Source organism: Lytechinus variegatus, chromosome 14 (genome assembly GCF_018143015.1).
Source record: "Lytechinus variegatus isolate NC3 chromosome 14, Lvar_3.0, whole genome shotgun sequence".
NCBI classification, from domain to species: domain Eukaryota; kingdom Metazoa; phylum Echinodermata; class Echinoidea; order Temnopleuroida; family Toxopneustidae; genus Lytechinus; species Lytechinus variegatus.
The window spans coordinates 12,298,326-12,370,414 of NC_054753.1; the positions used below are offsets into that span (position 1 = coordinate 12,298,326).

The following is a 72,089-nucleotide window of genomic DNA, read 5'->3' on the forward strand; positions in this document are numbered from 1 at the left end:
AGAGTAATATGGCAAAGTGACGACGGCCACGTTTCTTTCCACTGAAGTATGGCAATGCCACTATCAACAAAAAAGTATTTTGTTGCATGAAAATAATTATACATGAAAAAAGAATCGTTCAGTCGAAATAACAATCTAGATAAAATACCCTTACGTTATAAGAATTAGGCTTATTTGCTTTCTTTCTTTTTTCAATTTTCCAAATTTCATGACTGATGAAAAACCTAACTGACCTGAAAACGGAAAAGCATACTGGGATTAAGGGTTCAAAGGTCAACAAGGAGAACTCGGATAGCTGAACCTCCTGTCCAATTCACTTTCCATCGTTGACGTTAATTCTAAACTAATGGAGTCGAGTTTAATACTCTCGTCCTCTTTCGACGTCGATTCCTGGTTGGAAGACGTTTCGTTGAGTTCAAAACCTCCTATCGCTATATAGTTGGGTTCTTCATCCTGATCATCGACCTCGGTTTGCGAGCCCGTATTGTTCATTTCGAGCGATTCAGTATCCGCCTGATCGTCAGCGTCATTATGGTCTGACTCTATTGTAACCGCTTCGCTGACTGACGTTTCTCTCTCTATCGCGTCGTGCTCGGGGTCTACCGCGGCCCAGTCGATTGGCGCGCTTTGAGATTCCTCTACCGCTACAGGTTTCAATTCGATCTCGACAACAACTGGTGGATTTTTATGCGTAACATCTTTTACGGCTTTTCGATCGACCTTCGCGTAGATCACCTTGGCGTCATCGACGTCCTCGTGTCGATCTGGTTCGTTCCAGGGGAAAGGATACACCATGTGGTCGACGTCCTCAGACACGACTACGCCGCTGTCGGGACGATCGTCATCCGAAGGCTGTGGTTTCGGAGTTTGAGTTGCCTTGTCTGCGCTGGTCTTTATTCCGTCATAGAACGCTGTATTAACGTAGGTATTCATTTCCTATTTCGGATAGATTCAGACAAATAAGATCAAAATCTGATTAAAAGGACTATTATAGCCTTTTCTTACTCTTATTTCTTATGTGGTTTCAAATTTATTGTCAACTTTATGTTCTTTTTCTACGCTATTTAATTTGACTCATTTCCAATAATCATAGAAACATATTAAAGTTCATTTGACAGCATCAACGAACACCGAGACTAACGCTAGTGTACTATTATACCAGCCAACTTTTTGTAGTTTACGAACAGGAATTACATCATTGGAACCATTTAACTACATTTCTTTTGATCATTTGGGTTTGACTTTCTCCCCTCTTGGAACGACACCCAAATTATTAATGCTAAATTCGTGTTACATATAACACTTTCCTCTGCAGTTTTACGCAATGGAGAAATACCTTCTTTGAATCATTGGACCTCTTATAATGTTTCCGTTCTCTTGGCTCTCTTCCCTCCTTAAAAGAAATACAAAATGTGTATTGATGTTGCGTAATACCAGACTTTTTGCAGTTAACGAATTAAGCAAATACCTTTTTGGAGCCCTTAGACTTCTTATCATTCTTCGGTTCCTTTGGTTTCTTGCCTCTTGGGTTGTGGACCCCGTATAGGTCCGATACTTTCTTGTTCTGGTAGAGAATGACTCCGATGGCGATCAGGAGGATGACGGCGAGAACGGGAATCAAGACGTACAGGACTATGAGTGTTGTATTCGTGATACCTGCGGAGGGAATTGCGTAACACATTTTCGTCGCTATTAAAAAAATGATTAGATGTTCCCCCTTTTTGCATTTCCATCCCATTTTTTTCGACCTCTCCCTCTTGTTTTTATTTTTTCTCCAGCTATTTTTATAACCCCCCTATCATGTCTATCTTTATCATCTATGACATGGCGCATGGGTACCTTGAGCGTAACTGGACCCCGGAAGGAAAGAGGAAAGAAAGAGGAGGGAAATGAAGAAAACGAAAAGAAGAAGAGCGAAAGATGACACCATCTTTGCATATTATGCCAAAAACTATCACAAAAATGTTTTTTTTTATTCTAAACAGGTCAATCCCCTATGAAATTCAAATCCAAACTTATGTCGTGCTCACTATTGTTTCTCAATACACAAAGGCATAACTATATAGGCCTATCTTTTATTTGTCTTGCAGTCTAACATCCTTCATGTCTTTGAATGCAATATATTTTCCCGTTTAACTCCCATTCAAACGGAATCAGTTCATACCCGAACTCCCAATTTCTTTCAGTATTATCATCTTCACAATTTTACATCACTGTACAATTCATTGATGCTCATAATACCCAGTTGTCACATGAACTTACTATTGGTTGGTTGAGCAGTCGTTGCAAACTGAGTTGTTGAAGATTTCGTCCCTTGTGTTGCCCCTTCTGTACCTAATAGAGACAAAAATAATAAAGATCATAAAAAACTACGACGGGTACCAAACCAACTAATATATTTTTGTAGTCGAAGTTTCCCTTAAACAAACTTCTTTACCAATATTTCGCCCATTAGACTTCATGAAGATACCTATACATAAGTACGTAACTTAACAAGGTGTGATTCTTTAATTTGGCATATTTGTCCATCTTATTTTAAAGGCTATATCACATTGGATTACTTTTATTTCACAAGAAACATGTGTATTATTAGTAATGTAACACTTAATTGTAATCTAGAGCTATAGTGGTTGGATTATCTACCAAGGAATTGAACTGAGACATCCATTGCTGTTTTATTTACATGTATATAATACGACATAATTTGGAATATCACAAACCTCTTGATGGTGTTGTCCTAGTCGTTAGAGTGATCCTGTCAGTTGTATCATGATCTGGAACAAAAGAAAATAGAGAATACTTTGCACTGGTTTTTGACGATGTAAGTCATTTATAGTTCATTCTAAACCCATACCCATAGCTAATGAAGTGTCACTATTTTTTGTCCTTGTTGTTATGTTAGGTTATTTGTTAGCACTACGTAAGAATTTACACATGCACTGTTCATAATTTTGAATCACCTATGAACAGAAATCAGTTTGTAGATGTCATTATAGAACTTTGTCATTGTTCATATTGCAGGCCAAGGAAGAAGCTTTTATTATCGCGTTGTCAAATTTGTCATTCTCCAAACATTGAACAATCACTGGCGTACAAATGTGGATTGTGGCACTGCCCCCCCCCCACCCCTCCCCTTAAAAAAATGAAGAAAATATACGACGAAGATAAAGAAAAAAGAAAGGAAAGTAAGTGAAATATGTGATATATGATATCATTTGTTTATGCAAGAACTATCACAAAATTCAAGAGCCCAAAGGTTTTGCTCGCTTACAAGTTTTAGAAATTTTGCCCGCTACGTCATGTAATGTCCCACTAAATTTTGGCTCATTTGCCTCTTCATACACTATAATATAAAGCAGAAGGTGTAACTCAATTACCTGTTGTTGCCGTTGCTGTTGCTGTAGCGGTTGATGCTTGTGTTTTGGTAGTTGCGGGCGCAGTCGTTGATATGGAAGGTATCATTACTGAAATAAGTAATAAATGGAGATATCTTGCATTAATGCTTGAATTCTAAAGTTTGATAAAAGATATTGTTTAAATAAGTAACGCTCTCACTTTAAAAAAAAGTTATCCCCCCCAATGAAAAATGACCTGACAGGCAAACATGCATTTCAGACAATTAAAACTGGTTCATTCCCATACAAACTTCCAAAAAGGGGCACAGGAGGGATATTATTCATTCAAGGGTACTTATTGGTACTTATTCGGTACTAAATTTAATACTAAAAAGTACATTCCCCTCTGTCTCCTTTTTGGACCCTCCAAAGTACAGATGCGACATGTTAACCTAATTTGGAGTAAAAACAAAATGAATATACATGCAATTGATCAATAGTTACCATCAGAGGAGTCCCTAGAAACGCACCTTCAAGTTCCTCCGCCCCCCCCCCCCCCCCCTCCTCCTCTGTAGGCTATATAGTTATCTCACGGTCACCACTTTCTTGATATACATCATTACTTTATTTTACGAATTTTACCTTCCAATAAGGATTCGTGTGACAACCAACTTCAAAACGTAATGCAAACTAAAGTCCATGAAGTTACGAGTATTTTAATTCATTCATTGAATTTTCATTATTTTCCTCAGTCCACAGAAAGGAAAAATCCATAAATTTTGACTAAGTTTAGATATTCATAGTGGGATCTCACTTAAATTATTTCGCTCTGAAGAGAAGTGGCAAGTAGGCGGAGTAAAACGCGCAGACCACCTGTTTTTAAACATGAAAGACTGATGTTAATTACATGCGCATCGCCCCCAAGAAAGGGATAAACACGTGATAATGCGAAGTCGTGAAGATCAAAGTTAATCTTTCATTCAAGTGTTGTATTTTGGTTCCATCGTTATTTCAAAAGGAACAACTGGACAGACAGGAACAGAATGATTGACTGGAAATCAGAAGTTATGTTTTAATTCTTGAAATGTTTGCGAACTTACATTCCACTCTGGTGACTTCAGCCGTGATGTTGTTCTCCTCAAAAACCGCTACAGTCTCGTTGAATACCTCAACCTCCGTGGCATTGCTCAGCTCGTCGAAGTAGAGTTCGATTGCGGCGATGATGCTGCCATTAGAGAATGAAGTAACCTGACAGGCGAGGAAGTCGGAGAGAGAATCCTGGATGGACGACGCCTAAATAAGGTAAGAACGAATAAAACATAACTTGATATCGTAGTGAGACATATCTGGATAATATATTTTGGAGACAGTATTCTTCAACAAAGGTTGGCAGCTCCGGTCGGTACCAATGCCATTATGCAGACTGTGGATTGGTGACGGTGCACCTCGGCGATGATGTCTGCTAAAGTGGTAGTCTGGATGCAGCTGGCGATTGGGGAAATGATAATAATTGTGTTGTTGAAGAGGGCAAAAATGGTGTAAATGAAATTTTTAAAAAAGTTAGTGAGAGATTTTTTAATCATGTCTCGTAATTATGTTTAAGATTTCTTCATAACATAGCTTCAACACATAACAACGGAAGGAAGATGATGGAAGGCCTGTTAAATAATTTTCTTCTGAACTTCCTTCTTACTAAATAATTTCCATAACTTCCAGTTTTCTTAAGTTCTCTAAAAAGAAATTCCACTCACCGCAGTGCATATTAGATTGTCCAAATAGATGAATCGAGGACTGGAGCTGTTGTTCAAATCTTCGCTAAACTCGACAGTTTGACCGTCAATTTCTGTGATACGTGCGTCGACCTCGAATAGGATTGCCTCTACGAAAGCGTGAAAGCAAAAATAAAATTTAGACACCAAGAGATTATCGACTTCTCATCTAACTAATGACAAAATTATATGAAATGTCCGGACTTTGCGAACTTCCTATACATTTATCACCAAACAAATTAACGGGGCAAAACAAATTGCGGGGCAAAATGTTGTCATTTCATTGTATCATTGTTGCTTTGTCGTTGTTACCAGAATCAATCATTGATTTGTAATCCATTCTAGTACATAAATATGGAGAGCTTTTTTCATCTGCAACTGCCCACTATCAAAACAAGAATTTGTCAGATCTGAGTTTACTATAATATATGGAACGGTTTGAAATGAAATGGGGAGTTTATTGGCATGGTTATTTGGACCGGGGACGTCCCCGATTAATGGGTAAAATGTAAGAAATGTCCCCAGACTTAGGTCACTAAAAACTCGCGCACGCCCACACACACACACCACCACCACCACCACCCTCACACACTCACCTGTGCACTGGACGTCTGTCTCTGAACGGTCCTCGGTAATCCTATAGAATCCTGGAAGGCACTCGCATTCTGGTCCATCCAGTCCTACAACGCAGCGCTCTCGGTCTGGGTCGCAAAACCCCACACACGGATCGTACACTGAGAAGATATTATTAAAAGTCAGTGAAAGCAAATCCGTGATTTTTTTTTAAGAGAAGATTTGTGTCCATGAGAAAAAGATAGTAGAGTGGGTGAAATGCAAGGTTAGAAAGGAAAACAGAGATATACTTCACTTCCTTTTTCTATATATTTAATGCCTGAATTAATTTTAAATAACTTGTTTGACTAAAATGCTAAAGGGATAATTATAACCATGCTTCGTCCATGCGTTACTTTTGTTATTAAGATTTGTTACTAAATATGAAACAAATGAAGGGCTGTAGGAATAGGCCAGACACCACTAACAAATACTCACTCATGGTTGTCATATCAGTGCCAAGTGGAGCTGTTGTCATGGTGGAAGTAAGGTCATCCATTTCTGTTACTACTTCCGTTACTGTAATTAAAGTTGACACCACTTCAGTGGCTTCTATGGGTGAAGTTGTCACATCGTCATCAGTCACAGAAACGCCGGTGGTTAATGTGGTAACGATGTTACCGTCCGTTTGCGGTAACTCTGTGAATGGAGTTGTTTCGGTTTCCTGCATCGTGGTTGCTGGGTAGGTATCTGTCTCTGTTGCGAACTCTGTTGCAACTTCCGTTACGACCTCTGTTGTGAAATCTGTCACTGAATAATCAGTTGCCGAAGTCCTTTCTGGAAGATCTGTGATGAATTCTGTCTGGATTGTTGTTCCTATGTCCACATCAGTGGCCAGCACAGACGTTGAGAATGTTACGGTTTCCTCGGTGACTGCCTCTGTCGCTCCGTCGCTGGATCCTGGCGTCGTCGCTGTCACAGGTGAATCTGTTTTCATCGTGCCTCCTGTAAAGTCTGTTGAAAACACCGTCTGGAACGTCGTTCCTTCATACACATCCGTACTCGCAGACGTTGATGTTGGTATATCTGTTAGCGCCTCTGTTGCTTCTGTAATGTTTTCTGTAAGAGTTCTTGATGTAGACTGTTGTACAGTGGTTGCAGATAGATCAGTGGGAATCATCGTCGATATCTCAACTGTGGTGACGTCGGCTGAGGTAATATATTCTATGGATGTCAATGGATTCGTTTGTGCCTCCGTGGCTTCTCCAGGCTGTTGAGTGGAGAAGCTGTCATTGTCAGGTGTGGTAGCACCCGTTGCGGTATTGAATATCGTCTGAAAATCCAACGTTGTTCGATCCTGTTGGGCAGTCGTTGAGGGCATACTTGTAGTTGTAGCGTGTGTGGTCGTGTACACAATCGTAGTTGTTCCTCCTGAATACCACAAAGAAAAAATACAACCTTGTTAATGTTCAGTTATTTATACAGAATATTCTCCGTCCAACATTCAATAGCCTTCGTTCACTTCAATAGGCTTACTTTTCGTACATAATTATATTAAATATATATATACTGTATATTTCTTTATACTATTTAAATTTTCGTCCCTTATTTCTTTTCTCTAGAAATAAAGATTTATTACAACTTTACATAAAAGACTAATGATACGGTTTCACGACTTTCCCCTTTATACCTTTTTTACATACTAATGTTAATATTTCTAATTCCCATCCCCTTTTCTTCTCATTCTCATTTTTGTACTTCTCTCGCTACTCCTAACACTCCTTTTCTTCGTCGTCGTCCTCCTCCTCCTATTTCTGCTACTACTTCTACTACAGCGACGATGATGACTACTATCATGACTTCCGTTACTTCTACCATAACTAGACAACTATTACATCTGAATTTTTATCATCATTCTTATTCTCTTAATGATAATGATTCTGCTCGTACTGCTCAATCTGTTTATAGTTTCTGACCAATTCCTATTATAAAAACAAACGGTTGTATACTTTCCCGTTACTGATAAACCTTAGAATATACTTAAAATTTCAATCTTTGTTAGATCTTCTACTACTTATTATAGGTTGCATAGAGTCTCACCATCATGCACATAACATTTACATCATGCTCGATCAAAATTCATATTCCTGAGCAATGCTTGCAATCGGTCAGAAACCATGTTAAATTTAACGCTCTTATATCACCCTTTAAAATGCAAGAGAACGCTGAATTATCTAACGAATCGACTTTACAGCTCAATAAATTGCCAAGCAAAGATAACAGATTTTATATTCTTGTTATCTCAACAGAAATACCAAACCCAAGATTACTTCTGTGTCTATAGATCAGGTTGGATTCGTAAACCTGCTGCCAAATTACACAAGTCAACGTTAGGGTTAAATAAATATTTGCAATAGGAATGACACGTTTTGTGAAGAAAATGTGAATATTAGTTTCTTTGCCGGATTTTCATAGTTTTACGTAGTTTATTCGGTTTTTCTCCTTGCAATTTTTCAGGTTACGATTATTGAATTATATTAGGGAAACAAGTCGATGGAGCAAAAGTAGCTGACCAGTATTATTTCAAAACGATTTGGCATGTATATCCTATGCATTTATTTCATTCTATTTCTACATGATCCTCTTTTCTTGCGATCGATTACTCCTATTTTCTTTGTACAAAAAGAATTCCTTCCTATTCCTATATCGTGTTATCATCTGCAGTCTAATTCATCACAGTTTATTTTATATTATTACCCACTCATTGGGTATTTTTCTGCATTTCATATTATTACATTCCTTCTTTTTTTCAACAATATTTCTTTATTTTCTTTCATTTATCTCTCTGTATTTTTTAAACTCTGTTAATTCATGCGTTCTTTTTTTCTAATTCACCTTGGCACTGTTTTAAAAGAATTCATAAAATTTAATTTACATGATATATATGTTTCATCTTCCGCCTCATCATCTCTATAATTATTTCAATGTTTTATGCAGTCATTCATATAAAAGCCACTTTCTATATTTAAAGCGTGTATATGTGCCATTTGTTCTTTTTCTTACCTTCACACAAAACCGTGACATCACCGATGGAGCCATCTAAACACGTGACCCTATTTGGACCAATCAGATTCTGACTACCAGGGCACGATAAATAAATGTATTCTCCGTGCTCGTAATAACTCTTCGTGGCACCATCAGCGTCGACTTGGATGACACTGGCTGGAAGTAGGTTATCTGCGCATTTTTCTGTAAAAGAGAGTTTGATTTATAAGATATCATTCATGATGGACTGATCTCGTCCCTGGCTTCAGCTAAGAAAAATATGGTGACCGGCAAAAAATGAAAATCTTTCAAAGAATAAAAAAAAATTGTGACGTCATGACGAGCAGCTTCTCCATACATGCTTTTCATGTGATGTAAATTTCGCAAATGAAATTTCCGAAAAAGTTAATAATTCAATAGTGAATTTATTTGTATGTGTGATATTCATGTATCATCAGACATATAATTTCGTACCCTTTTAAGAACATATCTATTGGAATTTACTTTTTTTATGATATAATATACGGGAGCTGCTAGCATATGACGTCACAGATTAAAACAAAATCGAATACCCCCATTTTAGGGTATGCTCACAAAACCTTTTTCCAATATCTTCTCTAATTTTCCTGCTTTTCATTAAAATCATATTATCAGGTCAAACTTATACCTTCAAAATGATTAATGTATGAATGTTTGTAAACAAACCATGCATCAACCACATAGCGTAAAACTTTTCGGAAGTTCTAAAAAAAACATTATCGATGATAAGTATGGAATACGACGAGCTAAACAAGTGCAAAACTTGAATTTATCGAAAATATTAAAGTGTAAGCATATTTTCAAATGAATTCATTTTCAATGCATTTTCAGTAGTACAAGAGTTTGCGTGGTGGTATTTGACTAGACTGTATCTGCAAGAACGACCGTTTGTATGATCCATATTGATTTTAAATACTAAATTTACTAAATACTAAATGGAGGCGCAATAGCTCAGTCGGTAGAGCGGGGGTTTCGGATTCCGGTGACCCGGATTCGATTCCCAAGTGTTGCGCTAGTGCCCTTTGGTAAGGCATTCATCCTCATTACCAGGTCCCTCGGAGAGGACCTTAAGCCGTTGGTCCCCTGGTTGCTTGCTCACAGGCATTCGTGCATGCTTTCTTAGCAGTCAGGTCAAAAAAAGATAAATTTCAAACAGAGGTGACATTCCTTTGAGTGAAATAAATAATTTGCACTAAAACACATTTTGATGGTATTTTGATTTATGGTAATCATATTTTTCAATTATTGTTTCAACTATGCCATAAAAAGAAATATACAAATATCCGAAATGCTTTCCAAATGGAAACAACTCTGCACCCTCAAGGTGCAAGAAAGATGCACATTTTACCCCAAAATGAGCTCATAGTTAGTGTTGAACATTTTTCCGCTTTGTGCTTACACGACATGTTTATCTTGAAGCAAATACAGGTAAATACGATTTGAAAACTGAAATATTAGCGACAAAGTAAGTTATTGCATGCACTTTACAATAAATTCATTTTATGCAATCTTTGACATCGGTTTCTCACACCTCTCTATGTAGATGCCGTCTACATTTCTAGCTATCCATTTGTCTTTCTATTACCCCTTTAATCCATCTACATATCCACCATCATGTTTATTTCTTCAACCTGTTACACAAATAATAATCTCATTAACTTTACATCAAACAAAGGTTTGGAGAGAAAGACAAACATGGCTTAAGTTTACTTTGAAATATATAAATGACTTCGAACAAGAAGTTTCTTTATAAACTCGAAGTGAAAAACTGTGTTTAAAAATGTTCACGCTGTATTCTAAAAACAATCTCAGGAAAATGTGAATTCCCTAATCATCATGCTAATGGAGGTTTTGCTCGAATGTACGATTCATAGAATATGAAGGTTCGATGTGATATATTGTTAATCATAATAGGTGTAATTTTCATAGCCACGGGCGACCCCGCCCCCCCCAAAAAAAAAAAAATAGAACAATAAAATAAACAGTTAAATAAATAAATAAAAATTAAAATTAGAAAAAAAAATAAAAATCAGTGAAAAGAGGGAAGGAGAAAAGGAAAGCGGAGTGAGAAAGGTATAGGAAAAAAAGAGTGAGAAAAGGATGAAGAGCATAGAAAAGGAGAGTGCTCCCTGAAATGGCATTAACCTTTGACCCTTTTTCATCTTTTTTTCTTGTTTGTTTCTCTGAAAATGTTGGCCCCTTCTGACCAACTTATTGAGGCGGACACCGTCTTGTAAAGAGTTGCGATTGATCGAAACTACCACAACTATGGAAAACCAGCTACGCCAATATCTTAAATGCATGTTTGTTCTAAATACTTTCTAGATACGTGTATTATATACTCATACATTAATTCGACGTGCTCCTTTTTTTTACCAAGGACATTGTGCAGATTTCCTGTAGAAAAAATTATGACAATGATGGCTTTCCATATAGAGTTAATTTTAATCGGATCAATCGGAAATCTTTTTTATCAGACGGGACCCATTTCTTCTGTAGAATACTCACCGTAGCATATGACTGTTGATGGGTCGGGATTCCATTGATTATTGCCTTCACAGTATGTATAATCATTCCCGGTGAAGGTGTACTCTCCCGAGGAATTACACGACAATGTAACCAATTCAAAATAAGCGTAGTTTGGTCCGTTCAGAGGGGGCGTGGCTACAACACGGGTCGGGTCACTCAGTGGGATTGACGTGCAGACTGCAAGGAACAAATTGGCAACATTTAGTGATTTAGATTATTGATAAGTATTAATCTCAATGTTTATTTTGTATGACACTCAATGTATTGTTGCAGTCCATTATTTTTTTTCACTTTCACTCGACCCCTACCAGAGTCTAATGAGCCTGTGAACAAGTTCTCTTTTCACCACTACTACATTATAACAATATAATATGCCTTTTGACTTGTTGCTGCTATTGTTTTTTATTCAACTTACAACCTCTATACCACACATCGCTCTGCATTTTCCACCATCTACTAAAATAGCAAGGTGGATATTTTTGTCTCCGGATTGCTGGTGGGGATGGTGGTACCGTCATTGCTGATAGTCATTATAAAATCTTAGAATTCGCTTGATTGAATCAATCCTTTAAAACAAAATCGCATACATCAGTTACGGACTTCACCGTTCTCTACCTTGTTGCAAAATATCCGAAATCACAACATTAAAATGAAAAAAAAATGGAGGGACCATTTCATATGGCGGTCCTTTGTGCCTTTCTTATTCAATAATATGATATTGACTCCATGAGTTACCAGGGCAAACTTTTATAACAATGTTTTACAACTTGGAATGTCCAAAAACTCAAGATGCAAATTCAAAAACAACTAACTTTAACTTATCAGTAAAACAAAACCCTTTAATATTTATTCAGCAGACCAGATCACGCCCTGTAGTATTACGTGTCCAGCAAATTGCGCAAATAAAAACCGCGAAAGAGAAAAAGGCAGGAGATTAATCTAAAACAATGTTTGAAGATGATAACAGAGTTATGTTTGCACGAAGTAGGTAACGTTCCACATGAAGACAGAAAGGAAATTGGTTTGTTTCGATTCAGTCTTACTATTCATTGTATGCAAAGAATGTATGTAATAGGTCAAAAATAAATTTGACAAAGCGAAAATGATACATATTTCTCAACAGGTAACTGTAATTTTACAGGTTTCTCCATGGAACCACGAGTGGATCGCTTCACAAAATAAATATTTTTTTAAGAAAGATAAATGGCGTTTTCTCTATAAACAATAAAAAAAAGCAATAACTATTTTTTTTTTCAAATGAATGAACAAACGAATCAAATGAATAAAAAAAATGAATTGATATATGAACTCAACTTATATCATGTATATACGATGCTAGGCAAGTGGTTCCGATGGAATTGATTCAGAATATATCATAGCGTGGAGCGTTGTCGCCAAGTGGATTAGTCTTCGGACTTTGAAACAGAGGGTCGTGGGTTCAAATCTCAGCCATGGCGTAATTTCCTTCAGCAAGAAACTGATCCACAATGTGCTGCACTCAACCCAGGTGAGGTAAATGGGTACCGGTAGGAAGTAATTCCTTAAATAGCTGTGTGCGCTATGAACGCCTATCTAGCTTAGCCGGGTAATATAGGAGCGCCTTGAGCACCTAACAAGGTGGATATGTGCGCAATATGAATAACCTATATTATTATTATTATTATTATCATAGCGTCAGAATTTCACAAAAGATTGAGCAATTACAGCGTCTTTTCTGTTCAATGCTAGAATACTTCACAGGGAGTGGGAATGTGCATATACCAGAATCCAATGATGGGGTGTATTATGTAAGACGCTTGGAGACGTCGTTCCTTTCTGTCCATCGAGGCGCCATTTAAAAGCAAAATATTATTAACCGATATCTCTTATTTAAATTAATAAGTACAGAGATTATTGCAATGGTTAAACATAAATTTGCTCTTTTTAAAATCTTGTCAAAGAATATATATTTTCGAACTAGAATATATCACAGAACTCATATTCGCATGATTGGTGTGAGGAATTTGCACAAGGTGTGGTGATAACTTATTGTGTGGTTTGTGTTTAATTTCTCATTGGTCGCATTTATACTACCCTAGTCACACTGGCGATACCACCTCCAAACCGACAGATTCTTTTATTGGAAATAACTTAATAGCTTTTGTCGGTCTGGAGACGATATCATGGGTGTGACAGGACATTAATCTTGAGCTCAGTCAATATAACTAAGATTTAATGGATATTACCAATCATCAGAAATGGGAAAAGGTCAGTTTTGACCAATAATAAAGTTTTTATTTCGCAAAGAAACTTTGTTGTAAGAAAATTCTTGAAGGCCCTATAGCAATCATCTCGTAAATTCTATTTAATTTGGCTCGAGTATAACGGAAATCTTTATGTGTCTACTTTGTGTAAAGGTACCAAATTATGATGCATGATTACTGAGTCACGGTCAAATTAGAAAAATGGTTTTTGGGAGGAAATATATCGTCATCGGAAATAAGAAAGAGTCAACAATGGTCAAGCGTAATTATTGAATATTAATTTTTAAGGAGACATAATAATCTGACAGTTGTTTAATTCCAATACAAACAATGTAATTAACAAGCCTTGATAAATATTTTGGAAACGCCCTGAACGCTCAATACATTTTGAACGCCCTGAAACTTTTTAGCAACCGAAACAAATATTACCTTGTATATTGAAATTGAAGTAATACTAATGTAACAATATCACAGTTTCAAGCAACTGGTACAATTTGTTTTATCGTGGGGGCGTCGTAATCTCCTGCATTGTTTGAATTTGTCTTTTCGTTTATTGAGTAATAAACATTTGTTTAAATAATTTATTATTGATCCATTGCTTAAGAATATTATAAATTTGTTACATTTGTACATATTACTTTGTAAACTTATATCTGATGCATTGAATGCAGAAATATCTAGACTCTCATCTTTCAATCTGAGGGACGTGGGTTCGATTCCCAGCTATGGTGTGTTTTCCTTCGGCAAGAAATTTACCCACACTGTGCTGCACTCAACCCAGGTGAGGTAAATGGGTACCCGCAGGAAACAATTCCTCAAAAAGCTGTGAGCACCGGAATGGGTATAGACTAGCTTAACCTGGGTAATATTGGGGCGCCTTGAGCACTTAACAAGGTGGATATATGTACTACGCTCCCATATGAAAATATGGTCGATAGATGGAAAATCCTTCTTATCATTCAATCATTAAGTTCCACAAGTAACTAAGATTTCTCGAATTCAGTCTTTACTAAACTTAGCTGCTGCTGATAATCGGAAGACCTAGTCCCTACAACATAAAACATGCAATCAGTTTTTAGTGTCTATAGGTAGTCCAACCTGTACAAGTTTTTCAAATAAACATTGATCGTATGCCTGACACCTATGTAACAGAGGTCTCGTGATGTCCACACAAGTCCACCTGACGAGATCGATGGTTAAGATTTAGAAGTATACTCTTTCATGGTGTATTTTTATCATGACAGTCGTTTCATATAAATATACGCTCTTGTAAATCATTGGTCAAAAAATGAATTAAACAGAAAAGGAGTCAAAATCAACCAAATCATTGGTTAAAATGTATCTTAACAGTTCGATTGATTCGATAATCTTTCGTTGGGAAATATTCTCACCAGCACAATGAGCAATTTATAGATATAGAGAGAGGTTTTCTTGCATATATATACACATTTTTAAAATGCTCTGTTTGTATAGCAACTTGAAATAAACTTGATAACAAAGGTTTCATGTCAAGTTCATTATCGTGATCAACTTAAGGATACATTGAAAAAAGGTTGTATGATTAAATTTGTGATACATATTAGATGTAGAGAAATTCATTTTATGAATATACCATACCATGGAGGTATACGTAATAACCTACCTTGGGCTGAAGCATAATAGTTTCCTCCAAGAAGTCCACAAATGAGAATTAACAGGGAGCATATCCAGTGCATTCTCATATCCATGGTAACTGTTTTCATTCTTTCAAAATGTCTCTGCTAGTCTACTACAAGCACGAAACTAGAGATGATGGAATATTTATTGAAATTTGATGTTCTCTCTACTCCGATATTGACCGACACTCCTCGAGTATAAAGAATGACGCAGATCCTTATGAATACTGTTATATTTTCATTAAACATAAAATAAATGAAACGTCGCAGTATAGAGTTCCATCAATTTATCTTCAGATTGATGTTTACCGAATTTAAGACATCGCATGATTCGTCCAAAGAATACTCTTATCCCTTTCTCATTGCTCAAGAAGGTTGATAACTTTTAAGTAGTTCATGATGCTAGAGCTGTACGTGCTGTATTTTGGCGATTGCCCAGCGCTAAACAGTTAACAAATGTGGTGAATTTCGGAGGCCACGCCACTGTGTTATCAGAGTTTGATTATGACGTCATATTGTAAATTGCGGTGACCACTTGAAGAAGTGAGATACGCATTCCGTCTTACTGGTTCGATCCGATTTGCCCGAATATTGCGGCAGATATTGTGGTATTTTAATGATAGAGTACATATTGTTTAATAATGAAAACATATATTGTTGCATATAAAATGGTTGGAAATATGTAAATATGGTTTAGAGCATTGTATTATTATGCGGTCAACGTCCAGCATTGCGCAAGACAGTGGCGTAAACGGCAAATTTCTGAAAAGCTGCGACCTATCGAAGCGAGCGAGCAAACATTTTGAAGTTTTTAACATATAAATCAACTATTGTGGAAGATATTGACATAATATTCAGAAAAATATCACATTTCACCCCTTTCCTCTCATTTTTTTAGTCTCCTTTTTTTCCTCGGTCATTAAAATGATATGGGGCCATTGGGACGGATATTGTGATATATGTACTTTTTTCACAATGCGAACACATATAGTTTTAACAAAATATTTGAGGTATTTACGACATGTTTATTTTGTCTACCACGAGATATCACTATCATAATTTATGTTACGATTAAGATTTAATTGTGGGATGTTGAAAATATGGGGCAATATATGGGACGTTAACCCTTCGATTCATTGGTGACCATCCCCGGGATAACGAGTCAAAGGTCATCTAGGGCCAAAAGGTAATGAGGTTATGAGGTCATATGAAGTTTTTGTTGAAGCCTGTCGTTTCTTTATTTCTGCATCAATTGTGTTCACACTTGCTTGTACAAATTATCCTTAGGTAATACCTCATAAGTGTTATTATCATGAGGATGATGATTACGTCATCTCGGGGTCAGAAGATCACATTGCACATTTTAAGTTATTGATCTCGAAATCAGGCGAGACTTATGGCTCGTGCATCATCTTGTTTTCTTTCAGGTCATTGTAAATCAAGATAATGTAACACATGCTTTGTAGGTTTTCATTGATTTCTGACCGAAAAAAAGTTACCAAGATGTACCAAGATGTAACCAAAAGAGTTTGGAAGGAGTGGCCTAGCTTGCAATTTTGAAATAAAGTAAAAAATAATATCTATGCAGTTGCACTATTGATAAATTATTAATCCTTACAATAAGCACACTATATATATATATGTATATATATATATATATATATATATACATACATAGGCGGATCCAGGGGGGCCGAGGGCCCGGGCCCCCCCTATTGGCGGAGCAATAAAAAGAAAAAAAAGGGAAAAAGAAAGAAAAAAAGAAAAGGAAGGAAAAGAGAGGAGAAAAGAAGAAAGGCAAACATAAGAGGAGGAACATGATTGAATAAAATAACATGAGGGGAAGACTTTGAAAATAATTTTTTGAAAAATCTATTGGTTAGGATATAAAATTTTCGCTCGCGCTTCGCGCTCTTATTGTCTTTTAGGGGATTTGCCTATCTTGCTCAATATGGAGCTTGAAATATCAAACTTTGAAGTCAATATACAAAACATATTTCAGCTGGGAAATTGAACTTTAATTATTTTGTTTGATTTACAAAATGTAAATCAAGATAATGTAACACATGCTTTGTGAATTTTCATTGATTTCTGACCGAAAAAAGTTACCAAGATGTAACCAAAAGAGTTTGGAAGGAGTGGCCTAGCTTGCAATTTTGAAATCAAGTAAAAAAAATATTTATGCAGTTGCACTTTTGGTAAATTATTAATCCTTACAATGAGCACACTATATATATATATATATATATATATATATATATATATATATATATATATATATATATATATGGGGACGATCTAAAGCTGTTGGCCCTCACCCCTGGTTGATTGCTGTCTAAAATTCATTCCTTTTAATTCGCGCAGAAACAAAATTGTAACAATAATTGAACAAATTAATTGCGAGCTAAATGTCGGGGGTAAACATTTATCTGGAAGTTCCAAATTCAAAAGAAAGGGCCTGTGAAATCGTATTTCTCTTTTGTATACAATAGCACATTTTATTATTTGTGTATATACAAATTATTTTCATGTACATATGCATTCTAAAGAAATTCTTACCTTACATAGCAGTCTTCTTATAACAAAATACTTATCTTTCTGGAGTGATTTTACCTTCCTCCCTTAATTCTTTTTTTATTATCTATTTCATTTTTATAAAAGATATACAATTTTATGATATATATATATATATACAGTCATATTAAAAATCGTTAGAATATAATATTACAGTTCGTGAAATGAAATGAGGAAAAGTCAAAAGAAGAGCAGAGAAGGCTTGTGAAACTCACTAAATGAAACATAATAATCATTATTCACTGTAAAAAGACAAAAAATAAAAACAAACCGATATGGCACTTAACTTTCTTTGAAATATTTTGCAATCTGAGTTTGCTCATCATTACTGTACCAATGTTTCCTCATCCTCCATTGTTTTGCATACAATAAAAAAAATGTCTTACATTCAGTGTGTTTATATATCACAAAACTTCAAATCAAAATTAAAATTCACTCACATACTTACAAAGGATATTATGGAAGTACTGTTATTTCTTTTTTTAAAGTTTTTAAAAGTACGTTTTTTTTATATACAAGATGGCGAGAGCGCGAATTAAATCATTCATACATTTCCATATGTGTCTTCATGTAATGGAATTTATTTAAGCCTGGCGCACATTATGCAATTCGTTGCGATCCAAATTTAAAAAAAAATTTAATAACATTATTTTGATAAAATGTTCGCGATCAAAATTCAGAATAGTGGTAAGACTACTGAAATCGAAATTCAATCCAGTTCGAGCCTCTCTATAAGAATAAAGCAAATTCAAATCCAAATCGTAATTACGTCATCATCGGCTGCGATTTTGACGTTACTCCGACCACATGGCTTGCCCTAAAAATTATGATTTTATTATTCCTAATATAATGCCGAAATTCAAATGAAATCATTTTAATTTTTGGAACTTTCACATTTAGTACAAAATGCGATTTATCAAAAAATCGCATCGCGTCGGTTCGAATAGTGTGCGCTGGGCTTAAATCTATCTTCTCTCCTTGTACTTCTCCTCCTCCTAGTTTTGCCATTGTTGTTGTTCTTGATGTTGTTATTCCTGCTGTTATACCTACACCTTATAGTACATGATTGCCAATAGACTTACACATACGCTTCACAAAGAACGATTGGTTGTATTTTTTCAGGACCCAGGCCTGGGAGCGTTTCATGAAAGGACTTGTCGGACGTTTTATCCGACCGTTTCCGTGGTAACAACGCTTCTCAGCCGATCAAATTCAAGGAAAGTTGTCCTGAAAGTTGTCCTGTACATGATTGCCAATAGACTTACACATACGCTTCACAAAGAACGATTTGTTTTATCTCATTGGTCATTCTTACATACTCAAAATTCATTGAAAGTTCACTAAAATTACTTTTTTTCTCCATTTTTTGGAGCAATGTGATGTGATATTAGAATCCTAAACAATATACGTTGAATGTAAGGAGCAATTGTGATGTGAAATTAGAAACCTAAACAAGATACGTGGAATTTAAGGAGTTTAAGGACTATGTTAGATCTTCATCGACATAATCGTCTGATTTCAAAAAAATAAAATTGTGGTCCAATTTTTTACAAAGGCCCGACCAACAGAAATGTGTAGATGTGGTCTGCTGGGATTCCAGACCGACACGGAAATGTGTAAGGTCAACGCTAATAGTATAACAAACACTTATCAAATCGTGACGAGTTCAATACAAAGTCTCTACTGGGGCTATTTGTCGAAGATCTCGTAATCCTCGCCGATATCCTCCTCCCCCTCCTCGACGCCAACGACGTCGTATTTACAGATTGGTTCGTTCTGTCGTTCACGTCTCATCTTCTTCTCCCATCGTCGATGGTGGAACGCGAGGAAACACGTTATGACGATGGCGATGACGACGAAGATGTTGGTCAGGATGACGACCAGGCGCTTGATACCTAAAACCAAGTCGAGTGAGAAAATATCAAGAGATTTCTAGTAGGCGTGCATGTCTTGAAACAGACAAAATTATGAACTGTTATATAGACTCACTATTAATCCGCAAACTATCTGTATTATTGTCTCGTTTTACAAATATTTACCGAATCATTCCTCGTCCCTTACGAAGCGCAAAGCTTAGCGATTGAGTTTACATGTGGTTTTATTATTGAATTCAACACATGACCCAAAACGCAACCTTAAAGAGATCAGGGGAGTGTTTCATCAACATTTTCATCCAACAAGTTGTCAGATCTGACATCTTTCTCTGACGTTGATTGGCTGAGTGGTGCTGTTACTATGGTAACTGTTGGATAAAATGGGACTTGTCGGATAAAACGTCCGACAAGTCCTTTTATGAAACGCCCCCCCCCCCCCCCCCCCCAGTTGTAATAATCAATCACGAAGATCTGTGTTACCCGAGTCCTATGCAGGATACATTTTCAATCATTTTCATATTGTAATTATTTTCAACTTACCCAAGTCTTCGATTTCTGTTGGAGTCCGCGTTACATTAACGTGTGAACTCCAGTTACCAGGATTATATGTTGAGTTGAGAATGAGAGTATCGTTACCTATATGAAGAGAAAAGGAGGATACAAAGCAACATAATTATGTGGGAATTATGTACAGAGAATGACTGACAAACATTTTCATATCTATCGGTAAGCCATCTAGGTATTGATTTGTACATGTTGTGCGAACAGAGTTTGGCTTATCACTCGTCTCGATCCTTTCTCGTACCAATCAGAGAACATAAACAAAAATGCACCAATCGAGATTCTTGACTATTTTCATTTCCATAACTTGCACCACCATTACGCCATTTTCTTACTCTGTTACTTGCTGCTTACCAAAGAGGGCGCTCTCACAATTGCTGCCTCTTCACTCTTTTATTTATTTCCGTGCTTCGGCTCATCGAGCTCGAGGCACTTCTCATCTTGCCATCTTCGACAGGAAAGGGGACTTACAAAACATAGTTCAACCCTTCAACCTTAAATGTTCATGCACTTGATCACGGAAAAAAGGGTTGCTAGTGCAAGCCTGTTCTTATGAGGAAGATCAATGATAGCAAGAAAAAAATAATTGTCATAACTCTCATACCAAGGCCCCTCGGAGAGGATCGATATACCATCTGTCTCTTGTTGCTTATTTCTTAGCATTGGCTAAAACAGAATTGCAGGGCGAATTACCCCCACCCCTTCATATAACTTAGGCCTGCCCGCTACTTTCCCTTCTCCTGAAATGCTCTTCTCAAAAGGGGGAGTGATCTGTATGTGATCAGTCAATGACTGTCGACATGAATAGCTCGTCTTAAGATGTAACTTTCAGATAACTTTTAACATTTCAGAAAATGAATTAGCATATAATTTCATTTTCATACAGGAGCAATACTTGTTTACATTGGTAACATTATGAATGTAATGAGTAGTGAATAAGAATGTTACCATTCAACTGGGTTCACATTACAAGACTAGACTGTTGAGAATTATGCATCATGGGTTAAGAACCTGGTCAGATATGAGTACTTGAGGACTCGAGGTGGTTCCTGGCGGGTGTTTCATAAAGCTGTACGTTGTAAGAACGACTGATGATTCTTTCTTGTAGTAAATGACACACACCTGATTTTCATTAGTGTTGATGTAGTTCATAAGGAAGGATCACCAGTCAGTCCTTAGTAACTTGTAACAGCTTTTTGAAACATCCGCTAGCTATCATGGACTTGCGCCACATTCCCTGACTTGCAGCTTTCCCTTCCTTCTCTTAAAGCGCCCTCATCTCAAACTCACCTATAGCTTCTGTGGCAAAGGATGTGAATCTGGTAACAATGGATGCTGATGTTCTCTCTAATTCTGGAGAAACGACTTCTGATGAGACCGATTGCAGCCTGGCCTCCAGTGCTGTTGTGGAAGTAACGTCAGCAAACTCAGGAGGAAGTGTCGTTGTCGTATCCATGTCTGTCGCCCTCTTTCGGTATAGGCAATATACTGTTGAGATTGGCTTGTGAATAGATAGGGCTTACTGAATTGTCGGCCAATGTTCCAATGTCCAATAAATTATTACCTACCGAGACTGTCGACTTTGTTTAGTTCTTTGCAGAAAATATAGAAAAGAGGCTGGGATTTCCAGGCACTAGTAACAAGAAAGAAGAAAATACAAATATAAATTCAAGTTAACGTAAAAGTCCAGCATATAACATTCTCTCTATAGTCGGTCATTTCGTTGAGCATCAACGTCGAAATACATTGTTTAAAATTCTTAGTAAAACTGGATAATTGTCCATATTAGGCCTTGCTATAGACATAATGGAGATGGAATGGTCATGAAATGGTTTCTATGTTTTTATTTCCGCGATTACATGCCGAGTTATTGAAGTGAGTGCATTAAACAAATTTTGTTAGAAACAAAAATAATCGGTCACACAAAACACCGATCTATAACCAAACGCAGATCGTTACTGTGTACGATCACTGAGCAAATAATTATCGGCGAAAGAGTCGGCCTCGCGATGTGGCTGGTGACTCCGATTCATGTTAAATCATGTGAATATTCGTCACAAAGGGGGCCATTGTGATAACCATATCTACATCGTAACCTAGATATTAGACTCATTTTGTATTATCTTGAAACGACGAAAACAGCCTCACATGACTAATTTGACGCTCCTTGACCTTCAGAACCGTATTGTTTGCATTGCTAACACCAATGTTTTACATGCCAATTGTCGTTATACAAGGTGGACAACAAAGTTGTATTTTGTTATGATTTCCCCCTTATGCCTCAAATACTTTATTATCACGAAAGGGATACATTTATATGTTCCAGGATGTTGAAAAGTATATTCCATTTCTAGATTTTGATTTGTTTTGTTTGTTTGGGGTTTGGGCAATTTTGAATGATACCTCTATTATGTCTCTTCACACGCGTATACATCGCTTGTCGGGGAGGGGGATATCCTCCGGGAGTGGCCCCGGATATTATTTGTTAATAATATAGTTGTTTCGGGGTAAAATAAGATTAAGGTCAGATAGATTTGATTAATTGTCACTGGTAAGTAATGTTTTATATGTATATATTGCACAAAGATCATGAATTTAGGTTACTAAATAATTCAAAACAAATACTAGAGTTGTGCTTACGTGACGTATTCCTTCAGTTCAAAGTCTGATTTTGAGCGTGTCAATTTGTCATATCAAAGAACCCATACGTCAAAATGATGTTTATAATCTAATAACTACGTGTGCATATCGAACTCGAGATACGGAATAAAAATAGTTCCGAGATCTTGTTCTACACAATGGACATGATAAGAATATCAAACCAGGACTTGTTAATGAGATGATCAAGGCCTATACCGATAAATGGAGTCATACCGTTATTATTGAAAGTAATATAATTTCCATCAAACAGAATATAGTAGGGAAAGAGTGTATATATTTCGTAGTCATGGTAGCAGGAAGAGATTCGATCATGTGGGCTCCTCATAAATACATCTTTTAATGATTTATCACTGAAGTTTTGGTTGTATAAAGACTTCAATCATTATATACAATGTGGGTATGATTATGTCATATGGGAGAGAGGGAAAACGTGTTACCTAACAATATTGGGCGGCATATACCGATCCCCTTGGTAATATTTAATGAGCATTCAAAATGCCAAGCATCATTGCAAATATGTTCGAACGGAAAATCAATTCCTGGGAATCAAATGTTCATCGATCTACATCATCTACCAGACGCTGGCCTGTTAGAAGATGCATGTATTGTGACATGTTGGAATTGAGTAGCTAATAATGCACGCGCACCGTCGCACGTATGGAAAATGATAAAAGCACCATGCCACTATAGCTCTAATATCACAAAGATGTTCATAACTTACCAACTGAAATTACGTAGTAATGATCTTCATCTACAGACGACTATATTAGCGATCACGATCCTCCATTCGAATAAAAGTATGGCTTCAATTTCGAATTGGCGGCGAGCAGCGTCGTCTTGTCAAGATAGCGTTCACAATGTTATCAAGACACACCTCCAGACATTGCAAGATTATGACAAGATATAGGTTTCAGTACGAGTAGTGTTCAAAGTCTCAATGCTAATCTCAATTATCCCTGCGTTGCCTTTTGTTTACAATGCATGAAAATGGCGATTGATCAACTGCATGCAGGGATTACTTTGTAAACAAAACAGAAAAGGGCATTCAGTTGGCTGTTTGTGAGCACTGAGTGAGTGCACGCATCGCAGCGCCAACGCACATTCACAATGTAATGTCGCCGCGCTGCTACGGCTCAGTTGGTCGCCGATGGAGAGCATCTCGAATTCGTTATTGATCTGACATTATTCATGACCTCATGTAGTCTTCAGATTCAGACGCATCAAGGAAAACATAACAGGAAAGATATTACATTTTTAAGAAAGTTTTATGGCAAGAACATTATTAAAATCCTGTCATTTTCCCACAACACCTCTTTGGGTGCATTAACGAGGTAATTTACCCCGGAATTTACCAGATTCGCTCTTATTCTCGGAAATCTTTAAAAAAAAAACTAAATTCCCTTTTTTGGTCTGTCACACCCAGTGGCGAAACGAGCCCCCAAAACATGAGGGGCGAGATATGGCGTGTCGGGCAAAATTGATTAAAAGGGGCGAGGGAAGCGATCGAGCAAAAAGAAATCGACATTTTTTATTACAAAAAAAATTGTGATAGATTTCGACATAATATTCAGAAAAGATGTCGTTATTTTTCTAGGGGGAGGCGTCGATTTTGGTCGATTCAGGGGCACCTCGTGAATACGTTGACGATTTATACGTATTCATGTTATATTGGATTTGGGACAGATCCAATGTGTTCGTTTTAATAGCTAAAATCCTTTATCAAGAAGTGATAACATTGTGTTAAATAACATGATTAACGGAAGGATGTGTTTAATCTATCACGAAGACAATGTGAAAAGGAAGGTCATATTTCATCCCAAACTTTCTCATCAAATCCGGTCTTTCTGTCGCATCCTTGAACGATTTGATGATAAACACTGTATCATGAATGTATTACTTGCGTCATTTATAATTCGGGATTTTAGAGTATACTCATTTTAAAGTTAAATGTGGTTCAACACTCATTTGTGTTGTTTTGTTATATTCAAACTCACCTTTGGTGTATTTTCAACACCTGTCGTGACAGTGGGTTTGATCTTCACAAAAATGATTGTTTATATTTGTATTTTTTATTGCTTTTAACATCTTAAGGTTTCATGACGTATATAACTTATATCATTGCCATCGAAGTCCAGCAACATTGATCGCTTAAGTTTGATGCTAATATGGATTACAAAAATGGGAGTAACAACTGTAATCAAGGTCAATTCGGCTTGATTCAAGAGATACCGCCCTCCCCCCCCCCCCACCCCCACGGGGGCAGTCAAATATATTGCTGTGCGCACACGCGTGACCCCCAAAAGACGCGTTTAAAGAGGTGTTTTCCTTCGATTTTGGACACGGGCCGCGCGTGCACTCGTTAAGGGTATCAAAAACGCCAATTAAAAAAAGGGGGAGTGGAAAAACTGGTCAATGGTCAATCGCAGGGTCAAATGTATACAAGTTAAGTTTTTTCCAAAGCTTTTTTTAAGACTAGCCAAACGTGTTTAGGGTGTGATTTTCCTCAAGTTTTTTTCCCCCGGGGTCATATTCTGGCGACAACTTGTTTAGGGGCCAAAATGTGAAAATAAAGCCCGTGAAAAACTTGTTTAATGGATTATTTTGCACAAACTCGTTTCGTGTTTAGTTTGGAAACGATTTTGCCACGCTTGTGTACAGCAATGGATTTGACTGCCCCCCCCCCCCCCCGATACCGTCATGGCCATTGACCCATCATGTTTGATATTATCAGTCAAATCGTATTAATTATATCTTATTTTGTAGTTTATGTACTTTGAGAAATCAAGTTGTTGTTGTTTTCATTATGATTAGCCTTTAGGTAATAAATGAAAAAAAATCATATTTTATGTACATAAAACAATAGGAAAATTTAGGGATTTCATCAATACCCCCAGAATTTCTGTTTAGTTAATAAAGCTGTTTAGTGGTATGATTCGAAACTTTCAATGTCAAAACTTTCTTAATTTGAAAAGCCTTTGGTGAATTTCTCGAAACAGTTCTCTGTTCAAGCAAATATATTCTATGAAACATATTTGCTTAAAAAAAGAAGAATGACGATTATCATTCCCTGATACTTAAAACAAGGACAGGGGAGGGGGTAATCCCTTGTTTATTGTTTAAGCCATAACATTCTTCAACTCGATTCCCTTGAACTTAATCTCTGAAAAGCAAAATAAAATATTTGTTCAATATCAATATAATATGTTACCCTTAAACCACATTTTTGATATCTTGTCATGCGCAAACTGCCACGACAGCGATCGGGGACAGGGCCAGGGAAATGGGGGCTACATAGTGCAACCACCCTATATCACTCTCAAAATGTTCGATAACATACTGTCCACACAACACTTGGTTAAAAAAACTATCCAACTCTGGGTAGTTTTCACTCAAAGCACACATTATTTATTGGTTTAAAACTACCCAGAATTTCAGAAAGTTTTAACCCATTGTTGTGTGGACAGTACGTTGGCCTGCATTTTTAAGAGTGTGAATTTTTTTCCCAAAGTGAAAAACAAATGATATAAAAGAGGAGAAAGGTGGTGGGTTATATCCCTTCCTCTCCCCCTCTCTCCCTGTTCACCCCCCCCCCCTCTCCCCCTCTCTCTTTTCTTTCTCTCTCACTTCTCTATCTCTTCATATTTTTTTCAGTTAACCATTTCCCCCCCCCCCCCGTATACCTTGTGGGGATTTTTTACTATTTGTATTTTCTCATATTCTCTCTCTCTCCCAACATAATAATAATAATATAGGATATTTATATTGCGCACATTTCCACCTTATTAGGTGCTCAAGGCGCTCCTGTATTACCCGGCTAAGCTAGGCGTTCATAGCGCACACAGCTTCTTAAGGAATTACTTCCTACCGGTACCCATTTACCTCACCTGGGTCGAGTTCACCACATCGTGGATCAGCTTCTTTCTGAAGGAAATTACGCCATGGCTTGGATTCGAACCCACGACCCTCTGTTTCAAAGTCCGAAGACTAATCCACTGGGCCACAACGCTCCAAATACATGGAATAGTGTTTTTAAAGAAAACTGAAGAATGGACTCGAGAATATTTCGTCTGCATGTTTTCTTAAAATCGATTATTTATTACAAACTAGATTTATAAATCAAGTATTTACAGAATGAGGAATTATTGACAAATCACGTAGTCCCGAAAAAAAAAGTACGAAGACATGCACTGTACAGAAATGTTCAAATCTTTACATAATTCTAATAAAGACATAATTTATGACATCAGCACGGTCTAAATTCCACCATAAAAAATCAAAGATATCCAGAGTTATGGTACATCTGTCAATGAAAATGTTGTGTAAAATAAAACAAACAAAAAATCAATCATTCACCTTCAACGAGTCTCTCTGTTTTTCAATGACGCAATAATAGCGAGTGAATATGCATATACCACAATTACGTAGGTACACAAAACACCATCTTAATATTCGCATTATTCATATAAATCACAGCTAGATGATTACGATTTATACCTAATTGTACAAATAGCATCTGAAACATTCTCATAAATATAGTGATTGACATATTCAATAAAACAGTAGACCTAAAATTGTATGCATATTTCGATTTATGTCTGACACGAACCCTCACAAAATTTGTTATTTGTGCAAAATGCATTCTAATTTTTAATTTTCAATGTATATTTGTTTTCCTGAATATCTCAGGTACATTGGATATCATTATGTATAGATTGAAGGAGAATGGAATATGCTATGTACGGAACTATGAATTATGCCTCTACAGAATATCTCGTTTTTGTGTATTTTCATTAATAATCATATCTGCATTGACCTATTTCGACAAGGTTTCAGGTTGTTGATATTAATACCCTTTTCAAGTCGTGCTGTGTCAAAGGTTTCATAATTTGTCATAATTTCATTGTCGTGTTCTTTATTATTTTAGCAAAATAGAAAATATATAGATGTCGTGAAAAAAATATAGAAGACGTTTATAAATTAACTAAAATATTTTAATTTATCAATAATTTGCGTGCTAACTTTCAGTTATTCTCGACTAAATTGTTCCCTGTAATTAATAGAAATGTTCTTTTTCAATTATTAATTTATTACAACATTTTCAAAATCCCTTTAGTGGCAAATAAGATAAAACATTTTTTTTAAATCATAGTGCTGCTTGTCTAAAATTACTCGAACAACACTATAATGAGTGCAATCCTACTCTCTAAATGCAAAGGAGATAATCTGATCCTTAATCTCACTCCTCTCAGAGTGAGTTGAGGACCAGTCCTGATGGAATGAGATTTTAATCTTTCAAGAGTAAATCAAACCCTTTTTGGAATGAAAGATTGCATCTGTTTTACATTATCACTCTAAAAAAAAGGTAAAAATCACTCTTGAAAGAGTGAAATCTCATTCCATGCAGAATTGGTCCCTTCTCTCACTCTGATAGAAATGTGATCAGGGACCTGATTAGCTCCTTTGTATTTAAAGAGTAAATTTTTGTGATAAATTCACCTTTAAAATTTCCCAATGTATAAGTAAAAGTAGCGTCACGATTGTACAAAGTCTCTGCGTTGTATTGCTAAACTTTCATGGCTTTGGTGGAATTTGATAATTTCTACACTTTACTATATTGCTATTGTTTGACAACATGACTTCAAAACAGGAGTATTATTATATTTATGGATATTGCAACATGATTTTTGGCTGTTAAATCACCATCACACACCAACCATCGATTGTAAAATTAAAAAAATCATTACATCGTAAACTTTACCTTATTCCCATTATGGATATATCGTCGGCCTTATGCCAAAAGGGCCTTAACCCGATTTTAGGGGTTCTGAATATTTTATTATAAATTTAACACATTTCATGTAAAACTTAATAACTTAACACGTTTATCGAAATTGGCTTCAAAAGCAAAAAAAACGACCACAAACTTTTGATTATTAGAGAGGCCAAAACCTTAAAACGCCATTATCTCGGAATGGCCAAAAGCAGTTAAGGCCCTTTTGGCATAAGGCCGACGATATTACATATACATTTTCTTTCCCATACTATTTTCCCCATTGAGCATAAAATTAGGCAGTTTGTATATAAGAGTGCGGTAATAAGTATATTGGTCAAATATACGAAAATATTTTCCATCATTATTTTCCTGAAATCAAGAAAATTACACTTGCAACACAAAATAATTTCCATTATTATAATAATAATAATTATCATTATAATAATTATTATAATAATAAAAATCATATATGATTTTTAAAAAATCCATTCCACCATTATTACCAATAACTATTACTACTTTGATAAATCAACATATAATTTTATAGGTGTAGTGCGGTTATCATCATGGGCACGCGGACTTTTTTTGCAAATGATTCAAATACCGCCAATTAAAATGATATGTGTAAATTTGCGTTGAAAAAAATCGCCAAACTAGAGCGGAGGTTCGGATGAGTTGTCTGTTTTTTTAAGGGATTCAGGAACCGTGTCTCAAAAAGTTCTAACCTGTTTGAAATTCTGCCAAAGTAAAAGCGATCAATATTGGCCATGCTTCGAAACCCCCGCAAAAGTTCGCAGGGCGAACTTTTAAAGCCCCAAGATGGTGCATTTTTCGATGTTTTGCATCCATCGCAAATCGTTCGGGTTGGCCATGGTAATGATACAAATCTATGACTTATAGATAAATTCCTGTTCTGGTAACGATCTCAAAATGACTTTTTACAGAATATAATATATATAATGACCACCCAAGTGTCTGTTTGTATAAATAAAAAATATGTGCCAAAGGATTCCGGAAGAAATTGTGTAATTGCTGAGAAATAAGCAAAATAAGCGCGGATTCGGTCACTTCCGTCGGGTCTTTATTCTAGCAATAATAATACACTGTCCCACGTGTGCCTATCTGTGTTGGCGATCTTCAGTGTGATCGTATTTCAGCTTAGATTTTATTATTTCACAAAGTTCAGTTTATGTAACTGTACCAGATCTAGATCCACGATGATATCATACTTAACCTTGGTTTTACAAACTTTCTCACGAAATTAGTGTTTTACTGCAACTACTGTCATTTAGCTTTAAGAAAATCAGCAGTAATTATGCATATCAGAATATATAGGAGACAAAACGCGAAGGATTCTAGTGGACTTTTGAAGCAGTATGTGATAGTGTAGGGTTTAAGAATCTCCCTACATTTTATCAAAAAACACTGCGAACCTTTCACATCAGAACAGTGCAATAGCTACAGAACATTAATATTCATACCAAATAGGTGCTTAAATTAATTCAATAAATCGTACATTAAAAAGTGACAAAAACAATTCGAAAGATGCATAGGCACTTCATCATTATATCATCATACTCGTGCTTCATTTGAGCCATAAAGTCGTTTTCTATTAATGTACTGAGCAAAAAAATTATATCATTTAATACGTCACAATCAACACTACGATAGCCAGTCAGAATCTCGAGTTTATTGGTAGAAAATGTTTACAAAACGTTATTCATAGCAGTCATTATCATGACGTGAATTATTTTACATCTTCTGATATAATTTCCATCACTCGAATTAACATAACTATAATTAAAAAAAACATGACATAATGGATGTTAAAAAACGATACATACAAAATATTACCTAATCATCATGATCAATCAATGTATTAGAAAACCTCGGCATAACTTTACTGAAAGAAAATTTATATTAATGGCTTCACGCAACCTAGATTAAAATCATGTTCTCGCTGACTTTATATTGTGAAAATTTAATATTACATATTGGATTGATTTAGTTATAGCTCTGCCATCTTCGTTTGTTTGATTATAAAGTGAATTATCCTTTCATAAATCGTTTAGCGTATAACCTCGTTTATACGTCGATAACAACACGATCACGTGTGAATGTGCAAAAGGAAAAGGAATAAACAACCTATTTTATTCCAAAATATGCGTGTATTCATCGATGATTGGTGTATGATATACTATAGATCACAATCATCATACGCTTTACTTTTATTGGATTCAGAATATTTTTTTTTCTATCATCTGGACCCCGTCTTACAAAGAATTGCAATTGATCTGATCAACCACTAATATGGAAAACCATGAGCAACTTCAACATCTAAAATGCATGTTTGTTGAAAATATTATCTAGATATAATGTATGTTTATACATTCATCGTTGTCTTGAAAAAATCAGTGTCTCCTCATTGTTTACAAAGGGACATTGTGCAAATTTCCTCGAGGAAAAATTATGACAATGATGGATTTCCATATAGTTGAGGTTGATCGGATCAATTGTAGCTCTTTGTAAGACGGGACCCGGGTTAAACTTCTTATGCACGCCTACATGTGCAGCACAAGACAAATTTTGTTCATCACATCAACTTCTCTTATTAATTTACAAAAAAAATAATGTAGTGTCAGTGTACTGTGGTCATAACAGAACACACCAATCTCATCAACGAATCCAAACCGACCGGTAACATGCCATATGAAATAACGTAATAGCTTTGACAGTTTGATCGGCCAAGAGTCAATTCATTTTTTGTGACTGTTGCATAAAGTTTAGTTGAAAATACTATACAGTATTTTCAATATGTATTACAGACTTTGTATAACACTTAACAAAAATATAATGTTCGAGATCACAAAGCGCAAACAAAATATTTTATCAAAATCGAAGGTAACAAAAAATGACCAATATAATAAAATATCAAAGAATGTAAAGTTTTTGTCTCTATATACATAAACAAGGTGAACGGTCAATCAATAAAACAATAAATGGTGAAGGTCATTCCGAAACCATGGTTAAATAATATTATCCTCCTGAAAAAAGTCCGGGCCTTGAGCGCCAATAAGATTGTCTCACTCACTGTGTCTCTCTTCTGCTCATGCCAGGGTGGTTACCAGGTTACATTTAGAAACTTTCGAATCGATTTCTGTGACGAACTTGATTGACCAAATGTAGTGTTACGCGCAAGCGCACGACGGATGAGTATGTTCTGCGCAAGCGTGTATTTTTTTTTTTAGAATCAAACGCGAAAAGGAAGTTGCATCGCAGATCTAAAGCTGCCTTTTGAACGGGGAAAGAAAAGACCGAATAAGTGTGTATTTTTTTCTTCTCTCTATTTCTTCTTTCCCCCTTCCCCGATTCCTTTTCGTTTTTTTTTCTCTTCCTATTATTTTCATCACTGCGTTCTCCCCTGCTCCAATGTAGGCCTAGTGCGGCGACTGATTCCATACTGTATGACCGACGTCTGAGGGCGTCTCATATTGGTTACTCACAATGCCCTGCCCGACAAAGCGACAAAGCAGGACATCTCAGTCAAAAATCCGAAAAGCCACAGTATATACATCATATACATCAACAAAACCGACTCCAAATCTACCTATGATATATCATTGGAAATAACTAGAAAATTTTAGTCAGTCTGCACTGTTAGAAAATTTATCCATGAAATAAAAGAAGTTCCTGCAGCAGAGTCTCGAGAACACCTGTAATCTTACCAAATTGCGTAATCTTAAAGGAAATCGGTATTTGGTGTATGGAACCTTACAAATTTCCATTAAGAAAATACCCTTTTCCCCCTTTTTAAACAGACCTGTTCTGTTAAAGTGCTGAAAGATTCTTGTTTTATGAATTTACAGAATGATTCTGCTATTGCTTTCTGCAAAATCTTCTTTTTTCTGTAAAATCAGGGTATTTTTAACAGTGTGGAATCAGTTTCACCGGCTTGAGTATGGCATTGGTTTAGAGAAACCATGCGCAATCTTGGCCGAGGGGTCGGGTCTCCTAGACCTTCCTGAAAATGTTGGACCTGCAAATTGCCAATCTCACAAAGTTACAATATACAGTATACATGAGAGTAATACTTATTCTTTAGTTCATTTCTCTCTCTTCCTTCAAAATTGTACCGAAAATGCATCTGTTCATAATTATGCTAATCCTGGATATAGCAGTTAATTTTGTTGCTGTTTGAAGTTTCCATATGATTATTTTTCCTTAATCCACATGTTTGCCGTATGAAGTTAGTATATATCAAATCATTTTTCTTTTATTGTGAAGCCATTCGAAACGTTTCATAAAAGTGCTATGTTAATACAAGTCATTGTTATCATCATCATCATCAGTAACCTGAATACACATCTCGCCATACCCTTTTTTTGTTTCAAGACGTAGTAAAGATATCATCTATCCCTTGATTTTACACCAAGTTTGTTTTATCTTCCTCAATAACTCCGACTGGAAGTATCTTCTGAAAAAAAAATATATTTAGGAAAGTATTTCTGTATGTTTACGAAACAAAAAGTACAAGTTGTGGTAAATTGTCTCCAAGATCACTGTCGTGCACTTTCAAACCAACACAAACGAGTAAATTAGACATTCTATTCATCTACTTAATTCCTTCGAAACTATTTCGTTAATGTCCGTGATCCTAATTAATTTTTTTGCAAAGTCAGGCAAATCTTTTGCTACCTTCATGGTCGCCAAATGTTACTTAATCATCGATAAATTTGAACATAATTGATTATGGTTACCTATACCAGATCAACTTGTTGCTACATCAGGCGAACCTTGTGCAATTTCAAAGGTCGCCAATAGTTACCTTAATAAAAATAGGTAATGTTTTAGTCTAAAATATTTGGTTATTGTTCCACACATTATTGTTGCTATTGCAGGGGAACCTCATGGTATCTTAAGAGTCTCCAATTAAGACTATTACACCAGAGGAAATGCATAAGATAAGAGAATTAGCTAAGGTGATGTATATACATTGGTGGAAATTCAGACATGTATGTTTCGTATCAGTCTCTCAGTACAGACATTCAGTAAATACAATCAAGGCAAGCTTCGTGGACTCCGTTTACACATCAGGTATAGAAGCCCACTATAAATCAATCAACTTCGTGTCGATAACTTCACGTCACCGTCATCAGACTCGACCTCCTCGTCATCTTCTTCGATGTCCGGCCACGCCGGTTTCAACGACGAGCGCTTCGGGCTTCCCCCGCTGATGACGCTGTCTTTCACCTTCTTCACAACGCGTATGGACTCGATGTTTTGCGGTTCGTAGGGTACGAAGACACTGCTCCGGCGGCCGCTGGTGTCGACTTCGTCCTCTTGGTCGTCGACGATTTGGAACCTCCGGCTAGCCTGCGTTGGCTCGAGCTGGCGGATTATTCGCCACTGCCTCCAGAAGAGGAGAACGACGAGCACCCAGAAACAGAACAGCATCGCCATCGTTAGGAGGCCCTTCAATAAACCAGGTTTCCCTTCATAAGGCGGCGTCACAACTGAAATATTGAAATAGAGAAATCATCGTGTAACGAGTTAGATTTTATTGCAATACTGTTTCAAAATTTCGTAATATAGGGGAGGAGCTACATTGAGTGTAAATGAAGCGTCTTCATTAGTGAATTTCCAGTGATCAATTTTGCTTTCAGCCATTCAGAAGCAAGTATTTTAGCAGCTTATAACGGGTGTAATAAAAAAAAACCTTCGTGAAACGCTCCGAAATTTCTCTGAATTTGCAATTACACCAATGCCATAAACACGAAATTATTTTCGATATAAAAAAAACTATGTATAAAATAAGGAATGGCATAATTTTTTAAACAATTTATATGAAACAAGCGTTGTTACAATGCTTATGAAGAATCTGGTTAGTATAAAATCATAAATAGGTACGAATAATGCAACGATAACACAATACAAATCTAGTTCTGAACTATAGTATTGAAAAGCATGAAATACATTTTTGTCTATCGTGTCGTCTTTTCCACCCCCTCAATCGTATGCGAGGGGTTTTTTTAAATGACGTCATTTTAAACAAAACAACTTTTGTCTGAGAAGAAAACTTAACTGTCATAAATCTTCGTTATTTCCCCCAACACACAATTTCTACATCTAAGCATGCAAGGTTAATCAGAAAGATATAAACTGACGCAGAAACAGAAACTACTGCTAATGTGATAAGAATGAACAAAAAATGTAGAAAAGGAATGTCATTTCGGTAGTTCATTCGGTCGAGAGAAAACGAAGTGCATCATGCAAGGAGAATCTCAAATTTTCTCATAAAAATAAGTGAATGGAAGAATTATAGCCATCCTTGGGACAGAATGGAAATATAAATCGGGTATCATGCAATACTATGATTAAAATCGATAGCTGAACCAAGTACATTAATGAATAGAAAACACACTGCCCATACACAATCACGCCTAAAACATCTTGATACACAAGCTGAGTGCAATTACCTACTGTCTTCAGAAATGTAAAATGAAAGATCGCCCTCTATGCTCATTATACTGCACATTCAAAGTATGGAATTATGGAATTATGTATTGCGACACACATTCTAAAGCATTATCTCAATGTTAAATTTTAGGTATGTCATTGTTAGCATTTCTTTTTACTAAGAATCCTGCAAAACCAGTAAAGGAAATGAAATAGAATTGAATAAAACAAACAACAAATAACTAGCTTCATTTGAGCGATAGACAAAAGTTCCCGTACGGAAATATAGCATACTACATTGATAAAGTTTTGACAATTTGGCAACCAATAGTTCAACAAAAGTTCAGAATACAGGTGGAATTAGATGAAGATTGATTCATTAAGGATTAATAAATAATTGATACACAGATAGAGACATAACAGAGAGAGAATTTTTCTAAATAACATTTTTATAGAAATTCAAGAGTTTATTTCCACAAGGCTCTTAATTTACAAATTGTTGCGAATCTTATAAAAAATTAAATTAAGTATAATGATTTCTAGATTTAGCTATTGATATTTATTTCACACGTTCTTGAATTGAGGCTGATTCTTTTCTTTGCCCCAACAAGGTTGCCATACTGTTGTACCAATCGCCAGCTTTCATAAAAATAAAGTGACTTAAGAACCTTTGGGAAATAAAGTTTTCAATAATAAAGTTCAATTTAGAAGCAAACTTGGCAAAAAAAGGCTTGTTAGCGGACAAAACCAACAACAAAATAATGCATTTTTATCAATGTGAAATATGAAGGTACGTAATTATCCAAACTCTGTTGTATTATAAGCACAGCACAATATTAGCGTGGAATAATTCAAAGACCCGCACTGAATTTTAACATTTGGCAAAAAAATCAATTATGCGAAAACAATATTCCATTAAAAGACGGTAATTTTTTAGGTGTCAATTGAAATATTTTCATTTCACAGTTATAACCAAATTAACAGGCTTTCATTTGTGCCACATGCTTTTATCGCTTACCCCTTTTCCAACATTTTTATTATTCCCCACCTGTCCAACCACCCCACTCCTCTTTTTTTCATTACTTCTTCATTCAATTTTATGAAAATGAAACCTTTTCAAATAGGTAGGGATTAAATTGAACCAGTGTGAATTATTATGATGTAGTTGATGTGCTTTCTTAAGGTGAACGAGGTGATTGCCCCTTAACTACACAATTCTAGATTTGGAGCAATGAATATGTCAGATTCTAAACAGTTCTCAGCTTCTAACAATAGAATATGATATAAATTTAGATCAACTTTTTACCTTTTTTATATGGACTTGTAGGTAGGCCTGCGAATAATAATTAATGCCTAAAGATTTTGACATAATTATTATTGACTATATAAGTACAATGTGATTAGAAACATGAATACACTTTATAGAAATTAAATGCAATCAACATCAAAGTTTATTTTGCCAAAAAGTGGCAATTAACTGACTGAGGCAATACATTATTACAAAGGACGAAAGAAATACTGAAGCAACAACAAGAAGCATGCAACAAGATCCCACAAATAGCAAAAACATTACATAGTGCGTTAACACAGCCAGGCAATTTTATGACGTAGATTACCCACGTGTTTCATATAATAGAATGCGGATTCCGGTCAGGGCTCAGCCGAACCGTTGCCGTTGGGGACCCATCACCGCTACCACCGGCTGCTTCATAAGACACATGAACAGGCACACCAATTACTACCGCAGCGGCTGCTGCAGCCGCCGCGTGCGGTTGAGACCGCGGTGGAGTCACATTGACCGGTTGGTCTTTTGTGTGTTGATGCGGTTGATGATGGTGAAGACGATGCTCGTGTTGTTCATGATGCGGCTTCTGCAGCTGTAGAATAGGATGGGGCGCTGTTAGCTGTTCTTCCGCCCGCAGCGGTTCACATTCCGGTGTGGTCGGTAGCGGGGACGGCGGGGCCGAGGATTTCGACGATCCGAATCTAGTCCTTTTGGAGAAGTTTGACGCACGAGCCCGGAAGCTTTTCATGGTGGACGACCGCTGCCAGCTTCTTCCGAAACCGCCACCGCTACTACCCGCTTCACCTTGTTCCCTTTCTCGAGACTGTTTAGCCTGCTGAGCAGAACGTCGTTTTTTGTACATTTTATACGCTTCCAAGTGGCGGTGGGTCGGCGAGGAGTCTCGAGTTCTTATCGAGTCTTTGGTCACTCTCAAATTCATTTTCTTGTTCCACGTGCCGAAAAATCTTAGCATGGCCAATCCCCAAAGTGCAAAGATTAGAAACAGTATGATGAATTCCGTGACACCCATATCACTCCGTTTAAATCCTGAAAATGAAGGTGTTAGTCATTACAATATTATATCATATTAGTAATTCAAAACCAAGGGAGTTAAAGTGGCACCATCTCGGAGTCATAGCAGGTATTTTATGAAAGTTGTCAGCACTGACAATTTCAGTGGCATCCTTAGTTTTGATTATCTGAGAGAGGCACTGGCCTCTGACTGTTACTTTGGTGAATGTCAGTGAAAACCAACTTGTCATTGCTGACAACTTCCACGAAACGGTCCCCAGACCTAACCAAATAAGTCTTTAAAACACCTGAAAGTTGTAGATCAACGTCAGTTTGATTCAAAACTGTTGCTTCAGTAATACCAACGAAATCGATTTCAAATCGACATCACGAAATATTTTGTTGGTATGGAGTCATTTTTCGGTGTGAATTTTGCATTATCTGGTGTTTACTACAGGCCTGTATATAGCCTAAATATCAAGAGTCGTATTGAATCAATGCCATATTGTTTTGTATAAGGCCTATATATCCTCCATAATATTGAAGTTTTTTATGTGTACCCCGTTTCATGATATTACATATTCTTAAGTTGCTTATTCAACTTCTAGTGATTGTTTAAGTAACCGTCAACACCAATCTACCTTCCAAAAGGGTGAATATAATATTTACCATGGATCCTTAAGACCCAGTGGATCTCTTTGGCTAAAATAAAATATGATCTATGTATGTTAGTGATCTTATGAATAGAAAAGATGAATGAATCAGTGTTCTATCACTATGAATGAAGTATGATCATTAGTATGTAAACTGTACGTATAAGCTGTAGAATAATGCAGATTTTTTTTAATACATGTACATTGGATAGCCTATAAAATGAATAATGGCATAATGAATTACCTAATATATGTCTCAAAGAAAGATGAAAGAAGTGAAAAAATATTAAGAGAAAACTGATCATTTGTTAATATTTACATGAAATGACATCAAGAATAGATCTTCCATACGTTAAATCAAAGCATAACATTATGTTGAAGCAGAAAGCATTGAGATTGATACGATCCACAAACCCTTCCGAAAACCCAAACTGTTGCCATGCTTTTTCCGCTATTGCTAATTTGTATTTTCTCTATCTATGTAGCCGTTCTTTCCGCCCAGTGAACTATTTTTTGCATATTTGTTTGAAGCCGTTTTAGCCAGACCTAGAAAGCATCGCTATCCCATTTTACGTCCTCCATGAGATTGTACAAAGACACAAAACAGTGTTTCCGATAGACAACCCCAAAATCATCAACAACATTTAGGTTTCATATATAAAAAAAACTGTGCAATGTGGATTTTCCCTTTTGAAGAAAAGCATTTTTGCGGGTCATAGAGCCATGCGGATTGTTATACCTTAAACATTCTTCGCTTAAAAGCCCCCACCCCCTCCTTTTCCAATTAATTGATCAAGGTCTTTACTTTGTTCTGGAGTATGGAAATACGTGAGGGCGCTGTCTACAAATGGAACATCTGTGCTGTTGAGAACTGCCTTGATGAATGCCCTGTAAGGCTCTTTCGGTTTCAAGGTCCTTAAGGTTTCCGATGTAAAGGCGCTATCGACCGTAATGACCGTCTTGGAGTTGCTTCCTTCTTGCTGGTATGTGATGAAGTAGTTCGTGACCTGTATCGGAGGTGGGGGTTTGTGGGGATGCCATCGCCACACCAAAAGGACCTGTTTGGAATACAGATGTTCCCGGGGTACTGTGAGGTTTAGGCTGAATGAGGTGGAGTTGATAATAGGCACGGTAGAGGCTGCAAGAGGAAGACAAAATGGTCAAAGTTATATAAATTTTAAACAGACGTATGCCGACAGAATACAATAAATCAAATTAGGAGAAAATGTTTAGAAAATGGAAACCATAGCCCTTGAGTCTGGTATTAACCAAAAGCAGCATAAAACAGAGCATGTCTATGATGAATCCGTAATTATGATTCGAGGGACTTTACGATGTAAGGGTCAGGGTGGACAGTACAGTATTTCAGAAAATCAGCACCTATGGCAAGCGCTAAAATCGTGCACCCTTTAACACCAGAAAATCTGACACCGGAGGTACGTATTCACACACACACACACACAGACACATCCATCGAGCTTTGGTTTTCATGACATGATCCGCAAAATAACGTAAACTTCTGTGAACAGAACATGCGTAATAAAATAACCAAAGTGTAGGAAATACTATACTGAATGATCGTTCATGTTATTCAAGGGCAGGGGCGTGTGAGGTCGTTTGTCAGTTTGTTCTCAGACTTTGTTAAAAATCTTTTCGGCCCGTTACATGAAGTCTCTTTTGTAATGATATCTGCTCTGGGGCCCGTTACAGAAAGAGTTGCGTTCAAACGCAAGCCAAAAAAATCAATCGCAAGTCCCAAATGCGCGCTGTTGATTATTTGAACATCAAGTTAAGCACGATTAGAGTTGCAATTGATTGCAACTCTTTCTGCAACGGGCCCCTGCATGTACATGTATAACAGAATATGTCCCTCTTTAAAAAAAAACATCAAGAAGTATCAGCAAGCTTTAGAAGAGGGCTGCTATTGGCCACCTTCCAGTATTCCTAACAGATTGCAATTCTATTTTATCGATAAAATGAAAGCAATACAGGGGAATTCTACCTGTAGAGTGAAGAACAACCGCGACCCAATACCTTCCGATCTCCGACGTAAAACTGACATGAAGTATTGGAAATCCAACCGCGTAAGCGACTAGAGTTTCTTTAGAGGGAGACACTTTGACGTGAAATAGATCCTTGCTTCAATACCAGAGCCAAGAAAATGGTAAACACTCTACCACGTGATTGTAATTCCGTATACCCCCGCCCCCCCCCCCCCCCCCCCTTCAAACCGTCTCTTTATACCTCGTTATTTTTTATTACTCATGACTTTACGAACGATTCGATATGAATATATTCATACCAATATCTGAGCTGTATGTTTGGCTTTTAAACTAATTACGCATAAACATAATTCTCATATTTTGTTTTCCTTTATTTTATTCTGCTTTTACTTTTTGTGGGGCTCCGTGAATTTGATACCTTGTGTACATATGCGTTGTTGCAGTTGCAGTAAATAAGTAGGATGTATTCGTATGTTTTATCTGGGTTCGTTTTGTATAATTCAAGCCATTTTTTCCTAATTTGTTTGTAATGGTTTAAATAAATAAATCAGTGTTCAGATGGTTAAATGGTATATTGATCAAAACTCGAATTTAATGTTTCACTCCTCTCAACATAAAACGAAATTTTAGCTTTTTCAACTGGCCCAAATGGCATACGGAGAGAAAAAAATATCAATAACACTGATAAAATTTAACCCATACCTACTGGCACAAATGGACCTTTTAAAAAGACCATATGGGATTTGCAGTCCTGCAGTCCACCAACTGCTAAATAGACACTCAAAAGTGACATAGTACCAGCATCTTCGGTCGAAATTACTTTCTAACTATCGTAGATACCTTGATAGGCGCTATTAACGTGTCGAAAATCATTCTAAATCTAACCGGCAAAAGGAAGTAAGTACCAAATCAAGTAAACGGGAATTGCAGATATTGTAGTCTATTACAAGTAGCGCGCATTTTACTTATATCTACGACCTCTTCTGTCCATCTCTTCATGAATATTCTTCATACTAAGCATGCTAAGGGATATGCTAGAAAACCCATAATACGCATTAAGCATGAGAGAGGTGTAGTTTTGCGCCCATCAAATGCAACATTAGGAAATCCATTTTGGGTGTAACTCTACTCCGTAAGACGTGTAATTCATTTTTAAGGGTGCACTTAGCTATAGTTAGAGAGATCTACCCTTTAAAAAAAGGTGTCAATCTACACCTCTTTAATCGCAAATATTAAAGCACAATTAAACGTACAAAGTTGTACCCTTGATGCGATCGGGCATTTTGGGGTGCAAAAAATTAAACCTTTTTCACTCAAAGAGTTTCTGTCATGCACACTCAATAAACTAAAGCACTAGATGAGCACATTTAGCACTTCAGGTGTTGATTTGCAGCCCTTAAAGAGTTAATGACGGTACGTGACGCGCTATATTGAGCATTCCAAGTGCTGAAAATAAGCAGCTGAAGTGCAGACTCTACATGAACTCTTAAAATAACTTATTTAGCACTTCATTTCTTAGAGCGCAAACTTGAACCTCTTTCTTAGTGAGTGATGAGGCAGATTAAGATTACCTGGGAAACTAATTGTTCTTCTTAACAGAAAGTTTCCCATTTTACTTACTCCCTTTTGACGCTATATGAGGCGACACACTAGTAAGCCGTTGTGATTGTGATGTGATGTGGCAGATGTAGATTTACCGAGAAATGAACTGCTTTTTCACTGGAAAAGTTACAGATGTTACTTACTGCCTTTTAACACTATAATGCAATATACCAGTTAAGCCATTGTAATTATGATGATAGTTAATCATTTCCCGTACGTGTTATTAATGAGAGGCCAAATGATACTTGACGTGATGTTTGCGGCCCTTTAAACTATCTATGCAATACGATTTATATACCGACGCTTTGAGTATTTAATGCTATGGGTGGTTATGAATTGATATTCAAGTGCCGTTGTAAATGGATCATATTCAGTATCGACTTCGTGAAAATGACTAAATATGTCACTTTTTAATCGATGGCGATATTCAGTTCACACTAGGATGGGGTTGAAAATCAAAGCCAAGTCAAGCTTTTTATTTCCTTATCTAGACTCTGTATTAGGCCTGGAGTATTCATTTCGTATATCATTTGCTGGTAGTACCATCCTCTCAGCTCTTAAGCTAATTTTAATATATATATATATATATATATATATATATATATATCAACAAAAGAAGACTTAATAGAAACGCCTTGAGGTGACATAAACTTCCATATTTACGGCCATATACCTTCTTCAGGGATGATTTTATTAAATCCAAATATATATGATTTATACACATGCATATATGTTCTTTTCATCCATTTCTTTCACAAAATATTTAAATAAAAGAGTTGCCAAAGCTGTTGTATATGTATAACTTCACACAAACACACACACACACAGACATATATATATAGCATGAGAACGCTTTATAAATAAAACAAAATTGTAATACAGCATTTAGTCAATGACTGTTTACAAAATTCCTATCACGTCAATTTGCTCACATTGTTTCGTTCAAAAGTAATTTTACGGTCGTTTGAAAACAAGGATTTGCATTTTTTTCGTCCTTAAAGGTCAAGTCCACCTCAGAAAGATGTTGATTTGAATCAATAGAGAAAAATCAGACAAGCAAAATGCTGAAGATTTCATCAAAATCGGGTGTAAAATAAGAAAGTTATGACATTTCAAAGTTTCCCTTACTTAAAAAAAAATTTTTATATGATTGAGCCAGTTACATCCAAATGAGAGAGTTGATGATGTCACTCACTCACTATTTCTTTTGTTTTTTTATTGTTTGACTGATACAATATTTCAATTTTTACGACTTTGACGATTAGGACCTCTTTGCCTAAAGCACAAAATGTTAAAATAATGGAATTCCACGTGTTCAGGGAGGAATGAAACTTCATTTCACATTACAATTACGAGAAAATCAAATTATTTCGTATTTCATACAATAAAAAACAAAAGAAATAGTGAGTGAATGACATCATCTACTCTCTCATTTGGATGTAGCTGGCTTGTTCATATAACTGTTTTTGTGAAATGAAGCGAAATTTTGAAATGTCATAACTTTCTTATTTTACATCCGATTTTGATGAAATTTTCAGTGTTATGCTTATTGAATTTTTATCTTTTTATTCAAATCAAGTTTTTGTTGGGGTGGACTTGTCCTTTAAGTATCGATTTGTACACATAGAAATCGCCGCCTTGACTTAGATGAGATGTTTGGCCACTGTTTAGACTACCAATATAAAACCGTTATTGAGCAGGATTTTTCATCATTTTGACCGAGAGTAGAAAAGAAACAAACAGGATATTCTCGAAAGGACAGATAGAAAACTATGAGACCTTCAACGCTGAATGTGCAGGAGGACAAGGTTTCATGAAGGGCATTTATAAGTATTTTTTTCATTGACGAATTCACTCAATCAGCCAATCAGGAGCAAGGATTTCAGTACCTTAAAACATTCTTCAGTGAAAGATACTGATTAGAAGCTTCGTGAAACATCCGTGTTTTCCGCTCATGAAATATGATGTAGAACAATATCACGTTACACTCGCTTTACTACCTAGTAAAAGACATGGCATTTTTTTAGTTATTTGTTATTGAAAACGAGCATTTCAACACAGTAACTACAACCACGAAAACAAAACTTGTTCCTATAGTCATAATGATGCCGATGTCGTATTTGCTGCAGTATAAAGGTCTGGAAACAACATGCATACTTAATAGCTTTAATTTTCCTAGAGGCCTATCGGGGTCAGCCAAATTATTGTGTCAAGGGACAAGCAAAATTTAGGTCTTTCAACTGTCTAATAGAAGTGATCATTAGAATGTTTATGTATTATTATAGACAGAAGAAAGAAAGTGACTTCATGCTAACAAAGAAAACTGAGAAGGAAAAAAGGAAGATCCAATGTGATGTTCTTATAACAGGAGATTCAATGATAAAGCCTCTCAACCCATCTATGATGTCGTCAACAAAGAGAATTAAATGTAAGACCCTTCCAGAAGCAAAAGTAGAAGATTTGTTTGAACCAACAAGGAATATGGTTGAAAAAACCCTGCCTAAAGAGGTCATCATACACGTTGGATCAAATAACATGGCAGTGAATGACTCGATTACTATTGAAAAGAAAATAGAGTCACTGGCCCTTCAAGTCCAAGGTGAATGCACTTCATTAGATACGATATCGATTAGCTCCATCATCAAAAGAAGAGCTTATCAAAGTGAACTTCTAAACAAACTGAATGACACCAATGCTCGACTAAAATCGATGGCCTTATCCCATGGATGGGGCTTCATCAACAATGACTACATTGAGTCAACCCGGCATCTATGCAATGATGGCATACATCTAAAGTCCTGAAGGTGTTAAATTATTCGCCGACTGTCTAATCCGCCACATCAACTCAGAAAGAGATAGGCCTATCTCAAACTATGATCAACAAAGGCACGAGAATCGCAGAACCTTATCTTCCACCTATGCTTCTAGACATCCCTTACCATCACCATCCCCGCATCCTACCTCCATGACAATGCAGAACCCACATCTGCAACCTGCAATAGATGTATCAAATGAACCTAAACTATGGAATCACAGAATGAGTTATGCGCATGTTACATCTTCCCATAACTACTCTGGATGCTTTTACTGCGGAGAAACAAATCACAAGTACCAAAACTGCCGCTACGGGGAAAAAATCAGATGCTACCTCTGTAATGAACTTGGTCACAAACGCAAATTTTGTAAGAATATAAACTACAACTAAAAATCTGGCCAGGAAGGCTGTGCCGATAAAGATGCGCAAAAGAAACACTTTCAAATTAAACAAAGAAAAACAATTAACACTCCAAACTCTAAAAAAATTGAAAGTAGCGCATCTCAATGTTCGAAGTTTGTTTGATAAACTCGATGAAATCAATTATCATTTGAAAACTATGGACATTGATGTATTATGTCTATCAGAGACATGGTTGAACAATAAAATTTCTAGTGACATTGTGAAAATTCAAGGATACTCCCTCTACCGTCGTGACAGAGATGATGGCCGTCGAGGCGGCGGTGTTTGTATTTATGTAAAGAGTACCCTAACATGCATCGAAAGAGATGATCTTATTGATAGCTCTTTAGAAGCCATCTGGATAGAAATTCAAGGACTGAAATTTGCAAAATTACTAATTTGTTGTATATATAGACCTCCAGACACGAATGCAACTTATTTTGAGAAAATCACAGAAAACTTTGAAAAAGCAAATAACACGAATATGGAATTACTTATTCTTGGTGATTTGAATGTAGATTACAAACTTGATGAATCCCTTCATGATAATCCTGTTCATTGTCTAGAGAATCTATTCTTGTTAACGCAATTGGTCACGAAGCCAACGAGAGTTACTACCAAATCAGCAACTTGTATCGATCACATCTTGAGCTCTATCCCAGAAAAACATGTTCAAACTGATGTACTGAATACATCACTGAGTGATCATTATCTTATTTATACTGTCATTGACTTAAAGAATACAAAAGAAATTCATAAATCGAGACGCTTTCGAGATTTCAAACATTTTGATGAAGATCAATTTTTAGAAGATATAAAAACAAGTGATATTTCAATTTACCTAATGAAAGCTCTCAGGCTTTGTCATTGTTATGGAACTCTTGGAAAGAAACATTCTTGAAAATAAGCGATAAATATGCACCTTTCAAAGAAGTAAGTTTAAAAGATCGTTACTGCCCTTGGATTACTTCGGATATCATCCAGTATAAGCGTGACCATTTAAAGAGTAAAGCCCATTTAACGAAATCTCAAGATGATCATAATGAATTTCTTAAATGCAAGAATTACTTAAACAGAATTCAAAACGAAAGAAAATGTGCTGATTTCAGTGATATCTCCAGAAAATACAGTAATAATGGTAAGAAATTATGGAAAGAAATGCAACAAGTTACAGGCAAGTCAAAGAATAATTCATCATCCTGCTGTATTGATAGTGATAAAATGAATGATTATTTTGTCAATGTTGGTAAAAATATATCCCAATCTTTTCCTCAAAATGTGTGTGTAAATTGGAAAAATCCCTCCTGTATTTACAAATTTGAAGTATAATATTTAAAAGAGGAGAAAATCCTTAAACACTTACTTCATTTAGACAAAACAAGTAATATTGATGTACTAGGATTTGAATCAAGATTACTTCAAATAGCAGCACCATATATTCATCAATCCTTAACCCAAATTTTTAATTTAAGTATAAAATGTGGTGATGTACCAGAAGACTGGAAATTGGCAAGAACAACTCCAATCTATAAAGGGAAAGGCCCAAGGAATGAAGAAGCAAATTATCGCCCAATATCTGTACTTAATCATATCTCTAAAATGATAGAAAAGGAGATTCAAGAACAATTGCTCCGATATCTCCTTAAACACAATCTCATCAATACTGAACAGTATGCGTTCCTACCACACCACTCAACAACTATATGTGTCTCCACAGAGTCATTGATGAATTCCTTGATGCATTTAATGAAAAAGAAAAAATAGGAGCATGTCTTTTAGTTATATGCAAATGTTTCGATTGTGTAGATCATGAGATTCTACTCTTTAAAATGCAAAAATATGGTATAGTAGGAAATATGCTTAAGTGGTTTACATGTTAACTTAGAAATAGAAATCAGGTTGTCTTTTCACAAGGAAAGCTTTCTGCTAAGAAAGAACTTTCTGTAGGAGTACCTCAAGGGGGAGTTCTTGCTCCCACGCTGTTCTTGCTGTTTATAAATGATATATCACAATCAATTAAATCTGGTGTTATAGCAATTTATGCTGATGATGTTATTATATTTTAGACTGGTAAAGATGTTGAGACAATAACTTCAAAATTGCAATCAAATATGGATTCTCTTAATGAATGGTATAAACTTAACCATTTAAAGATAAATGTCGACAAAACAAAATGTATGTTTTTAAGAACACGCTCCCATGATGTTATGAACATTTTTATTGATGGGACTGAAATTGAGCAAGTTAAGTCAATTCGTTATTTAGGGGTTTTAATACATGAAAATCTTAAATGGGACATTCACGTCAATAACTTATGCAAATCCATCGGATTCAAGATCCGTTCCCTTGGAAAATTAAGAAAATTTTTAAGTCCTTCATTATCAAACACTCTTTATAAATTTACAATACACTCTTGCATCGATTATGGATTACCTATTTGGGGAAATACTACTGATAAAAACAAAAGCAAAATTTATAGATTGCAAAAAAGAGCCGCACGTTACATAACTGGATACTTTGATCAAAATAAATCTCTTAAAACACTTGTAAAAAAACCTATCCTGGACTGACATGGATGAACAAAAAGAATACTTTCTTGCCACACAAATGTTTAAATACATGGATTAGCCCCTCCCCAACTTTGTAATGACATTGAAATGGTCTGTGATCGACATAATTACCACACAAGAAATAATGATAGCCTTAACGTAGTTGCACCCGTTGTTAACCTTTCAATTTTCAAACAAGCTTTCAGATTTTCCGGTGCCAAACGATGGAACGACATACCCCATCATATTCAGAATGCACAAACTATCGAAACATTTAAATTGATTTATAAGAAGTTTTATTTTTCATAATTAATATTAGATGCTTATTGTTCCATTTCATTTTATTTTTTTTCTTTTTGATTGTGTTAATAATTTGGGATATTCAATATGTTGGAACGAATGCTTTTTATGTAATATAATTAGCGCATTTACCAAGTAAGCTTCCATTACTTTTCTTGGCGATATTTATTTTGTAAAATTTTATTGTTAAGTCTAGTATACAATGCTCAATGGTGAATAGATTCTTAGTTTTCTTCATAATTTTTGTTTTATTTGTATTTACTATGCCAATGATTACATTTCACAGTTATTGTATTGTATACAGGATAGTTTTCCCATTTCATCGATTACAAAAAATGAATACAGTACCAGTCACCATTCTTTTGAATCACTATTGCCTGTTTCGGCTGGATTTTGGCTGAGGCAGGTAGTGGTAAGTCTGGGAATTGTGACTGGTAGTGTATGTTATCTTTGAACAATTTTGTATTTGTAATAATTCTAATTTTAAATGTTATTGAACTCAATCATTACAGAACCCAATGTTACTTTTTTATCTATTATGTATATATTGTTATTTTTATGTTAACAGGACCAGGCTGAAAAACAGTTAATCTGAGCCTGCTATCCTGTATAAAGATATTTTAATAAATAAATAAAATTATTTGGTATTTAGATTCAGGCGATATTTTATACACAATAAATAATGATACAGTCAAATACAATGAAAATGATGAAGGTGAGTTATAAGATTTCAATAAATGAAATTGAATTTAAATGTTTGGGATAATAATATTCTCAATAAAAAAATGTGATCTTTCATGAAATGAGCAATAGGTATGTCGAAAATGGTAACACTTCCATAATTGTAATAGACAAGACCCCAAAAAATACTTTATGTATTTTCCACCGTAAATAATGGCAATGTTTCTTCAACATATAGGTATTTGTTTCAGTTTCATATTTTTAAATGTATTACTATTTTTTCTTACTTATGAATCTTATGAATGGCATAGTTAATAATTTGATGTCATAAGTCCCTGTTTGACCCATATGTTATTTATATCTTACTTTTTATTAAACAGCATTTTCAAATAACAAAACAGACTCTTCTTTTTAAATCAGATTTCAAAGAAATTTGGTTCTCCCGCTTGTGTGATTTTTATTTATTCGTCAAACATTTTGCAGCGAGGTTATAGGCCTTTAAACTCTATATCAAATAAGAAATATGAGAAAAACACGTGTCCCTAAACAATAGCTGGGATCTGGCATTGCTACGGTGGCTCGCAAGCAATCAGAGCGAATGAGAAAATACGCCCGAGGACATGAAAGAAAAGAATTGCAGATTGCAACTGGGAATGGTGTAGCGTTTTCTTTGTATCAATAATTCACCGGAATATGGAAAGGAGGATGAAGAATCCACCGAGATCTGTCTCCACTCGCTCCTCGCACCCATTACCTTTCATGAAAGCAGGGTATAGAAGGATGTTCACACATTCTTCATAATAACAAAGGAATCATATCCATGTTGTTACGTCACCTCCTCGCCGGTATATGAATCACGTGATAATATGGATCATGATTCGAGTCCCTCTGCGACACGTGTGTCCTTTTGAACAAGGCATTTGTCTTAAACATCGGGGTTTAAGATTTTAGAGCTTCTGAAATCTGGTGCCGTATGTGGCCAGTTGGTATCGGGAGTCCGACTAAACACATGAGTCTGTATGGGGCCGAAACCCGGCCACGAAACGCGACATGCTCGTTCACGCCCCAAGACGTCTAAACCGTCATGATAATATGATCAATGTAATCCTGTCATGTCTTCAAAAACACAAGACAGGTCCACATCGTCAAAGGCGAGAGGACAAATTAGTCGGATGAAACTGCGCATACTCCTTTAAGAAAAAGGAGCATGCGCAGATGGACTTTTTTATATCGATCTTCCGTCCGTTGCCCTGCCTTTGTATTGAAAAAAACCTCCCTCATTGGTTAGCAGATAAAGTAAATCCATGTGAAATGTCACAATTCTATATGAAATACCACATTGAATGAATAATTAAACTTTTTCTTTAGACTATTCGGGCATCAACATTAAATATCGATCGATGATTTCTTCCTATGACTTCCTGTGCGCATGATGTTCCAGATTTCGTGGAAAATGTATTTCTTATAGCACGTTTGCGAACATGAGCCGTGATAATGTGCTCGCTTTTACTCGAGTTTCATTAATGAGTAATGAAGTCATGAATCTCAAGAAACGTCTACCATTTATGTGAATAATGTATGTTTCTATCACTCCTGAAATAAAAATATCAAAATGGTTGAGAGCACCAGTGTCAAGTGGTCTTTGGCGGTAATGAGAATATAAGGACTTTCAAAATTGATTGAGCAGAGGTATTTCTTTTTTCAAATTAAAATAAATTCTCAATAAACAAGAAAAAGATGGTCGTCATCAAGAGTAAACCATGCAAGCTTCAAACTGGCGCTCAATATACATGTAGGTTGAACTTTTTTTATAAATCAAATTTCCCAGAAATAAATGATCATTTTTGTTTCTATTTTGTCTTCCATGTCTTCTTCATCCTGTTCACTGAGTATCCTCTAAGTTTTTATCTTTCGTTTCTCTTCACTTCTTCTCAATGACCAACTTCTTAATTCAACCCCCCTTTTTTATTGCATTTTCTCATTATTTTAATCCTTCCATCCCCTCTTCTTCACCGCTTCATTATTCTACTTCTTCACCATCTTCTTGCATTACTATCTTCTTAAACCTTCTTTTATTTCGACTGTCTACTTTTGTTGTCCTTCTCCTTCTACTATTATTCTACTTCCCTTTTTTTCTTCTTCTTCTTCTTCTTCTTCTACTACTACTTCTCCTTCTTCTTCTTCTTCTCCCTTTTTCTTTTTTCTATCCTCTTCTTATTCCTTTTCTAATTCTTCTCCTCTTTTCCTTATTCTTGTACCACTTTATTACTCTCATTTCAATTATTTTTACAAGACATTCTGTGCGTGAGGTATATCGATTCTTTATGAAGGCTGATTTTCTAATGGTGATGACTTTTTTTACTAATAAAATCGAATCCAATTTTCACCATGACTTTTCAGCTTCACGGGCCATAGTAATTAACATGGATTACAGATTGTCTACATGACTCACCTTGAAAAAGATTTGGGTTTATGTGGAACACTAATTGCATTGAAGTCTACGTATCGTGGGGTTTAAGTATCCTTCATTTTAACAAAATATCCACAAAACTTCTTGATTTCAATATTATTTCAAAATGTTTGGACAGATCAAATCCCCAAAGCATATTTATAATTGATATCCATTCAAAGCTGAATGTCGTAGTGGTAATAGCGAAATCCACATTTTGTTTGAAATATTGAGGCACTACCCTTGGTCGTGATTGAATTCCTGTATGGTAAACGTGAATCTTTCTTCACATATTTTCATTTTTATAGTCTTTGAACATATACAATTTATTTTATATGTGAGCTACCGAAAACAAATGCATTTTAATCAACAGCAAGCAAAAAAACTTTAAAACAGAGAATCGGTCGAGGATTTTATCAATTAGATGGGCATAGGTTTCCTGAGAATTTATTAAAGAGCAAAATTATCTTTTTAGTTGACTTTAAGATATAAGAAATAAAATTGATGCTACATCCTAAATATATTTGAAAGCAAGCAAAATTAAAAGAAAAGAAAATTTCAGAGAGATACTTCTCATTTATAAATGAAAACATAAGCTCTACCCCCCCCCCCCCTTCTTTAATTTGATCCGTGTCTATTTGAAAGCATTTTAGATAAATAACTTTTGTGCTGATTACACGGTGACGAACGTGTGAGTAGTCAGTAACTTTATCCTCAGAGCCAAGTTTCGCCCCCATCTTCGTTGTTAGTTTTCTTCCTCTTTTATTTGAATGATTTCATAAAGGAATGAAACAGCCTTAACTTATGGTTTCTTGTCCCTGGTACACATAATCTTTTCACTCTGATCTACATTTCTCTCAAGGAAAAATCTGTTTCAATTTGCAGTATTAAATCTCTCTCTCTTCATCCCTCCCTCCTCGCTATATTTCCCTTCACTATTTTTCAGCCTTCAATCACGTCTTATCTCTATGTGACAGCAACAGCCTTCGGGGCACATATCATATTCATTACCTAAAACCAGACGAAACTCTGCTCTCATATTTAAGTCCAATTTCGGTCGATAAACTAAAGGAGCGACGCGCGCGAGCATAAAATCATATCTCCGTGGAAGAATGATGTTAATGCATGCATTTTCAATATGAAGCATTTATTCCTTTATTGCAGCTATCGCGGAAAAAGCGAGGGACCTCGACTGAAAGGAAATAAAGGGAGGGATATTGCGGACAATTTGACCTTACATGCCGAACTGTTGAAGGGTCCAGAGACGATGGTTGAATGTCGCGAGATGAAAGGCGATGGAGAATGCAAACGAGTCCAAAGAATCATCAGAAAAGCCTCGAAAACGCAGTAAAAGGCGCGCTAGCGCATCGTCGAGTCGGGGGAGGGGGTAGACGGGAGGTAACGCGTTACAAGAAAACGTCACTTTCTCTGTTATATTGCACGTACTGGCGTACAGATGAGGATTGGGGGTTCTGGAAGCCCAAATAATTCAACGACATAGAAACAAAATTAAGGAGGGAAAAAAGAGAAGGAAAAGAAAAGGGTAAACTATGATATTGCTTTTTTCATAATGTCAAAATATATCACAAATTACTTTCCTTTTCAATTTGTCCCGTGACTATTTTAGGGATATCCTGCATATACTTCATGGTGCGCCCCCTCAATGTTGCTGGCTCATAATACCACAGATTGAGGGGGTATACTTCCTTGCTACCCCATTGTTCCCCGCCCCTGCTTGCGTGAGATTGCTTTTGAGTGACTCTCACATTTCATCACTTAATTTGTCGATAATTTTCTCCCCTCGGCGATACGTGTAACGAATATGAATCTTTTGGAGATTCCACCATCCGCGGAGAGCTCGTCTTCCGATTCCCTCGCTTAAATCTGAATGCAGGTGAATCTCTTTTGATGAGGTTGCTTTGTAATGAGATAGTCACACCTACTCCAAAACCTAACGACGATATGACATCGGTAATAACGTAATAGCTTTGATCGGTCTGGAGTCGGATTCGATGGTGTGACTGACGCATCACACTGAAATCGAATGGAATTAACTACAAGGAAACATGGATGAAATACAGTTCATACGAACTTTTACTCAAGTATCTGAATAAAACGACGGACTGTACAGTCAAATAGAAACTTTCCCTTCGTTTCGCTTTAAATGTCCGTTAAAATTTCAGAGTTACTTGACATTGCTATATTTTTCCCGCTGTTTATGATATTTTGCGGTTCTTTGCACATTTTTTACAATCGAATTGGACAAATGTAAGAATTTGGCTACGTTTGTTCTACAAAAGTGTCCAAAAGGCTATCGTGATTCGATATCATCCCTTGAATAATTGCCCGTACAAAAAATACAAGAAACACAAAATTAGAAAATATCAATATACTAGTTGCCATAATCATTCCCTCAGAATATTCAACGTGGAAATAGTTATTTTTTTAAGTTTTATCTTTAATACAAAATGAAACTTCTGGCACTGTATATACGTCATCAATAAATATTATTTCGTCATCTTCTATGTCAAATTCAGACATTGTTAAAAAAAATATACAAATATATTCTCAATCTTTTCGTCATGAAATACACATTTAAAATATTTAGTAAATTTCAGTTCTTTCAATATTTCATATTTTGTTATCCAATAGTTCTATGTCTTAACTAAGTGAGGACATATCCTTGCAACGTAGATGCAGGGCGTCAAACGAAGGGCGGTTGCTTTGACCTAATTTTACAATCTGAAAGTCGCCATGTTAAGGCATGACGCCTGGCAAACAAATGACCATATACTGAAGACCAATCCAATTAAAGCCTGGTAATCTCAATCCCGTTTCTACATTTCATGCTCGCGTCACGGAGGTATTGTACTGGACACTTGTTATAAGGCCAGAGCGATCGATGAGCGACATGATTTTTCGACAAGCACTTTTCCTCTTCAATCGAAAAGCGAGGAGCGGCTAGTTTTAGAGACCAGTCGGTCATGCGAGAGAGAATTTGTCTGTTTATACTGAGGAAAATGTTCTAACATCTTATTTTCAGTTTTATCTTTTCACATTTTATATCGATCGATGGCGTTATCAGAGGGTTGGCCAATTTTGATGGGATGGAGAGAGAAATTTCAATAATGATTATTTCCACTAGATTTTTTCTCTGCCGCCCTCCCCCCCACACCCTCTGACTGGACTCTTTTGCAGCTTTGATGAAACATAGTTTTCGGTTGTGAATTATTCTTATAATATGTATGTGGATCAGGGGCGAGTCCAGGATTTTCCGAAAGGGGGGGCACATTTTCCCGAGAAAACAATTACAAGCAAAAACAAAATTAAGTACATTTCGTCCACGAAAAACTTTGACAAAAAAAGGTCCTCACTTTCCTCCGTGGATCTGTTAGTGATGCGGATAATGTATTTATCCATCTAAACATTTCAAAAGTTAATTTGAGTTACATCATCATTTGGATATGTAGAAACAAAAAAAATAATACTTGACCTACAAAATGACTACAAAATATGAGGTTTATGGTCAGCTAAGCAGCGCTATAAACTGAGATAAGAAATGGTTATTTCTCAATATCACATCTAGCTTATTTAGCAGGGTCTGTTCAAGGAAAGACTACGTCACGCACTGGTTTTCTCCATCTTGCCATATTTATAATTCAAATAACCTGTACATTCCGTATGGGTTCATGTCTTATTCAAGTGTTCGTATCTTCATTTATTAATGTCGAGTACATGCAGTACAGATAAATGTCACCCCGTATCTCGCATAATGAAGGACTCAAAATCTCAGGAGTTGTTTCCGTGAATGCCTTGTCATGGGCCAAGTAGGTTTGCAGTAGTATATGATAGGTGTTACAGCCCCCCCTTGAGAACTAACCCCCCCCCCCCCTCCTTCCTCCTTACCCATGCGCACACGCATATCAGATTTTAGCCTTTGTCTTTTCAAGATTTATTTTGAATTTTGCATTTGCTTTTTAGCCACTAAGCACATCAGTTCCTTCAGTGTATCAAAATACAAAAATACAAAATGCAAAAATATTACCGCACTCAGGCGAGTAAAGTGCTAAGGTAATTGATTTTTTAAATTAATTATTGCATGTAAATCACTGTAAATTTATTAAAGAGCATCTTCCTACCCAAGTTCCTAACAATTTTTTTTTTCAATGTTAAGGACGAGTAGCTGACCTATTGGATGTGTTAACAGTTTTTTTTTCAAGTTTCGATCACATATTTTCAGCTTCGAGTATGGGTTTTACCAAACTGTCGCAATGGTTTAATGAGATAATAAATCCATGATACTTCATATACTTTGCCGCTCTACCCAAACATAACGCAGTTTTTAATCATGTACCTTATATAAATGTTAGCCTTCAAGCTGGTCTGAGCGTAATAAAGCTATGCTTAAAACATGTACTCCTGTTACAATTGTATGTTGAAAATATTTTCGCAAAGGTCAGATTAACTAGCCGTTTTCATGTCTTTAAATCTCCCTTTATTCTGTCTTCCGTCCTTGTCCCTTTGTATGATTATCTGACGAGGTAATACTTGGTCTTAAACTCGCATAAAGTTAATTCCCTGATATTGGATCGCGTTTCTCACTGGGTAGTTTTCGCTTTTACTCCGTGGAAACTCTCTACAACGCATCGATTACTTTGAGAATGCAATTTAAATCACAATGAGGCTTACACTGCAAAAACTCCTGCCCGTTCCTTCTACTCCCGTTATACTTTTAGATAGTTATAAACAAATTCAACGAATGTCTGTCGCGTCTATCCCAGTCCATCCCTTTGACGATGCTCATTTATGTTTCATCTTCTGCAAAAGTTATAATCCTCTTGCAAACGTGGTAATTTTCTTATCCGACCAGAGTTCGTATATCTTAAGGTCGCAAGACATCTATAAAAAAAATTCCAGCATTTTCATTTTCTTCTGTAGAAGCAGAGAATCATCAACATGTTCAAATGTTCATTTATAACATAACATGGGTAATATATAAAAAAAATTGGAGAAATTGTGTCGAACATTGACGAACATTATTCTTTTATTCGTTCCGTTCAAATCAGTTTGGCAATATATCTCTTTATTGTTTATGTCGCTAACAAAAGTTTGAAAGCGTTCGCAACGGTTATTAAAAAGGTTGGTGAATCAGCAATCGTCAGCATTCATTCCTCGGTGAGATGCACCCTTATATCATACCCCCCCCCCCCCTCCTCCTCAAAAAATGCCACTGCCATCTCACTCGCACCCACCACACATACACTGATGAAGCATGCAAACCACAAGGGCTCTTACTGACGCTGGCAGTACTCAGTGGAGTAAACAATTATCGAGTGTCAACAACCACCCTCGACATCACGTGACCGTGCCCCCTATGTCAGCGCCAATAGCAATATGTGTAATTGCAATGTCTGGGTTAGTCCCACAGGAATGCCGACTTAAAAGCCAACAGGTTACGAGACTTTAGTCATTAAAAGTACTCTTTGCTGATGACCTTTCCAATTCCATACCCCAAAATGAGTCCAGAAAATGGGTTATGTGGTTTGTTAACTTAATGAGCGTGTCTTGAAACAATGTAGATTACAATTTTGCCGCCTCAAAGACTCACCATAATATATATATATATACTATGAATAATAAAAAGATAGAAAACGTTATGTTTAAACCATGACGTGCATCGAGACCCATTAATTAAACTCCTGAACCGTTTAATATTCGACTGAAGGGATGAAAAACTAATTCAATTAGAACTCATGACCTCCAGAGTTTAGCTCCCTGAAGAAAAACCACGAGTCATATTAATATCTACTGAAGACATGAACTATAGTGAAATTGATTCAATATGGAGGGTTTTTCATAAAGCTGTTCGTAAGTTCAGAGCGAATTTAAGAACGACTTGTGAACCTTTCTTACGCGCCAAAACATCGCCAATACCACAAGAAAAGATCACCAGTCGTTCTTAAAGTCGCTCTTATTTTACGAACAGCTTTATGAAAAACCCACCAGAAGTCATGGCCTGTAGTTTGAGGTTCCTCAATAAATCCAGTAAACCATTACTATCTAGTGAATATAAGAGCTACAGAGTGAAATTTAATTGATCAGAACCTACGGCTTGTAGATTTGAGATCCAAAAATAAAACCACTGAAACCTGTAACTAGCTACTGAAGATAGTAAAACTGATGATTCAGAACCCATGACCTGAAGGTTCAAGTTCCCTTAATACATCCACTGAACCATATTGTTACATCTGAAAGATAAGGACAACAATAAAACTTATTCATTACGAACCCATGGCCTGTAAGTTTGTGGTTCTCAATATAACCACTGAATCCTTTTACCATCTATACTGAAGATGGTATAAAGCTGATTCAATCAGAACTCATTACCTGTCGGTTTGAGATCCCACAATAAAACCACTGAACCATATTACCATATACTGAAGATATGAACTATAGTGAAATTTATGCAATCAGAACTCATGACCTGTAGGTTGAGGTTCCTAAATAAAACCACTGAACCCTGTTACTAGCTACTGAAGAAAGTTGATTCAATCAGAACCCCTGACCTGTAAGTTCAAGCTACCTCAATACATCCACTGAAACATATTGTTACATCAGAAAGAAAATGGACACAAAATAAAACTTATTCATTATGAACCCATGGATTGTAGGTTTGAGGTTTTCAATAAAACCACTGAATCATTTTACTAAAGATAATAACACTGGTTCAATCAGAACTCATGACCTGTAGGTTTGAGATCCCACAAATCCACTGAACCATATTACTATCTACTGAAGATATGAACTATGGTGCAACTGATTCAATCAGAACCAATGACCTGTAGGTTCAAGGTTCTGCAATAAAACCACTGAACCATATGACTATCTACTGAAGATATGAACTATGGTGCAACTGATTCAATCAGAACCAATGACCTGTAGGTTCAAGGTTCTGCATTAAAACCACTGAACCATATTACTATCTACTGAAGATACGAACTATAGAGTGAAATTGATTCAATCAGAACTCGTGACCTGTAGGTTTGAGATCCCTCAATATAAACCAGTATGCCGTATTACTATCTACTAAAGATATGGACTATAGTGAAAATGATTAAATCAGAACTCATGACCTGTAGGTTTGAGATCCCGCAACAAAAACCAGTGAGCCATATGACTATCTATCGAAGATATAATTATAGTGAAATTGATTCGATCGGAACTCATGACCTGTAGGTTTGAGGTCCCACAAATCCACTGAACCATATTACTATCTACTGAAGATATGAACTATGGTGCAACTGATTCAATCAGAACCAATGACCTGTAGGTTCAAGGTTCTGCATTAAAACCACTGAACCATATTACTATCTACTGCAGATACGAACTATAGAGTGAAATTGATTCAATCAGAACTCATGACCTGTAGGTTTGAGATCCCTCAATATAAACCAGTATGCCGTATTACTATCTACTAAAGATATGAACTATGGTGCAACTGATTCAATCAGAACCAATGACCTGTAGGTTCAAGGTTCTGCAATAAAACCACTGAACCATATTACTATCTACTGCAGATACGAACTATAGAGTGAAATTGATTCAATCAGAACTCGTGACCTGTAGGTTTGAGATCCCTCAATATAAACCAGTATGCCGTATTACTATCTACTAAAGATATGGACTATAGTGAAAATGATTAAATCAGAACTCATGACCTGTAGGTTTGAGATCCCGCAACAAAAACCAGTGAGCCACTATCTATCGAAGATATAATTATAGTGAAATTGATTCGATCGGAACTCATGACCTGTAGGTTTGAGGTCCCACAAATCCACTGAACCATATGACTATCTACTGAAGATATGAACTATGGTGCAACTGATTCAATCAAAACCAATGACCTGGGGAGCGTTTCATCAACATTTTTGTCGGACAAGTTGTCAGATCTGACATCTTTCCTGATTCTGATTGGCTGAGAGGTACTGTTACTATGGTAATTGTCGGATAAAACAGAACTTGTCGGACAAAGTCCCTTCATGAAACGCTCCCCTGTAGGTTCAAGGTTCTGCATTAAAACCACTGAACCATATTACTATCTACTGAAGATAGGAAAACTGATTAATACAGAACCCATGACCTGTAGGTTCAAGTTCCCTCAATACATCTACTGAACCATCAGAAAGATAATGGACCATAATAAAACTTATTCAACACGAACCCATGACCTGTAGGTTTGAGGTCCAGTAATAAAACTGCTGAATCATATTACTATCTATTGAAGATAGAGACACTGATCCAATAAGAACCCATGACCCGTAGGTTTAAAATCCCTCAACAAAACCACTTATAACCATATTACCTTCTACTGAAGATAGTAAAATTGATTTAATCAGAACTCATGACGTGTAGGTTTGAGATCGCGCAATAAACCCACTGAACCATATTACAATCTACTGAAGATAAACGGATTCAATCTGAACTCACGGCCTGTAGGTTTACGGTTACTAAATAAACCACTGATCCATATTACTATCTACAGAATAATAGAAGATATGAACTTTATATAACTTTTTATTAGTAAAACTGATCAAATAAAAACCTGTAAGAACGAGATGTACCAATAAAACCACTGAACGACATCACCATCTACGGAAGATGAGGACAGTAGTAAAACCGGTTTGATAAGAACCCATGACCTGAGGGATCGAAGCCCTTCATTAAAATCACTGAACTATATCACTTACTATGGAAATAGTAAAACTGATACAATCGAAACCTTAATCTAAACCACACAGCCACACTGCATTATAATGAAGAAATTAACTATTCATAATATAATATATCTATATATATTTGCAAAGAAAATCAGTCACATATTGAACATAAAATTATGTCTCGCGTCAAGAATTATAAATGAACTTCGGTTCTTGGAATTAATTTATTTTACAATGTATCTCTCTTTTAAGTGTCTCAGTGAAAAACATCACGCTCTGATACTTTAAAAGAATCGTTCTGGTCGTAAACATGGTAAAGCAAACCGGTAGAGCATACAATGCACAATACCCTGATAGCTTTCTGTTTACCAGCATGGAACAGGTTTTTGAAAATGAGTTATGACGGGGTATTTTACGGAAAAGCTGTCACCAGGGACGATTCTATGCATGGATGGAATTAATTTGGGGATGACATTTAATGAGATTAAGCTGAGGATTATTTCCAATGACATCTCCTGAATTCTCGTTAATCCGACCTTGTTCGCATGCCATTTTCCCTTACTTCAAATTCCCCCCTCTCTGTCTCTCCCTCTCCTTGACGTACTTTTCCTTTATATTCTTTTTGTGAAACCATCTCCCGCTCTGCATCGCGCTTTCATTCTCTCTATGTCCCCTCTCAATGACTCTGTCCAACGCCTCTCTGTAAATCCTCATCCATTCTTCCACCTATATTAAAAGTACATTTCTCTTTCCATCATTTAATCTTCCCTTCTATGTTTCTGTCAGCCTCCTTGAATTGTATTTTGTCTGTTAGATATTTCCTTCATTTAATTGATCGTTTTACCGCTGCGCTCCTTATGCCCCCCTCTCTTCTATTCATTTTTTCTTATAGCTATCGCTTGGTAAAGTATATACCCTCTCCTTTTCCCAACGGACGTTTATAGATCTACTGGTTATATTTTTTAATGCAGTAGCTCTAAAAAGGTCTTTGCCTTCCTGACTACTTCAACCCCCCCGTCCCCTTCTATGTCTGTCCCTCTTTCCCTCTTTGTCTCTCTCTATTTCGCTGTTTGCCCCCCCCCCCCACCCCTCTCCATTCCTTCCCTTCACACTATTACACGCACTACCGAGGAATGTTCCCCTGTATGTACCTCGATTTAATTTCGACGCTCCATTATTTTGTTCAACCGCAGATGCATTCCACATCAACAACAGACTGACCACCATTACACTGCAAAACTCTGGTGTTTATTTAACACCAGCCCGGAATCCATACATATGTCCACACCAAAGAACTACCGAAACAACAACAGTTTGGAATCAAACCGATGCTGTGTTAATACTAATTGGTGTTGTATAAACACCTATCCGGTGTTAGACCAAAACGAAACTGGTGTTGTTTAACACTTCTCTGGTGTGGACATAATACGACTGGTGTTAAATCAACCCCAGAAATTTTGCAGTGTAGACTTCCAAACATAGCCCTTAACCTTTCCCCCCCCCTGCCCCCTCTCCCTTTCTTTCTCTTCCCCTCACTCTTCCCTTCCCCTCCTTTCTTCCAATCTTCTTTGTTTCAATTTACAAGTTTCAATTTGTCCCACATGTGTCACAGACGATGGCCCCGTACTTCAAACCCAATCCGCAATGAAAAGCCAACATTTCCCATCGGCGAGAATACCACATCCGTGACTTCAACGCTTCACATGAATGCAACATGGTATGGACCCCTCATTCGTTTTTCAACATCAGGAATCATGTAAACAGATATATTTCCCCCGGGGATAATGTGCCACCCCTCTTGCAATTGAATGCGATCGCGGACGAGCTAGGGCTCGAGGCTTCCCGTCAAAAGAGTAGGCATACTCGATGTGAAATGCAAATATGTCTATGTCTTCCATGTTTTATAATGAGGACACATCGATTAGGGTTTTTCTTTTAAGAAAAAATTGGTAACTGTCAAACTAGCGATAGAGTGAAGGGATGGTATTTTGTGTATTAAATGGAAATAGAAGGTAACGGATTTAATGCAGCCCAGCCACACAAACGAAACAGACGCCACAAACTGATCGATACGGAATTCACTCTCTTTACACCTGGAGATTCAAATTTGATTCGAAATTGCGTCCTCAGGGATTCAATTCTTTCCCTTATGCCGCTGTCACACCGCGATACCGACACGAGGTGTACACATTATAGAGATGCGACTGATATTTACAATCGAATATAATTGTTCGTACATGTTTTGCCATTGAGTTACGGTGACACCTAACTGTACAATTTATTGATTGTATCTTTTACGTTACAGGGGTCGATAGAACTTATTACGGTGTTCCCCATGACATAGATGATACAATCGGTCGGCTTTGGCGCCGTTTAACAAAGAATAGCGATTAACCGCTACATGAAATGACCAATCAAGATCCTCGTTGCATGCGCATTTTGCTAAGTAGACTGACCATGAGCCAATCAGAATTGCACTTTGAACTAAGCGATCAATCGCAAACCTTTTTGTTACGGGACCCTGAAGGCGATTTCTTTGGTGTAACTGTAGCACCAAAGTGACTTCATTTTTTTTACTGAACGCCACATAGAATGATAAGACGTCTATTGAGAAAAACAAAAACAAGTATCTTTGACTTGTTGTTAGGTGTCATCATCCCGAGTTCGACTCCGTAGAGGTGACAACGCCATACAAAAGCGTTTTATTCTTTGTGTTCCGACGCAGAAATTGTTGTTTTGAAACGCAACTCCGTAGACAGACTAACGCAATATCCTGAGGAGCGTTTCATGAAAGGACTTGTCAGACGTTTTATCCGACAAGTCCTGTTTTATCCGACAGTTACTATAGTGACAGTGCTTCTCAACCAATCAGAATCCAGAAAGTTGTCAGATCTGACAACTTGTCGGACGAAAGTATTGATGAAACGCTCCCCTGATCCGTGCTTCCAACTGGTTGATGATGTTCTGTGTGATTTTTGAGAGATGCTTTTGAATTAAACTCTTCGTTCACAGGGTCATGGTCCCCGTAACACAAAGGTTAGCGATTAATTGCTAATGTGCATTTTGCTCAATTGACTTACTAGGAACAAGTCAGAATTGCTCTTTAAGATTAGCAATTAATCGCTAGTCAATGTGTTACGTGGCCCAGTCAGTTTCGCTAGCTTAGCTCTGACACAGGTGAGGTGGTTCGATACATATTCCGGAATAATTATACCTAAAATTGCCAAAATTATTCGAAAAAATCACGTGAATAATCCCGACTGTAACACTACTCGTCTCGTCAATACTTTTGACGTAATAATGACGTCACTATCATTGGTTAGTATTCTGACAGCAATGGGTAAGCTGAGAGCCGAATACGTCATTGCACGCTTACCAACTCGTGAATTTGGATCGAGGGATCATGTTCATAGCGGGGGGCTAGGAGGCGTATAGCATAGGAACGGTGGGAAGGACATGATACCCGCTGAATGTCGCAACCAAAAATAAAGAGACTTAAAAAGTTATTTTTCAAAAAGGTGAGATGCGAGCAACTTCTTTGCAAAAAAAATATTCAGGGTTTGAATTAATAAAAGGCCACAAAGGGCATGTCCTTGAATGCATCTAGATACATCTCTCACCGACCTTGGATATTTTAGTGCCCTTTTATTTATTTTGTTTGCCATTTGTGCTGTACTAAAGAAATACGCCCCAGAGGAATTTCGCCTTGCCGCCAAAATATAAAACTTTAAGTTCTGAATTTTTTATTGCGTCAATCAACACCCTGTTGCATTTTGATAGGTTTTTAATAAGTCATCAGAAAAAATTGAAGAAAAATATAAGATATTCCATTATGATAGGCCTCTAATTACTCATCATGAAAAAAATCGAAAATAATATGAGACAAAAAAATTGCCGAAAATTGGCGAAAGACACTAGATAATGTACATACAGATGAATCAATAATAGCCAAATATTCGACGGTAGAACCCCCTCCCCTTTCAATCAAACAATGGAGAAGTGAATGTTATAATAGACAAAGACTTCGTTATTTTCACCGTCTTGAATCTTTGCCGTCGAACTGACGACTGGACTGATTGCTCGTTTTCAGAGCATCATTATATCGATGTCTGATATCCAGTACAAAACGGATGATAATCAATTATCAGGGGCGTTCATTCGTGTTCAGGGTTGAGGTTCATAGTCAGCGGCGCACTGTAAGGGGTTTTAGATGACTTTGGGAGAGTTTCCCGATCGTACAGCATTTAGCACCCGAAACAAAATGATAACCAATCATCGAACTTATCATCATTCTAATTGCCAACAAATTATCCACGATAATGATATTCATACACTTCTACAACAATTTTCGACAAACTTTAGACTATAAAATAATCGTTCACTTTATTGGTTACCATTTCATTCCATAACTTTGAAGTTGAAGGACGTAAATCAAAAAATAATAAAGAGATGCACTCACGGAAATCGGTCAATTTGATTTTGAAAGCTGAAAATTAAGTGACTTATGAAATAAACAAATAACATTTCAATTTATCATATATGGAGAAGTGAAATGCCGAAGTCATTCTTGATAAAGTTTTGTGAACAACAACTTTCCAGGTGCCCCCCGGCCCTCCCCCATGACACCTGCAAAAGTGACAACAAAGATCATAAATTCTGCAGACACGTTTAATCGTCTCAAGGGAAGAGAACAATACACCTCTAAGAAGAGCAAGGTGGTTTATCTTTCTATTTTCCATGAGACTTTTCTTATCAATACGCTTTGATATCGGACCTATGCTAATAAGTGAAATTCTTGACACCTCTGAGACACGCCACTCTTTTCATCTCGTGCAAGATTTAATTACGAAGCACTTAGACCCCGTTCTCCGGTATCTCATCATGCTTCACGAAGCATTACGTGGTTTCTCGAGCGGGTTTCTCAAATCTCCGAAGATTTTATTGGCGATTTTTCGTCTTGTGATCACGGCGTAATGATGCGACCATTCATCACGGTTTTGTGATTGGTATGAAATCGTGATTACGATTGCGTTATTGGTGTGTGTGTGTGTGTTCATTATTCCTTTTTGTATCTAATAATGATTATAATAATGATGACAATGATATCAATACTTATAATCGATGATAATGATGATGATGATGGTGATGTTCATGAAGATGATCGCTATGATGATGACGACCATGAGGATGATGACAATGATCATGATAACGTTTGAAATGATGAGGAGGAACAGGTGATAATGCAGGGAGATGATTACGATGTCGTCGGTGTTCGTGATGGTATTTATTATTCAAACATTGTTTTTTGTAAGTTTAATCTACAAACCTCTCGGAAAGTACATTCAAATACATAGCCGACCCTATACCTCAAAAATACGTAGAAAAAACATCGTTGGCCTACCTTAAGCAGTAAGTCCTTGATAAAGAAAGGTCATAGAAAACCTATTTCCTCCAGTATTCAGGTCATGCAAGGATGGTCCGTGTTCATGAATTTACTAATTCAATGAAAGCTTTCCGCGCACATCCACCTACCATTAGGATTAATTTTAGCTTAAATACCATCGAGTAATTTATGGATGGCATAGCGAAGGCGAGGATGAAAAGTCCTTGTTGGAGAATTAAGTGGAAAGAAATTGACATTTTAGCGAAATTACCTGACAGTACGAGATATGGGTGTAGTGTTACAAAGATTGAAGGGGTAATACTAAACTGCTTTGGTTACATTAAAAAATGGCTTTAAAAATATTTTGATACTTGAAAAGGTATGAACATGCGATTCCTACTTAAAACTAAAAATCTGAACTCTTACACTGTAGCGTCAACAGCAACTATTTTGTAAGATCGTTAAAAGTCTCACGTAAAGTATTTGAAAACGATTTCCTAATGTCATGTCTGTTTCAGCTTTTACTTCTTGCAACATTAATGTGATTCACCATTTAAAAATACGAATCTAATTTTCAATACCCATGGAGAGTATTTTAACAAGTACTAATCTGATCAAAGATTTAAAAACAATTTCTGATTAACTTTTTACGATCGATCCTTCCAGTATCTGAGTCTTTTTTTTTATAGTAATAATACATTCTTTTAATGAGAGTAAGTGGAAAGGTGAAATGAAATTTCCCCCCCCCCTCCCCCTCTTCATTTTTCTCGCGCTCCTCCTCATCATCATCACGATCATAGTACCCCTTACATCCCTGAGTCTACTCCCAGAGTACTATGACCACGTACTTAAAATAAAAACCAAGTCGCCATGTATATACTTCCAGAAAAGCTACAAACAACCGTTGCTTACCGCCATCAGCATTAGTGGGTTACTCATTAACATGGTATGGACACAGGAATGATTGATTGTCGAAATTTTGGCGATGTAACGCGTGCTCTGTGTTCACATAGCCTAAGAGGTGGTATATCTCAACAGAGATCTGCCAAATCCCGTGCAATTATTCCTTACAATACGAAAATGCAAGCGTTCGTGTCAGGAAGTGCCGTCTTGTGAATTGTGAGACAATTTATCAACCCTGTTTTTGGACCAAACCTTTAACATCCTTTGAACATTATATTGGAGACACAATGTAATATGCCTCTGAAGATATCATGATTGATCACGATTTTATTCCCTCGTATGCTGCCAATGTTTTCCTTTGGGTATTAGACAATGATTTTCTACAAATATTTAGCACCATGTGATATTCATTCTAAAGACCTATTGAATAATCAACTCAATATCACATGAACCGAAATCAACACTGTGCAATCTTAATAGATCAAAATGTATAAATTTAAAGGCTTTTTCTTGTGGTGTTCATTAAACGTTATGATCATCCATTTAGCGTATCAAAAAATTAGATATAAAAACCACTTTGTCTCAAAATTTTGAGCAAATCAGTTATTTTTTTTAAATCATACCTTTCCAAAACTATACATCATTACTTTCCGCCACTGTTTGTTTATAACACACAAAAGTAAATGGATGTGAAGGATTTATGCTGTCTAATTATAAAAACATTTTTTATCAAATCAGTGAATAATAAGCGGACTTGTTATCGCGTAGTATGATTGCACTTTTAAATAAAATCAGTGTATGGGAAATTTACCTAGATAACTGTTTGGTCTGAATCGCCTTTTCCAACTCATGACATGGTCCGTCATTAAAGGGCAAACCTTTTAGAGGACACAATTTTCCTGCAATAAATGAAAAACAAGACCAAGGTTTATTTTCAATTTCGCGATTCTAAATTCGCGCAGACATCACATTCGTCCATCCATATAGCCTTTTCCACCTCAGATAGCAAAGACTACCTTTATCTAATTGACCTCTTTTAAGATTGGGTTTCTATGACGCTCCTTGAAAAGGACACATGAGTGTACCAAAGTCAACTAGTAATGAATCGAGCCAGGGGTGTCAGTTCAAGTGCAGAATCTTGAAATGTATCGTAGATGGAAGAGCCTTCGAAGGAAAGTGGTTTTAACGCTTGACATGGGGATTGATAAGGTCTTGAAGACCGTGGGTTATATTCACAACGTTGTTTAAAGAAAAGAAAAAAATAAAGTACGATTTGGCATCCCTCTCCCCCGTCCCATTTCTATCTGAACCATTCTGACTTACCCTTATACAATCCACAGATACACAACCTCGCCCCCGCCCCACACACACACACACACACAGGGGCACATACTATACGCTTTCTTTTCATTTAGCCTATAATATGACGTATATCCGTCAATGTGTAAATGTCCATAGTCTCACTTCTTTGCCTCTTGATACAGAAAAAATCATCAAACCTCGTAGCAATCATCGTCATCACCCTCTCAGTACTTTTTGTCCGTATGTCTGTTAGTCTGTGTCCCCCCCAGTCCGTCCCCCTCTCTCCCTCCAGCGTGCCAATGCTCTCGCCACTTTGTAAACATAAAAACGAGTAGTTCTCAAGCCTCTTTCTTAAGCCATCTTACTAATCATCATCTTTATCTCACCCTGCCCGAACGCCTTCCTGTTATCTGTGACTTTGTGCGTCATTTTGACTTTTTTCCCCAGCAACATTTCGCAGATGATTCTTCGTCAACATCCTCTATTTTGCTCCTCCATCGCACTCGTGACTCGCGTGCAATTTCCCTTCGCAGCTGGTGAAGGCGCAGAAAGCAGAATCAATCGATATTTCTTTTCCCCCTGTCTGTATTTATTCTCGGCAAACCGTAACTGATTCCACCATTCCTACTGCCTACACCTTGCGCAGATAGTGCAAGGATGCTGGCATGTCATAGAGGGGTCATGGGGGGAACGTACCCTTGATGGGATACAGGCCTGTAATATGACCCCCCCCAAAAAAAAAAAAAGGATACAAAGAGACACATGGGGAGAGGGAGAATGAAGGAACAACAAGAAATTCATCAGACGCTCCAAACACACATACACCCGTTCACTCACGCATTCACGCACACACCTACCCACGCCCACCCACTCGCCAGGGACGGGTAGTTATTTTAGTCCGCCAATCGCGTTCACGGTGACACCCTCCCCCATCCTCCTCCTCCTCTCGTTCTTTCATACATATTGAAGACAGCCATGGTGGCAACCTTAAGAAACTGTCCTCCGAAAGCAAGAGCGAAATTCTCATCCTCCTCACCTTCAGAAATAAGACGCCCTCATGCATTCCAATGTTCAAGACTGACAAACAACGGCCGCGCACATGTTTCTTAATTTCGCCCAGGGGAGAATGAAAAATATACGTTAAAATATACATGGATAGACATAGATAGACTAAACTCTCATTGTTTAACTTTGCATTCCCTGAATATCACTGACCACATGGAACGGGATTCCGTTTCAAAAAATCAATTGCAAAATGAATGTGACGCATTTGATAAAGGCTTATCAGATTTGACAATATTGGCAGTTTTTCATAACATGATTTATCCAACGGGGAGATTGTTCTTCTACATTTTATATACAAAGTTAATTTCAATGTGTAAATGTACATTGTACACACAAAAGTAAGAAACAATGACACTTTCATAATGCAATCCTCATTTACTTTTCACTTTCAGTGCGCATTTTCGCTTCTTTATAAAACGCACCCCCCCCCCCCCTCCACTCATCTCTCTAGGCGCCTTGTTCACTCGCGGTCAATGGTGATGAGTGATGCGTGTAAAATAAGAGCATGCTGGGACCCGATCCCCGGAGGGTGTTGTGAAGATGTCCCCTAACTTCGTTGTGAAGCCAGCCATCGGGAAAAGTCCTTTCAACTTCATTAACTTGGCACTTCCGCATATACACCTTTTCATCTCTCTTCGTCTCTCTTCCCAAATGAGCATCGTGTCTTTTTTTTGTTCTTTCCGTGTCCTTGCCCTTTAAGTCAAGTCCTCGCGGGTCAAGTCACCATCATTATGATCTTCTCACTTTGTTAAGACGGACTCGCATGGGTCCGCTTCGTTTGGGGGTTCTGACGATTAATTGCATTCTCCAATAGCGTCCATTCTCCATAATTCAATCCCTTACCCTATATGCTTTCAGATCCTGCTAACTGTCCCGATTTCCAAATGGCAAAAATCAGGACGTACTAATTTCTTGAATTTCATGTGAGAACAAAAATGAGGGGATAGTCTTCATAGACCCATTAATGCACCCATTTCTCAATATATCACAAACAACCTGTCCGTTTAAGGTTAAATTTGCGAAAAATACAGGAGCTTCAGGGAACTCTGCCTTCTTGGCCGCACCGCCCTATGTAGCTTAGTCAGCCCATCTACATGTGGATTGTTATTGTAGACTAAAATGTGTTTTTTATATGAAGTCCCGGTACTCCTTGACCCACTAGGCAACCAAGCAATCACTTGGGTTGGTTTTTTTTTTTGGGGGATGGGGGGTATTTCAGTGAAAGCAGGACAGTTTATTGGCAAATAATGTGGCTTACCAATGAGCAGAATGCTTTCTAAATTTAACTGTCGCACATCGACACAGCCATGAAGAAATCTTCAAGAAGGAAAACCACTGTCAAACTGCGTGCAAATCAAACTGCATACTTAATTCAATATGATTAATTGGCATTACAATGGATTTTATTTTGCAAAGGCCTTTGAAATGCTAGTTTTTCATAATTCGCCGTCGAATGCCATCGAATGCAAAGTGATCCGTATCTGTCTTTTATATCCTTTTAACTTTCATTTCCACTAGGTGTATTTCAGGGACTTTCCCTCTTTTGCTAATTCGATGAAAGCGCATATTCCTTTCTTTGCGGTAGGCGATTTATGTCCAAACCTCTCTCTTCCAGAGGGGAAATTATCTTGCCATGTTACCACGGCAATATAGAAATATACTTGAAATGTACATTAGACGTTGTTTGAAGGTTTGCATGGTGGCAAGTACAATTCTTCTATCCACCGTTTCTATAACACTCCACATGGTGTACCGTAAACCACATCAGCAAATGTACATTAGTCTTACAATTTAATTTTAGCATTTTACAGATTACATTTATTATAGACAAATATTTCAGCATTTTGGAAATTATGATGCTTACAATTGTAGCATCGAGATAAAAGCTTGGAAAGGTTGGTCATGTTTGAAAGAAAATGCAGTGAGTCAGAAATACTGACAACTCTGCATCTTTATGTATGTCATAATGATTCCGTCCTATAGACATTACCTCGTTCTCATAATAAAGACGGCCGGGAGAAGGGAAATCTTTCTTTCCAAGGGTTTCACTATCATAACTCCACATTCATCTCTAAAATAAATCAGAGCTACAACCATAAAAAATAAATGCTTGTTATATCAAAACAAGATCACTCGGTCGCACTGCTTGATCATTAATGTTATATTGTTATGTACTGCTATGATTGCGCACAATATCTTTCGTCACTCATAACTCTGTTTAGACTTCGATTCTCTCTGCTATTTTGACATTTATCCAAGCAGATTTACCGCCTAATGTTTGGTCTCTTGTCTTCCCGGCGGTCCCGAATCAGGTTCTGTCTGGTCTTGTATGTTTAACATAGAGTGAACTCCAAGTGATGATAGACTATCGGTTCGTTTAAAGTAATATTTGTCTATCAAGTGTCCTCAGCCTCTGGAACACATTCAGAGGCAGCGGGGGCAGTGTTTATAAAATTAATACATATATAATTTACAATGTAATGCAAATTAATTAGAGTATACTAAACCATTGAATACGAGTCAATTAAAAGTACAAAAAAATTATTATTTTACATCAGACATATTATAATCTACATGTATTACTCTCTATAGTAATACAAGTTGTTTGAATTAATCAGTGGAATAACAATGATGAATGATAAATTATAGGATGAAACGATAAAAAGGAGTTTTGAAAACAGGAGGGAAAATGATAAAGAGCGTACCACACACAAATATCAAGAGTCATATATCAACTCCCATCCCCACCCATTATCGGCCGCTCTTGCTTCCCGTTGTAGGTGATTAGTAGTTACGAATAGCATTTGCTACCATGGCGACAACCAATGAACAGTCATTTATTACCATTTATTACCATTTATTACCATGGAATAGATATCAAATATCTGGATTTATTTTTGGTTTAGCCAATAAAAACTTTATAGTACTCTGACTCAAACTGTGATCTACTGATGATGTGAAACTACCGACTCTATTCTAAAACAAAAGTGTGCATCGTGAATGGTGATTTTCATTGCCGTTATACATTTCCATCACGAAGAATTACCTTTCGTAAGACATGTCAGGAAATCATGAACGGCTGGGGAGTACTGTAGTGTGAGTGGGTTTGTGACTGTATGTGTGAGTGTGTTTGTACGACCAGATTTCGGTCAAAAGTGGTATAGTTCAAATCCCCATTATCTGAAGTTCTTTTATATACAGTCATGGCGTCTAACTTCTGGACCCAAATTGACCTTTGAATTCTTTATATTTAATTTCAATACCTAAGTCATGTTCATTACGTGTTAGTGGCGTAGAACTACTGGTTGGGGCTCTGGGGTTGCTGCCCCCTCAGGTTTTTACCCCTTAGCAGCATTCGTGTTAGACCCTTGTATCATTGCATTAAACTCCTTGTACTGTTATAAAAAGGTCTAGATCAAAATTTTTATCGAATTCTATATAACATCTAGTAATTTTTTTGGGGGGGTCATTGTTAGTACACCGTTAAAAAAATCATCCCTTCCTTTTTGCGCGATTCTTCGTCATTTCGGACCCGGAACTTTCAAATCATGAATTATTTCTATATACACCGTATATGCTTATATACATAAATAGCTTCTACCAAGGTAGATCCATGCTTCTTCCCACCCCCGCCAAATCCCTGCCATTAATATCCGCCACTAATGCAACATGATGAAGGCCGACATGGCAATAGCCGGATATTGCTTTTCACATGACAAGCACTGTCACTTTTCATAAAGTATAGATATGTAGTGATATCGTATGGCGGGGATAGAAAATGCTATGTACTGATAACCGAGACATATGACTACTATGTAATGTCACTGCTATACAATTCTTATATATTGTCACGGTTCGTAAAGTATCGATAAGTCATGATATTGTATGACGGAGATAAAATTG

The 72,089-nt window shown here is 36.6% G+C and overlaps 3 protein-coding genes across 5 annotated transcripts; all 3 read right to left on the reverse strand.

Annotated features, from left to right (window-relative positions):
* Positions 1-234: 234 nt before the first annotated feature.
* Positions 235-15,643, reverse strand: LOC121427750 (filamentous growth regulator 23-like). Its single transcript, XM_041624296.1, has 12 exons — positions 15,155-15,643; positions 11,249-11,446; positions 8,720-8,905; positions 6,155-7,087; positions 5,701-5,838; positions 5,087-5,214; positions 4,436-4,628; positions 3,378-3,464; positions 2,721-2,774; positions 2,263-2,334; positions 1,469-1,656; positions 235-936 (listed from the first exon to the last, which is right to left on the reverse strand). Exons 1-12 carry the CDS (start codon positions 15,252-15,254, stop codon positions 274-276), a joined length of 2,940 nt encoding a protein of 979 aa, XP_041480230.1. The 5' UTR covers positions 15,255-15,643; the 3' UTR covers positions 235-273.
* Positions 15,644-19,038: 3,395 nt separating this feature from the next.
* On the reverse strand, positions 19,039-23,888 carry LOC121427761. Of its 3 annotated transcripts, XM_041624311.1 has the most exons (5): positions 23,559-23,888; positions 21,745-21,809; positions 21,467-21,664; positions 20,156-20,251; positions 19,039-19,636 (listed from the first exon to the last, which is right to left on the reverse strand). In XM_041624311.1, the coding sequence occupies exons 3-5, from the start codon at positions 21,630-21,632 to the stop codon at positions 19,431-19,433; spliced, it is 468 nt and encodes a 155-aa protein (XP_041480245.1). In that variant the 5' UTR covers positions 21,633-21,664; positions 21,745-21,809; positions 23,559-23,888; the 3' UTR covers positions 19,039-19,430. The 3 variants fall into 3 exon arrangements, with proteins under 3 accessions (XP_041480245.1, XP_041480246.1, XP_041480244.1); XM_041624312.1 differs by lacking the exon at positions 21,745-21,809; XM_041624310.1 differs by having other exon boundaries at positions 21,467-21,809; positions 23,559-23,886.
* A 9,401-nt stretch (positions 23,889-33,289) lies between these two features.
* Positions 33,290-39,169, reverse strand: LOC121427934 (the record flags this gene model as incomplete). Its single annotated transcript, XM_041624511.1, has 3 exons — positions 33,290-34,123; positions 36,687-37,398; positions 38,821-39,169. Coding segments are annotated over 2 exons (1,056 nt in total), but the record flags the coding sequence as incomplete, so codon positions are not given.
* Positions 39,170-72,089: the final 32,920 nt, after the last annotated feature.

Bases quoted from the DNA above. Each gene is read 5' to 3' on its own strand.
- LOC121427761 (XM_041624312.1), bottom strand. From the start codon at position 21,632: ATGGATACGACAACGACACTTCCTCCTGAGTTTGCTGACGTTACTTCC. The intron at 20,252-21,466 runs GTGAGTTTGAGA...CTCTTCATATAG, and splicing joins CTTTGCCACAGAAGCTATAG to GTAACGATACTCTCATTCTC. The intron at 19,637-20,155 runs GTAAGTTGAAAA...ACTTGGTTTTAG, and splicing joins AACAGAAATCGAAGACTTGG to GTATCAAGCGCCTGGTCGTC.
- LOC121427750 (XM_041624296.1), bottom strand. From the start codon at position 15,254: ATGAAAACAGTTACCATGGATATGAGAATGCACTGGATATGCTCCCTG. The intron at 8,906-11,248 runs GTGAGTATTCTA...TCTCTTTTACAG, and splicing joins ATCAACAGTCATATGCTACG to AAAAATGCGCAGATAACCTA. The intron at 2,775-3,377 runs GTAATTGAGTTA...CTTTTGTTCCAG, and splicing joins AACAGCAACGGCAACAACAG to ATCATGATACAACTGACAGG.